Raw genomic sequence first — 72,089 nt, 5'->3', positions numbered from 1 at the left:
GGGAATCTATAATTAACCTCCATTCCCCTCATGTTTGAGCCACCAGACAGCACCTACTCAGGGGTATACTACCACATAGTTAGGCTGGGGCTGGACAATGACCAAGAAGATAGTTATGTCAAGGGAAGAGGCTGGAGAGTGAGGAAGGTAAGAGAGAAGCAGTGACCTAAAGGATAACCCCATTGTTATCGTTTCCTCAAATGCCAACAACTTCCTCTAACTTTTGCTATTAAATGATGAGGAATTCAAGATCAAGAATCAAGGCTTGGGATTTCCCTGGTGGCCCAGCGGTAAAGAAGCCACCTTCCAATGCAGGAGATGCGGGTTTGATCCCTGGTCGGGAAACTAAGATCCCACATGCCACAGGGCAACTAAGCACCAGCACTACAACTACTGAGCTCGTGTGCCTCAACGAGAGAGCCCATGTGCCACAAACTACAGAGCCCACGCGCCCCGGAGCCCGTACGCCATAACTAGAGAGAGAAAACCCACGTGCCACAACTAGAGAGACGCCCGTGAGCCTCAACGAAAGATCCCACATGCCTCAATGACCCAACGCAGCCAAAAAAAAAAAAAAAAAAGAATCAAGCCTTATTTACTTTTTTCTTACTTTCCTTCTTCACATTCTACATGTTAAACTTGTAGTAAATTTTATTTGTTAAATGAATGAATGATTACAGCTCCCCTCTACAAAGTGCAACAGATCATCCATGTCTAAATCTGAGCTCTGAAAGATAACTCATTATTCATAATAGCCAAGGTGTGGAAACAACCTTAGTGTTCATTGACAGGTGAATGGATAAAGAGAATGTGGTATATTTGTACAATGGAATATTATTCAGCCTTAAAAAAAGAAGAAAATCCTGTCCTTTGGGACAACATGGATGAACTTGGAGGGCATTATGCTAAGTGAAATAAGCCAAACAGAGAAAGATAAATACTGTATGGTATCAATTATAATGCTTGGGGGTGAGGGAAATAGAGAGAGGTTGGTAAAAATGCACAAAATTTCAGTTATAAGATGAATGAGGTCTGAGGATCTAATTACAACATGCTGACTAAAGTTGATAACACTGTACTGTATAATTGAAATTTTCTAAGAGAGTAGAAATAAAATGTTCTCACTAAAAAAAAAAAAGATAAATATATGAGATGATGAGTGTGTTAATTGACTTGATGGGGAGAATTCTTTCACAATATTATATTAAATCATCATGTTGCACACTTTAAAAAAAGAATCCAATTATATATTAAACAGAAAGTCTCAGAGATTTAAGAATATTTATTTTAAAATATTTCCATCATGCTTCCTGCCAAAAATAAAATGTGATTCAAAAGCCAAAATAAATAAATAAAAATTAAAATTAAAAATTAAAAAAAGATGCTTACTAGTTGTGCAACTTATTATTAACCCCTGTGCCATGATTTCCACATTTGTAACAAAGGGTTAATAACAATATTTACATTTAAGGTTGTTTTGAGGATTAAATAAATTGATACTTGTAAAATGCCTAAGCATTGCTTAGCATATAGGAAGTGCTCAACAAAGATCACTATTATTGATGGTTCTCCAATGGGGAAGGGGGTTGATTTTGTCCCTCAGAGGACATTGGTCATTGTCTGGAGGTGGTTTTGGTTGTCACAACTGGGGGAATGCTACTGGAATCTAGTGAGTAGAGGCCAGACACACTGCTAAACACCCTTTAATGCACAGGGAAGCCCCATAACAAAGAAGTAGACCGGAATGTCAATAATGCTAAAGCAAAAAAACTAAACTCTTACTACTACTGCTACTGCTACTACCATTGCTACTAGTACTCTTCCTCCTCCTCCTGAGTAGTGTAATGTAGGTATAGTCTTTCCTTTTTCATTATTATTGTTGTTGTTGTTTATTTTTAAATTTGTCTATTTGTCTATTTTTATTTATTTGTAATTCCTTCTCAGATAATTATCAAAGCAACTCTCTGGAGTAAGGGGAATTTAATCAATGTCTACTACTTTAATATAAAAATCGCTTCCTATGGAGAACATGTTTATTAAACTAATCTTCAATTCAGAACAAGGCAAAGTCAATTTTGTTAAGAATACCACCAAAGCTGGTCAGAATCTTAGGTAATAAAAACAAAAGTGCTATTCAATGGCCAATTCAGCATTAACATTCCCAAGGGTCAGGGACCCCATGTTTCTAAACAGAAGCAAACATGTTCACTAGCTGGTGGATTAAAGATGATTTATTTGTGTAAAATTCAACTTCTTTGAAGTTATCGATACAACTCATGTTCTAAATATGAGGTTATATGTTTTTTTTCTAATTTTTGCGTTCAGCTTGTGTATCTGTCTGATCTGGCTGCCATAACAAAATTCGACAGACTGAGGGGCTTAAACAACAGAAATTAATTTTGTCACAGTCCTGGAGGCTAGAAGTCCAAGATCAAAGTGTTGTTAGGGTTGGTTTCTGTTGAGAACTCTCTTCCTGACTTCTTAATATGTCTTCACATGGCCTTTCTTCTTAGAAGGACACAAGTCCTATTGGATTAGGGCCCCACCCTTATGATCTCATTTAACCTTAATTACCTCCTTAGAGGCCCTATCTCCAAATACAGTCACACTGAGAGTTAGGGCTTCTGCATGAATTTTGGAGGGTCACAATTCAGTCTATAACAAGCGTGCTCAAGGGATGAAAACAGAAAGATAGATGAAAGCAAGGAGTGAGAGAAGAAAATTGTATTCTACTCCATTGTAATCGCTTTCTCTCTTTGGGACTAATTAGAGCTGGGAATTTTATTGGAAAGCTGTTTTAAATTTTGTATGTTGTAGCTCATTAACTCTGGAGAAAATTCTTTAGGTTTACTTTTTTGTGCATAGTGTTATTCTTTTCTATTAGTCTGAGAGTTAGACATGCAGAGAAAAATGCTCGCATTTAAAAATATGTGCAAATATATACCATACCTACATTTTTTCATCGCAGAACACTGTTCATGTTATTAAGAAGAATGCATGTGAAGAAGTTTCTAGTATTTTGAAAGTCTAACACTTATTCTGATTTTAAGTATATTTTGAAAAAAGCAGCATTCACTACATAGTTTTGACATTTATGTCCTTAGCAAAACAAAGAATCTTAACTGAATTCCTATGATCTGTTACTAGGAAAAAAATATTGTTAGGCTTTGAATGTGACTTTGGATAATCTTAAGAAATATTTTAAGTACGTAAAAGTTTAAAGTCCAGTTTCCTCTGATGTACTAATTTGTTGAAAAATATCAGGTCATTTGTTTGCTTTCTAACTAGGTTACCAAAATTTCTGCCTTCATCTTTTCTTCTCCCATCTTGCCTTCCTCCCATTCTTATTGGGATAAAGGTCTGCATTATCTGGATTTGGAAATACCCCAGAGAAAAAATTCTTTACTATAAATTATGGAAGAAAAGCTCTATACTATGTGATTCATGACAACATTATGGGAAGTCCCTCTTTCAAGCCTGAGGATTATCTCTTCAGTCTGATCCTTCATGATCTTTCATGGGTGATGGCAAAATTTTTGTAATGAACAAGATTCTCTTGGATACAATTCCACTGTTGCCTCCCTAACCCGACCTCCCTCAGTTAATTCTCCACTGAGATGTTTTCTCAAAGAGTAATTCAGATAAACACCTCCCCATGCCTACAACTCTTCAAAAGGTTTAGAACAAGATCCAAACTCTCATCGTTATATGGTGCTTCCTTTCTGTCATGTTGGCCTTGACACAACTCTCATCTTTCCTGACAGTTGTTCCCTGACCACCTTGGTTAAAGTAGCACCCCAATCCCCATCAAGCCAATCTCTAACTCTTGCCCTATTTTATTTTTCTTTGTAGAACATGCCTCTCTTGAAAATCTATATATACATTTATTCTATTTTCTGTGTGTATTATCATATTGTCATTTTTACCCCATTATAATCTTAGGTCCATTAGGGTAGAGCTTTTCATCTGTCACGTACATCGTTTTACCTGTAGGCATGTTTCAGCACTGGCATATAGGCAGTGCTTGCATTAGTTTTTTTTTATCCCTATGCAACAAAGAGCCACAGACAAATTGCAATAGAAATTAAAACAACTCAAATTTATTACCTCAGGGTTTTGAAGGTCAGAAGTCCAGGCCTGGCTAAGATAGATTCTCTCCTTAGGCCTTCATCAGGCTGGAATCAAGCTATCACCTGGACTGTGTTGTTTTCTGAAGCTGGGGATCTTTTTACAAATTTACTTGGCTATTGGCAGAATTAAGTTTGATGTTGTTCTAGCACTGAGGTCCCTGGTTTTTAGGCTGGCTGTTGAACAGGGGCTGCTCTCAGCTCCTAGAGGCCCTACACAGTTCCTTGCCCCATGATCCTCTCTATTGGACCTGTCATACTTTGAACTTCTCTGACTTCTTCTGTTGCTGACCACCATCCCGATTAGGTCAGGCCCACACACATACAATGGGAGAGTATCATGCAGGTTGTGCACCCCAGGAGGCGGGTATCTTGGGGGTTATATACTCAATAAATTCTGAACTTATAAAGTGGTGCCACTCCACATTTGCAACAAATTTCTGAAATCGCAAAAGTGAAAACATTAAAGAAGTATTTAATTAGTTTGTACTAAGAAGCATTGTTTGTTGCGGTTCCTTTGTTTTAATCTAAAGCCATATATATCTTCCCATAACTAAATTTTGAGTAGCCATCTTTGTTAGACTCATGAATGACTAACCAGAATTTGGTCACCAGTGTATAGACATGCTTGTTCATACCTAACTAGCCTTCAATTAGAAAATTGAAAATGTTTCTCCTCTTAAACTACTTTCTTAATCCAATGCTTATCTTACTTATCTTTTCCTTCCAATGGTTTGTGGTTTTCTGATGAGAATTTAGAAGATATTAAATAGGTTGTCATCTTCTTGACATTTTGTTTTATCCTTTATCTAATGTTTTTTCTCCAAAATATATTTTAAAAAACCCTTTATTCCTAGTATTGATTATGAACGTGTCTTTATCATGATAGATAGTAAATAGGAAAGAGCAGGGTCTTTGGTCTTATCAGTCTCTGAATTTTGACTTCATTCTTTATATGTTGTACCATCATGAGGAATGTATCTTTCTTCCACCTCAGTTAGCCTGTCAATAAAATGTGGATAATAATATTTAACTCAAAAGACTGGTGTAAAGAGTAAAGAAATAAATTGTCTATAAAAGCAGCACACAGTAGGCATTCAGTGAAAGTGAGATTGTTTTTCACAGGTAGAAAATATAGATATGGGTAATATTTCCCTAAATATTTGTTTAAAAAGCAGATTCCTATGCTTTTCGCCAGACCTATTAGGTTAGATACTCTAGAACAAGGATCCAGGAATTTACATTTTAAACAAATACCTCAAGTCATCAGTAGTACACTAATGTCTGAAAACCGAAGACAGGGAATTACATAAAGAATTCATTAGAGAGAAATTTAATACATTTAAATTATTGAAAAATAATTTTCTGCTTTTAAAGATATAATAATTACATAAAAGGTCAAGCATACTTCCTGTTTTGTTAAATTCTGTGTATTCTATGTCAGCTCATATTGCATTGAAATATGTATTGCATAGTTTAAGAATCTTACTTTTGCTTTTTCTCCTGGTATGTTGCAAACTGAAATTACTTTATCCCTCCCACCCTCCAATGTCTTAGAGTCCTGTCTTTGTTTTCAAAGAACAATATTCAAGAAGGCAAATAATATTCACATTTTGATTCTTCATTTTTACATTATAAATATAGGCTTATTGCTATATATGTTTGGTCTTTCAATTAGAAGCAAAACGGCGTTGTTCACAAACCAGTATGTCTTACAGAAATATTTTTGGAACAAAAAATCAAGATGTGGTTAAAAATAGATGGAGACACTTGGAGAGAATATTTGACTATTTAAAACCAGTGTATCCTGGAAAATCAGCCACAATCCTGAGGTTCACTAAGTGTCCACATGCCTAATTACACTCTTGGATAAAGGTAAAGCTTTTAGTTTTCTCTTTTAGGGTTTCACATTTCAACTGTTATCAGTTAAATTCAGAAAATTGCCTCTCTTCTCTTCAGGAACCCCACCCCCACCCGACCTTGAACTATCTCTAGCTCTTATTTTTGATTAGAACCATATGCAGTGATAGTCTTTACTGGGATGGGAGCAGATCATTGCAGTGCAGCATAACTGAAGCTCATAAAGAGCTTTATTGCCATCGTCCTTTGAAACTGGAAGAGAATGTGTCCTGTCTTCCCACTGTGTCTCATCAGCCCAGCAAATTATATCTTTTCCCCTTATGAGGAGCTGCATCACCCCCAGATGTGTTTCTAAAGCACAATTTGAAGATAATGAGACAAGTACTGGACACAACATGCTTCTGACAGAGGCCACTGAGTATAAGCTTGTTGAAGAGAATTAATTTGGCCAGAGGCTGCAGCCTTGGTTTAGCTTCCCTCACTTCGTGACCTGGATCATCGGGCCTCTCAGATTTAGGAAATGCCAATACACAGATCAAAAATTATATTCCAAAATGAAAACAGCCATTTTAGAGCTTTGAGTGGCATGTGGCTTTGCTCATGAATGGCAGAACTGAGGGAGGCTAGTTATCAATACTTATGCCGGTTAAAGTGTTCACACGCTTGCTGAAGGTTCAGATTTAAACTCTCTCACTCTTCATTGTCCCCCACACAAAGGATTGCTTCTTTGTAGTTTTAAATAACTAAAGGACTTCATACATTTCTTTAGATGCTGCGATTTTACATTTAACATTTTGTTGTGATATTAAAAAAAAAATCTTGCGTGGTAACAAATATGACAAAAGGTATGTAAAAAGCTCATACAAATAATAAAAATAAGCTAAATTCATCACAAAAGGATAGAAAGTATGTAAAACTGCCTTAATGGTTATTATATGCCAGGCTCTCTACCGAGAGTACAGACTTTGGAGAAAGAATTTCTGGGTTCAAATTCTAGCTCTGGCAAGTTACTAGTTGCAGAACTTTACAGAAGTTACTTCAAGTCTCTGGGCCTTAGTTTCTTAAAATGAGTATAAAACCAATTACTTAGAGCTGCTGTTAAGAGCTAGTACATGTACAGTGCTTAGAATATTGTCTACATATCCTAAGTACTTAAAAAATAACTATTATCATCATTGATAACTATGCTACTAATAGCTATTATTTCTAATAACTCTTAGCATTAATAACTATTTTAATTATTATTAGTGATAACTTATAGTTACTGATAATTATGACTAATGATAATACATCATTTTTATTACTTTAAGCATTATCTTTTCTAATTTCACAAAAATCTTAACTTGATTCGTTTCCCTTTATACAGATGCTTTGTCATACAAAGCCCAAAAAGAAAAAAAAGAAAGCCTGATATTATATGATCAATAATTGGCAGTACTGGACAGAAGTTGTCTAACTCTAAAGTGTGAGGCATTATGTGTTTCTACCTCTGAAGGTAGGAACATAATTCAAAAACAAATTTAAAAAGGCAACCAGCATTTATTGAGTTTCTCCCCTGTTTTATTAGAGTCTCTGTCCTGTGTTGGGACGGTGCTTCCCCACTGAGCCATCTTGGAGCAGATTTTCACCTGGTTTCTTTTAGCATCACTTAATACATGCATATGTGTGGGCGGCAGGGGGGTGGGGTGGGGCTGGGGGGAGGGCGAGACTTTTCCTTTCAAACCTTCACTACCCCTCCAGCATCATTTTTTGCAATGCAAGTACTTGTGAGCAACCCAGGACACTGAAAATGGTAAGCCAGATAGGATCCAAATAATGTTCAAAGACAAAGATCCATTCATTACCAAACTGAGTGCCTATTATGTACCAGACAGTGCTCCAGACAAGAGGAACAGCACTGAAAAAGACAAAAAAAGGTTTTCCGCTCTCATGGAGCTTACTACTGAATGGAGAAGACAGACAACAATCAAGCAGATGAATATATTATAAATATTTATTAGTGTAAGAGCTAGATTGTGTGTGATGAAGAATAACTGGGTGGTTACTTTAAATCTAGTACTAGGAAAGACCCCTTTGAACATTTAAGTTGAGATCTGAATGACAGAAAAAAAGTAGCTATGGAAAGATGAGAGAAAAGTACATTCTGGGAAGAGAGAAGAGTTAGAGAAAATACTCTAACATGGGATGGACTTGGAATTTTCAAGAAACTGAAAAAAAGAAAAACCAGTATGGCGGGGGCTAGTAGACAAGGAGGACAGAGGTAGGAAATAAGTTCAGAGAAGTAGGTGGGGGCCAGAGTAAAGAGAGCTTGATAAGCCAGGATAAGATAGTTAGATATTACTGAAGGAATGAAATGATCTGATTTACTTTTTGATTTTTTTTTTTTTAAATTATCCTGGCTGCTATGTGAAATATGGATGGTAGAAGTATAAGAGGAAAAACAGGTCCCTGGGAAACTAATTAGGAAGTTTTATAGGATTCCAGGTGAGATATGAGGGTGGATTGGGCAGAAGTAATTGTACTATAAGATGGAGAAAGGGGACATAAGTGGGGATGAGCTTGGGAGTTGGAGCTGATATTTTTACTGAATGCTTGTGTGTCGACATTCAGGGAAAGAGCAGAGTCAGGGGTGGCCATAACTCCCAATGATGAATATTCAAAGTCCACAGTTGAATCTAGATACCAATGGGAAGGCAGTCAAGGTGGGTCCTGAGCCCAAACACTTTTGGTGCCCGTTGGAAGTTTGCAGCATTTCCTCCACAGGGCTGCTGGGATATGAGGGTGGGCGAGGTAGTGCTCTCTCCACCTCTGGATGCTGATTTTGGTCCTGTTCATGTGGTCCCAGCAGTTCCTGTTGCCACATCCTGGGCACCACTGACCTCTCCATCCTCAGGCAGATTCTCTTCTGTCTCTCAACCTTCCTGTGAAACCAGAGATGTCTCTCTAGTTTTAGGAGAGGTGACTGTTCTCTTACACACTGCACATTCTCCCAGGTCTCTTGCCTAACCACCCACCCATGTCTCCCATTTCCTAGGCCTAAACTTTAGGCTTCTAAAACACAAGAGCTATAAATCTGTTCCCTTTTTGTTTTCTGCTATGTAATTTCCTCCCTTATTGAACACGTTGCTGACCAAATAGAGGGAAGAATCAGAGGGTAGAAGAAAACTCCAATAAAGTACACACACTCACACTACACATACACACACACACATATACACACATACTCACATCGATATTTCAAAATCTCTATCCCTCTACACTTACCTTATTTAGTCTCAAATGTCACACTACTCCCACTACTCACTAACTGACTTTAAGCTTGTCCCTTGGCTTTTGTTTCAGTTTTATCACATATTAACTGAGAATAAATAATTTTCAAATCCTCTTTAGATCCAAGATAACTATACTTCCATTCTAGATTCTGGGCAGAAACTAACATTCATTCGCTGCCTACAATCTCCCAGGAGTTTCAGGAAAATGGAGTGGGGGATGGTCACCCTAAATTGTATCTCTCACTTAGTTTCAAGGATTTTTGATAAGAAGATGGATCAAAGTTGCTAGGATTGTGTTTGAACTTGTTCACTAGATGACCTCTAGAAGAGAAGTCATCCTAAGAGTCCAGACACAAAACCTTAGTTGCACGTTGGGAACTGGGGGCTATTCTCAGAATAGCAGGGGCCGGCCTGGTGGCAGATAGAAACCTACTGGGAGCAGGTCATCTGCCAGTACTAAAGGCAACAACTGAGATTAGAGAGACAGAGGGACAGAAAGGAAGGCAAGGAAAGGCAAAGGAAGGCAAGTGAAGGGAAAGAACATAGAAGATACATGCAGTAGACTTATACATATTAAACATGTATCATGAAAAAACCATAAGTAGGACTAGATATCATGCAACAGAAGCTGGGGAACACAGTTTGCACTTCTAATCTGTTATTCCAGAAACTGAAGTTTTAAAAGTTTAAGTAACGTCACAAGGTTTTATATATGTAACTAGGAAAAGTAGAAAGGTATTAATTCATCATTCAAATATATTTGTTGATCACTATTTTAGACATGTGTTAGGTACCTTTTTAGACATTGAGAATATAGTAATATCAGATAATAACTGCTGCACTAGATGTCTTCTAGAAGAGAAGTTATCCTAAGAGCTGACCTCAGATAATATTGCTGACGTCACAGAACATACATAAGGAGTTAACAAATAAACAAGTAAATACATGGTATATGAGATGATGACAGATGGCGCAAAGAAAAAAATAGAACAGGGTTAGCAGGGTGGGACAAGCCATGCTATTTTCTATCAAGGAGGTTCTCAGTGTGAAAGGGACTGATAGATTTATCGAACCAAAGTCTGAAAAAATGTGGCTGGTGGATACTTGATCCTCCAGTGCCTGAGCATAGCATGTGATTTTTACATATTTATGATTCCATAGACAACGTAACCTTTTGATTACAACATTGCCTTATTCATGGTATATTCAACACAACATGTAAAATAATTTAAGTTGTGTATAAGATCAGGAAGAAAATTCTCTTCTAAATATTAAACTTCCAAATTGTACAATTCTTCCTCCTACTTGAATTGAATTATACTACCAAACATAATATTATAAATAGGGACCAGACAATGAGAGAAAAATTTAAGAACACAATATCAGAGGTAATCTAGAAATCTGGGGTAGGTGATTGAAAGTCAGATAAGAAAGCTTCTATTTGCTCTTTAATCAGAGACATTCTGGTGCCAAAACACTGGTACTGACATTTCATTTTCCCAAACACTAAAGGAGTCTTTTCAAATGTTTTCTTTAAAATAGTTAATTCTGGTTCTAGTTCTTCTTGAACTGATTAAAGAAAATCTTGTTTGAATTTGCTTTAACCTTGCAAGTCAAAATATCAACTGTGTTTTCATCCCAAAAAAGGAAAAGAGAGAAAGTGTATTGCTAGGTTTAGGGAACTGCTCATATCGTTGTCTCCTTGAAAATTCTTTAAGTTAGAAACCCAAGGAATCTGAGATTTCCTTAGATAAACAATGACTTGATGCTGGAATATTAGCAGGGAAATTGGTAATTGCCAGCCTCAAAAGTTTTGATGGAGTATTTTCTGTATCACTGCCACCCTCACCTGTAATTCAACCCTCTATCACCTTCCGTCCTGGTTACACAAAAGCTGAGACCCAAAGTACACCGTATATAGGAATCATATTTAATCATGTTAGACTTGAGAATCTAATTTTCTATAATGAACCTTCTAGTTCCTGCTGTGCCACTCCCTAGCTATAAAATCTTGAATTTATCTTCTCTAGATTATTGTTTCTTCATCTTTAAAAATGTTGTTAGTTACATATTTTAAAAATCTCTTTAAGCTCCAGTAGTCTTAGGTATTTACAAAAACTGTAAGACGTTTTGCAGGTTGCAAAATATTTAAACATTTTCTGAGTCAGACAAATATGCATTTGGATCCCAATTCATCAACTTACTGGTTGGGTTATCTTAGGCTAGTAACTTAGACTGTGTGTGTCTCATTTTTTTTTCTTTAAAGTGGAGATTAAAAATAAGACATTCTTTGAATGGTAAATGAGGTAATGCATGGGAGGTACTCAGCTCAATGACCAGCACTTAAAAATTCAATCAATGTTCCCTTGTGTTCCCATGTGTCATGCTTCATATTTTCCCAAAGATTCCTGGTAGAATTTGCCCATAACCGCGCTCATCACATTGCCAAATAGGGTATGGTTTCTGCAGTTTTATTAGAAAAAAACAGCAATTAGAGGTAGTAGTGGAAGAACAAGCTGTGCCTATATGTCAGTATTTTTAAGTTTAAAACAAACTTCCTCCTTGAATGGAATTGTTAGCTCTACCAGTATTGGCTAGGCATTTGGAAATTTCCTAAAAATATTGTATTTGTTAGCTTTTACTGTGTAACAAACTACTTCTATACTTAGTGGCACAAAACAACAATCACGTTATGTAGCTCACAGTTCCCTGGGTGAGCTGGACAGTTTTTCTGGTCTAAGCAGGCTGCGCTGAGCTCTGTTAGCCTGCAACTACTGTTGAATTTATATATATATATGTATATGTGTGTGTGTGTGTGTGTATAGTACAATTACAAACATATATTCTTCAAATTAGAACATTTCTATTACTTATCCTTTAACTGACATTCTAATCTATGTGGAATTTAATTTGGGAAACTCCACTCATTTGAATCTCTAAGCTTTGTGATACTATATATTCCTTCATTTAAACTATTGTTTCTAAATAAAGACAGCACACTGTAAAAATGAAGAAACAGAACTTGAGTTAGCACAGATTAAAATCTTCTTTTCCTATATGGCCACTTTTTATTTGTTCTTAAAATTTACATCAGTGAAATAGAGGGCAAATTGCCAGGTGTAATATTTTTTGTTGGTAAGTGGAAAATTTAGTTTACAGAAAAAATATATATTTGTTGCATTTTGTGAATGTTACTGAAAATAATTTTGTCAAATGCGGGGGAAGGTGTTAAACAATTATTGCTCCAGGTGTCAAATATGCTAGGTATACCACTGATTAAAAGCACAATCAAAATGTATTTCTGGGCTTAAGGGCTATAAAATATAGTAAGTCAAATGGACATCAGAATAAGTAATAACAATACTGTACCAGATCTTAGCGATATGTATGCAACACTCTGTTGAAACAGAGAAAAGACAAAAACATAAATGTTGTTTCTTTAAAATTGTTCCAGACCCATGAATTGAGAGCTTAAAATTCTCAACAAATTTCTTGGAAGGAGGTTGTGAAATAATAGAAAATATATATTTTGGTCTCTGTCCCTAGTTCCCCATGCAGAGCTCCTAAAACAGTTATAATTTCCCCAGCGATAAGAATACTAGGAGCATCTTTTATTCTAAATTTGGTCTTTTACCCTGGTTCCTGACACAGAGTTCCAAAATCCTTGGAATTTCCTGGGTGATGATAGGAGAATCTTTTGTTCTAATGAGATGACTCTTGGTGGGCTCCTGGATGGGGTTGGTCACCAGAAAAGACCAAGCTATGATTAGAAGCTTGGAAAGTTTATCTCTGCTCTCCAGAGAGGGTTGAGGGGCTGGAAATGGAGTTTATAATTGATCATGGCTACATGATGAAACTGCCATAAAATTCCCAGTAGTATGGGCTTTGTGTTGCAGAACATGTGGAGGTGCTGGGAGGGTGGCACGCCTGGCAAGGGCATGGAACTCCAAGCCCTGTCACTATACCTTGCCCAATGCATCTTTTCCATTTGGATGTTCATCTGTATCCTTTATCATATTCTTTATTATATAATAAACCAGTAAGTGTTTTCCTGAGTTCTGTGAGTCATTCTAGCACTCAAGAAGGGGATTGTGGGAACTCTGACTTACAGCTGTTTGGTCAGAAATACAGGAGACAATCTAGGGCTTGCGTTTGGCCTCTGAAGTATTTGTGGGGTGGCACGAAGTCTTGTGGGACTGAGTACTTTTAACCTGTGGGATCTGATGCCATCTCCAAGTTGACAGTGTCCAAATTGAATTATATTGTAGGACACCCAGTTGGTATCACAGAGAATTGCTTGGTGTGGTCTGGTTTTAGAAGTGTTGTGAGCGTGGTAGCAGTGTGAGAATAAAGGAGAAACACAGAGGAAGTGGGTTTTTTTTCCCATACAGAAGCCATCCTGGAAATAGCCTTACTCTTGCTGCTATTATTTTCCAAAATACTGTGACCAAGAGGCAAGTTTTTCAAACTAGAATTATATATCTTAACTGTGTGATTGAATTTCCATTTCTGTGTTATCTTTACTACTCTCCCTTTTTCTATGTAATGAAATATATGGCTGCAGATAAAAAGAACACTGGTAATAATTGTTGATTTGGAAATATCTACTTCATAGGAATCTTGTTTCTGCCTGTGTTATGCACACATGTGCACTTATTTTCTGTTTCGAATAAACGTTTAAGGCTGCATACCAATCATTAACATGTCCACAATGCCAGAAAAGATACTCTGTTAGGAAAAATATAAATGCTTTTATTTAAATAAATGATTTATAATATAATCAATGAACTCTAAATTGCATTTGCAAGTTCTCTTAAGTAATTACATTACTAACCTTTTTGAAATATGAGTAAAACAAATGTTAGACTTTTATTGCTTCATTCTAAATGATGTTTTAAACCAAAATAATGGATTTAAAAAAATACTCTACATTACATCATACATATTAAGTAGAAAGAGGAAAAAGTCTTATGATATTACAAAAATTTATAAACATAACAGAATTAGATCTTTAATTATGAGGCATTCTCAAAAATTAGAACATAATGGGATACAAAAATAAGCAATATCTGGGATTGATTTCTTGTTTATTTTCTACTTCCTAAAAATATTATTTCAATAGAATAATCAGAGACAAGTGAAATATATAAAATCAGAGCCAAGTGACCTATCTATCTATCTATCTATCTATCTATCTATCTATCTATCTATCATCTACTATCTACTAGGGTGATCAATTTGAGGAACAAACCCCATAGGATAGAATCTACCCCCATAACCTATAGTATAAAGGAGATAAAAGTGATGATAATTAGGCAATATCACAATATTTTAATAATCCCTCTTCAGGAAATTTGTATTTCTTTGAAACTCAAGGATTTCAAAAAGCAAAGCTTAGAACTCACAGGACATAGAAAAATATTGGATTATTCAAAATTGTAGATAGTAGGGAAGAATCTGTGCTTTTTAATATGCTAATAAAAATCTAAATAATGCTGCTCATGAGATGTGTTTTCTGTAATAAACAAGAACTAGACTTATAATAACATCAGAATTATATACATAAATTGAATTTGACTTCAGTGTAAAAATACAGAGAAAGCAACTAACTTGTGTTACCTTGCACAATAATTTTAATATCTAAGTTTTAAATTTATTTTGCCAACAATCTTTTTTTGTGTGTATAAACTCAAAAGAAATAAAAAAGACACTAGGAATACGTGGGTGTGCTTTATAAATAAGCAAAGTAAGGACATGATCTCTTTAAATTTCCAGTGGCAGAGTTAATTTTGTTTTATAGGAGTTCTAGCTACTAAGCTTAAAATAGCAGTTGTAAAGGACCCCTTGAGAAGTAAGAAGGCATTTTCTTTTTCAGTAGATGGGAATGTGTATAGATATTGATCTCATTTCTTCTCTTAAATATGTATAGGATCTACCTAAACACTCTAAGCAAATTTATCTCAAAATTATAAGATATAAATGTTTTCCTCACTAATATTTAATGAAAAATAAACTCTCGAGATAAAACATTTCATTAGGAAGGATGGTAGTATAAACCTTGGGAAAAGCAGAATTTGCCAATTTTGTTCCTTGCCATATAGCCTTTAAAGACATCTCTATCAGATTGTTCAGAGTTCATGTTAAGACTTGATAATTCTGTAGAAGGATTAATTCTAATATTATGGCATTCATTTTACCTTATTAACATAGGTTCTCATATCTTTGCCACTGCTTTGTGTTTTGTTATACACAACATATAGCCCTCCTCAGACTTCCCGATCTTGTTAGTTAGCGTAAGTTATTCTGTTTGCTTGTTTGTTTTTAGTTATAAGGTAAAATGAAGCAAACAAGGATTCAAGAATTTAGTATTGTTCAGACTAAGCTTAATCTCATCTATTACACACACAATATGGGAGAGCTCAATCAAAGAAGGTAGGTTATTCTTCAACACCAGTTCTTTTCTGATGGTCAGAACCATCTGTGGCCACCTGGTGAAGCTCCATGGATTGCAGATACTTTTCATGATTTTTTCTGTGACATCTTAGGGATGCTATCCTCTCAGGCAAGTTGTTGTAACTCTCTGGAACTGATGAAATTAGGTATTAAATTAAAATGTCTCATAATGTAAATATTTAACAAAAAGAAATTAGGAGTTCTGGCTTACTGGCATTTGACTTTGTCTAAAGAACTTTGGTGTCTTTATTTGTGAAATATGGATTATGTGAAAGGCTGCAGTCGTTTTACCTTAAACAATGAGAGCAAGCCTCTCCGTCTCTCACCTTTTTTGCCCAGAATCTAAAAGTAACTAAAAGAAGTGAAAACAAGTGAGTCCTTGTCTGGCAATAGAAATTTGATCTCTCAGGACAACTTTAGGTCTAACCTGTTGCTCTATCATGTTGCTAGGATGGTACCCCATGAATGAAAAAAGCTACTATGGTTTGAGTTATTATTGTGTGCTAGACTTTGTGCTAAGAGCCTTACATATTTTGTTTCATTGTATTCTCACAGTAAATTATTCACTTTTTCAGACAAGAAGACTGAAGCTTAAGTATCAGTAACAGTTAAAAGGTGGTGTTTAAAAATGGAGGTGTGTAATTCCAAAGGTAGACAACTGAATTAAAGTGCATTTGTGTCCTTTTCTGTTCCAGTATAATACATTTGGGTGGTTAGGATACATCTTCACCACTACACTTAGGTTGTTTCCTCAGATTCTGTTTTGTATTTAGAGCATTGCTGTTTTTCATTCTATTAGTTAGGATGGGCTATATTATGCTGCAGTAACAAGCAATCCACAATCTCAATGGCTTAAAGCAATACAGCATTATTTCTTGTTCATGCTACATGTTCTTTGCTGGTTAGCTAGGGATTCTACTCCACAGTATCTGTACTCCATGACGAAAGTCACTTTTCTGGTTAATCAATATAACGTGAGCATGTTCCATAGTATAAAATAATGTTATTTCATCTATTATGTAGATATGCCATAACTTTCTTAACAAAGCCCCAGCTGTTGCATCTAAGATGGTTTCATCATTTTAGTTAGCTGGTATTCCCATCCTCATAAGAAGCAATATTCTCTAGTGCATAAGAGCACAGTTCTGAGGAACCAGAACCTCTGGGTTCACAGCCTCGTATGCCAGTAGCTATGTGACCTTAGGTAAGCTACCTGAATTTTCCATGTCTCAGTTTCTTTACCTGAAAGAAATGTAATTGTGACCATTTCATAGGGTTGCTATGAGAATTAATTGAGGTTTTATTCCAAAGAGGAAATGCAGATGGCCAACAGGCACATGAAAGATGCTCAACATTGCTAATCATCAGGGAAATGCAAGTCAAAATCACGATGTCACCTCACACTTGTCAGAATGGTTATCAGCAAAAACAACACAAATAACAAATGTTGGTGAGGGCATGGAGAAAAGGGAACACTTGTATACTGCTGGTGGGAATATAAATTGGTGTAGCCACTGTAGAAAACAGTATGGAGGTTTCTCAAAAAGCTAAAAATAGAACTACCATATGACCCAGCAATTTCACTTCTGGGTATATATCTGAAAAAAACGAAAGCACTAATTCAAAAAGATACATGCACCCCAATGTTCATAGCAGCATTATTTACAATTGCCAAGGTATGGAAGCAACCTAAGTGTCCATCAACAGATGAATGGGTAAAGAAGATGTGGTATATATATGCAATGGAATACTACTCAGCCATTAAAAAAGAACAAAAGTTCGCCAATTGCAGCAACATGGATAGACTTGAAGGGCAATATGCTAAGTGAAAGAAGTCAGACAAAGAAAGACAAATACTGTATGATATCACTTTTATGTGGAATCTAAAAAACACAACAAACTAGTGAATATAACAAAAAAGAAGCAGACTCACAGATATAGAGAGCCAACTAATGGTTACCAGTGGGGAGAGAGAAGGAGGGAGGGGCAATATAGAGGTAGGGGAGTAAGAGGTATAAACTATTAGATATAAAATAAGCTACAAGGATATATTATATAACATGGGGAATATAGCCAATATTTTATAATAACTATAAATGGAGTATGACCTTTAAAAATTGTGAACCACTATATTGTATACCTGTAACATATAATATTGTACAGCAACTATACTTCGATAAAAATTTTTTAAAAGAGAATTCATTGAGGTTTTAGATGTACATAAAGTGTGTAGACTTTGACTGACTCATGGTAAATACCATATATGTGTTAGCTAATAATTTATGAATAAAAATAATAATTACTAGGAGTAGAAATTTTGAGAAAAAGGTTATCTAAATATTAAGGCTTTAAATACACAAAGCAAAGATGGAATGTATTTTTAAAATTTAGGACCCTACAAATGTAATAAAGGGTTCCCTGAGAAGAACTAAAGTTACTCTATGGATAGGCTCTGCACAGTTTACTAATGAAGTATAGGGAACTGATGAAGCTCTAAGCTACATGTAGATAGGTTAGAATCTTTTGAGTAACATGTTCTTTGTAAATAGTCCCAAATCTACAATCTCCATAAATCAACTTCCCCTCTACACTCTGGCCTATGTCTGACACTGCACCATAGGAACATTTATTCTTTGTTACAAAGCTCACTTCTGAACCTCGGGCTAGCCTCAATATAAGGCAGACTTGCCCATCAGCCCCACTCTTCAGACCTTTCAGCATTTTACTGTATAAAGCTAAGCAAGAATGATTCAACTTAACAATCATCCATGACACAGGCATGTCTCAGTTCCCCGGTTCTTATACAGTAACTTTGTCTCCTCTCTTTTCTGTTTCTGGGCTCTGAGAAACATGATCTTCCCAGACATTTGATTATCTCCCATTAACATTTACATTTTTCATACATAAGGCTATACCATCCATCTAATTTTTACAGGAGGCAATGGAGTTTCCAAAAATGAAAAGTATTATTACAGTGTATTCTATATGTTGCTAAGATTATCATTGTACTTACTATTTGACTTATTTTTTTCCTGAAGAATTTTAAAGCCTTGTTTTATTACTTGCAACTCCATGTACGTACTGCATATTGCTTTTTATTGAAAGGATATGTACATTACAGAGAAATAAACAGAAAAATTTACATTGAAATTTCCTAAGCAGGTCGATGAGTTGACTACTATAGTTTTACTAACAAAACATGAGGCTACATACATATCACTGTAATTTGAGGGTCTGGCAATCCCCATATTGATGGATGGAAAGACTCATATACCATTGACTTAAAAACTCAAAGTCCATTCAAAATACAGAGTCTAGACGTAGCTCTTTGTTCCTTGACGCATGTGACTAGCATTTAGTTAATGTCAGTGTCTTGCTAATACTTTTGATGTAATCTCTTCCCCAGCATGATTAACTGTAATAGGGCTGCTGCTGAAAAGGTGTGCTTAATGTATTGTAAAGGGTCACAGATGGGGAGTATTAAGTCCAAGATGCCCAGCTAGCTAGACTATGAAAGATATAATCCGTATTTAATATCCTTTCCCATTAACGGTAACAATCACATGTAAGCGATTTCAGTTAAGAACTAATCTAAGGCAGTAACAAAGTTAGATGGCATCTCTAATTACAGAAGGTAGGGCCCCATTAGTTCCACCCACTACTGGCTGTTCACCAATGTTAGCAGAAATCAATGTGGGCTTTATGACAACAGGTAACTAAAGCAGATATTTGGTATATGGTTATTCAAGAAAAAAATTAAGAGGATCAAGTTTATTCCACACCTTCAGCCTATTTCTTTTGAAAAACATGACTTAAAAAATCATCTAACTTAATATGCACTCATGGGGTCTTTTATTTTTCTTCTTTTCTAAAATTAATGGACACTGACAGGGCAATTTACTTATTCAGCATAAGTGAAACCTCTTTCAAAATATGCCTTTTTCTGGATCATCTGATTTTGTTTAGTGGGGTTAATTAAATTTACTCTATTTCCATCTGACAGACTCTCTTCTTTGGATAGTACACTATAAAAATAACATAATGCACTTACTAATTTGCAACCAGACCAATTAACATGAACTCACAGTCTAAAAAATATGATTATACTTAAAGAAAACATAGCATAGTTAAGCTATATTGAAACTGTCAAGGTGCCCACAGCAGAAAAGTAGCCATGCTTGACTGTCTATCTTATCACTTCAGATTTAGTAGGAGTTTTCCATATGCGTTTGAGACTTTGTACCCACAGCCTCTGACAATTTTCCATTCCTTCTCCATATGGGATTATTAGCCCAGTACACGTTCATGACGGATTCATTCATTCAATCAGTTATTTATTACTCACTGTATCAGTCAATGTGCTAAGTGCTAGAGATACAGTTGTAAACAGAATAAACATAAACTCTAACCTTGTAATGCTAACCTTAATAATCTAGTATGGAGACAAGTTGTTCAACAAACACAAACACAAAAATGTATATAAATTGTCATGAATTTATATAAGAATAGTGCATATAAATGCCTAATCAGGACTTTCTGTTATAAAGTCAGCAGTGCACTGGTTTAAATTGGGTGAAATGGAGAAAGTCTTTTAAAAGGAGTGTACTGAATGTGGGGCATAAAGGATGAATAAGAGTTAAGCAGACAGGTAGGGGAATGTTCCAGACAGGAAAGAGCACGTGCAAGTTCCTGGGTGGTTATGAGCTTGGTGCTATAAGGAAACTGAAAAACGGTCTGAGTGAGTTAAAAAATTGCCTTTTGCATGATTAATCTTGGGGCACAAATTATAAACAGGTGGTAAAGGATAAGTGCACACATCTTGTCACAGAATTTAGCTTGCTCTGGCTTAACACTGAAGTCTTATTTCATAGTTTTAGCTGGATTTGTGCCCAAGACAGGCTCTTTTTCTCAGCCCCAGGCCTTGGGAAAGAACAATGCCCAATCTACCCACTACAGTCTGGATCCAAATGGATTGATTCCAACAGCAATTGCCTCACATTGAGCTTTTTGCTGTTTTATTATGAATCTCTTGCCCAGAAGCTCTTTAAGCACCCTCTCTCTGTCTCAGTCAAATTGGACCTACTGCTGGATTTCTAGTCGTTTTACCTCAAAAGAATGTCAAGACTCCCAAACCCTTTCTTCATTATCTTCTGCAGGCACTTTCTGCTTGCTGTTTCACCCATCTCTTCAACTCTGGAGACAAACAACTGCTAAGCTTTCCAACTCATTATTCCTTATGTCCTGTCAACCAAATATCTTACATCCCTAAAACCAGTTTGCAAAGATCACAGTTAAGACAGGTAAGTTTTTTTTAATAGCATCTCTTATGGTTCATGTATTATATAAAACACATTAAGATATAATGGAGAATAAAACAGACAAAGGTTTATAGTTAAGTAGTCAAATATATACATATATACAGATATAAATCATATATATACAGAAACATAATTACAAATTATAATAAATAAATATATAAAAACCTAAATTAAATTTAAACCTGAGAGATGGGTATCTGTCAATCTGACAAAGAATGGGAAAGGCAATCTTTTCAGAAAGAAATGAAAATGTATGTCAAGCCCTGGAATGAGGAAACACTATATAGTCAGTTAGGGCCAGAATATGTGTTGAGAAATAGACAATGGTGATGAATATAACCAAGGTATTGGGGTAAAGATGTTAATAGATAACGGATTTTTTTCAAACTTTTAGGCAATAAATCTTTGCTTCACAGACTCCTGTAAATGTTTATGAAATTTTGTTTAAAAAATACTGTGAGACAAATAGAAGCAAATTAACAGATGGCAATTAAAAGTATACATCAGCAAAGGCTGCATGGCATGGATTTCTTTGTGGGGCACCCTGTGGCTATAACACTTACTAATTTGTGATATTAAGGAATTTTTTTTCATTCCTTGATGTGTGACTCCTAATACATGCTTCCCCATATTTGTACTATTTATACAGGATGATGTTTTTCTGTTTTGTTTTGTTTTTAGGTATTACCTGGCATCAGGCAAACTGCAAATTCTTTTTTTAAAAAATTTTTATAGGGGTATAATTGATTTACAATGTTGTGTTAGTGTCAGGTGTGCAGGAAAGTGAATAAGTTACACATACACATATATCCACTCTTTTTTAGATTCTTTTCCCATATAGGCCATTACAGAGTATTGGGTAGAGTTCCCTGTGCTATACAGTAGGTCCTTATTCGTTCTCTATCTTATACATAGTAGTGTGTATGTGTCAATCCCAATCTTCTAATTTATCCCTCCCCCTCTCTTACCCCTCAGTAACCATAAGTTTATTTTCTACATCTGTACCTCTATTTCAGTTTTGTAGGTAAGTTTACTTGTTGCCTTCTTTTTAGATTACACATATAAGTGATATTGTATGATATTTGTCTTTCTCTGTCATGACTTAGTATGAGAATCTCTTGAGAACTGTGCATTCAGAATTTGCAGTTTAATGCCATTTGTAGCAAACTGCAAATTCTGAGTGCACAGTTCTCAAGACTCACTTCTGACAGCAACTACAAGTTTGGTGGGATTCCCAAAACTCACCTTCAAGTTGGACAATTCATTAGAAGGACTCACAGAACTCACTGAAAACTATTATACTCATGGTTATGGTTCATTACAGGGAAAGGATACAAACTAGAACCAGCCAAAGGAAGACATGCATAAGGCAGAGTCTAGGAATGCTCCCCACATGAAGCTTCTATTGTTCTCAGGACACTTTACTCTCCTAGCTTCAACATTTGACAACATGCAAAGAGTATTGTTAATCTGGGAAGCTCATTCAAGCTTTGGTGTCCAGAGTTTTTATTGAAGCTTCCTTACATAGGCATAATTGACTGATTGATTGCCCATGTGATTGGGCTCAGTCTTCAGCCATCCCTTTCCTCAGAGGTCAGGCCGATATCAGCTGGCCAGCGTGCTTCACCATGAGTCACCTCCTTAGCACAAACTATCACATGTGGGTAGAGGGGCAAATCATGAATAACAAAGACACTCCAATCACACAGGAAATTTCAAGGGTTTACAGACTGCCTCCCAAGAGCTAAGGACAAATGCTGGACCTCTTTGGGTGAGGCCAAGTTCTTTACTATACAAATATTTAGAGGTATTTCCAATACAACTGTACTGCTCCAGTAATGACCAGAAAATGATGCAATTTATGCTCTGAGTAATTTGTCAGGTTCAAGCATAGCAAAAAAGTACAAAATAATTGAGAGAGGAGAATAAGTATAGGTGTTTATATCCATCTATTGTTATGCTGTGATCAGTGAATAATTCCTACCCATCACCTTGTAATAACCAGCATTATTACAGTTGGGAAATAGGTCAGTCATATCATTTAACATATCAAAAGGTTTCCAATCATGAAAAACAAGTGGCCATGGTATTGAGTTGATTGTCATATACATGAAATGAAAACTAAAGCCCCAAGAGAAACCTTTGAAAATGCTGTGTAAGCATAACATTGTGGTTGGATTTTATATAAGTCAGGTAAGAAAAGTCCTGGGAAGTGTGGTTTCGGTAATAGGTATGGTAGATTTTCAGGGTTATAACCAACGCTGTATTACATAATTGAACAAACTAATTATGTGCTTCTTATCTGGCAGAAAGGAAGGGCAAGACTTTATATTTCTGTAACTAGAACATCTAGGAAGATGCTATTTGTGATGGTTAATTTTATGTTTTGACTTGACTTGCTCAGGTAGTTGGTTAAACATTATTTCTGGGTGTGTCTGTGAGGATGTCTCCGGATGCAATTAGCATTTTAATCGGTAGACTGAATAAAGCAGATTGCCCTCCCCTATGTAGGCTGACACCATTGAGGGCCTGAATAGAACAAAAAGGCAGAGTAAGGAAGAATTTGCTCTCTCTCAGCACTACTCTCTTTGAGCTGGGACTTTGGTCCTCTCCTGCCCTCAGACTGGAAGCACACCCCCAGCTCTCCTGGGTTTTCAGCTTGCCTACTGCAGATTGTGGGGACTTCTCAGCCTCCATAATTGTGTGTGCCAATTTCTTATAACAAATCTCTTTAAATCCCTCTATCTATCTATCTATCTACCTATCTATCTATCTCTATATAGATATATATCCTACTGGTTATGTTTCTCTGGAGAATACTAGCTAATACACTGCTCTAATTTCAACATATATGAAAACTCATCCTTTACAGTTAGCAATATTTTGATTTATGAATTACACTTGTATAAAGACTAAACTCAAAAATTTCTAATTCAGCTCTATCCAAGACAATAGGAAGAGAATTTCTAAACACCTTGGTCTTCAAAATGAATAAGCAGGAAGATGATACAGACAGAGAAATAAAGGCAACATTCACAGTTCAACATCTATGAGTAAGTCTTAAGTGAAATGAGATTGCAATTGATAATCAAAGGAAATAATTATGTCTTTTATGTCCTTTTAGATGGGAACTAAGAAGGACCCACAGGTGCATACTATATATCTGGCTCAGGTAGTAGAAGTGGCTCATTGAGGAAGAGAGATAAAACTTATCTAAACATTTGGTAGAAAATGTGGAAAAACACATACTTTAGGCTTTGCACACAGCAGGACGTAGGTGATAAAAAAGGTACTTCCTCCCTTTTTTTCTAATCATTATATTCTATCATCTCTTTTAGGTGTCTCTGAGAAGTCTTTCTTTATAAACACTAAAACACAAAACTGACACAAAAACAACAACAAATAGAAAATACTGTATTCTGAGTAGAAACTTGAAATCCCAGGAGATTGCACCCATGTACATAGCAAGTAATCTGCCTGTATTTGTTAGGTCTGTTTTGATTATGCTTAGTGGCATGTTAAGGACTGTGAAGCATAGGGAATAAAGAGATATTGATGGAGTCATTCGTTCAATCTATATTTATTCAGCATTTAGTAAGTGTAAGGCACTGTGATAGATACTGGGGATACAGCAATAAACAAGATGAAAGGAATCCCTGCCTTTGTCGGGTAGCTTATATTTTAGAAATAGAGATACGCAACATACACATCATTATGCAGATAATCAATTATAATTCTGATGTATCTGTGAAGGAGAATTGCAAGATGCTAAAGAATACTCCAGCAGAGGAATACAACTAAGAATGTGTGTGTGTGTGTGTGTGTCTGTGTGTGTGTGTGTGTGCGCTTCTGAATGTGCTTTGGGGGAAAGGAACAGTTAGGAAAGAATCCCCCAAGGAGGTAATACTGTGAGTCAAGACTAGGAAAATGAGTAGAAATCAACTAATAAAGAAGGAAGAGGTGGCAAGAGTAGCTGGTGGGCAGACCCTTGGTTGTACAGGGCCTCTATAGCTGTAACTCAGAAAGCAAGAGACATCAAGGCATGAAGTCAGGCTGCTAAGGTTGGTCTGGGCCAGATAATGCAGAACCTGATAATAATCTGGGTGTTTTGTGTTATCAATATATGGAAAGATGTTGAAGGGAAACCTGAGATGATCATGTTCTTAAAAGATCAATCTGCCTATAAGATAGAAAATGGCTAGGGCAGGATCAAAATGGGATACACGTAGGTCAGTTAGGAGTCTATATCACTATTGCATCATGCAATAAAGGTAGCTTGGACAGGAGTTGCAGAGTGGATGGGGAGAGCAGTAGACAATTTGGGAAATGTTTTAGGAACTGACATTGACAAACTTTAATAATTTACAATATAAATGTGAGAAGGGGGAGTGTCAAAAATGATCTCTACATTTCTTGTCTCCTGTTTTGGAACTTAACATTTTGAAGAAAAACAAGAATTGACTGTAATTTCTTTAAGATTCGCAAATCTCTGACATAGAAATTCGCCGCTTTATTTTGATATTTGTGAAGATGCCCTTTAGTAGAATTAGATAGACATACTTTTGGTAGATAGTATTCTGATCTTTCTAAGTGCTCCATCAGATTCTTTTCTTTAAAATGGGTCATGGGGAGTAATGGTTCCTTAGAGGAAAAAAAAAACATTAGAAAAGCAATGGTTAGGTGGCAGTGATAAAATGCGTTAGCGGAGCCTATACACTTGTCAGTTGTCAGTGACCTATATCATGGAGCCGTGCTACCATTTGTGACAGTTTCATTAGGCAAGTGAAGTTCAGAGTCGTCAGGAAGGCTAAACTCCCTTATCAGTCTTAAAAACTGGTCCAAAAATTTATCTTGGTGCATGTGCAGAAGAGAGCCTGAGACTGCTATCCTTAGAAAGTTCTGGTTGCAAAGTTGTTCCTGGGCTGGTGTCTAGCAACTTGACTGGCAAATAGCTCCCTACACTGACATAAAAATTTCCCTAAATGATAAGAGAGGCTCACTGTGCCTAAACTGTTCATATAAACAATATGGTTTACACTGAACACCTGCTTTCCTTTTGGGAGTCTGAAATTTTGGTACATGCTATGCAGAGGGTACACATGTGACCAGTCCCCAGTAAAATCCCGGGCACTGAGTGTCTAACAAGCTTCCCTAGTAGACAAAATTTCACACAGGTTGTTGGAAATTAAGGATGAGGAAAATTAAGCGCTTTGGATGAGGAAGTTAAGCGCTTGCATTCTTTGCGACTCCACTGGCAGACGGCTCTTGGTAGTTTGTGTCTGGTTTCCACTGAATTTCACCCCATGTGCCTTTTCCTTTTGCTGAATTTTGCTTTCTATCCTTTTACTGTAATAAATCTTGACTGTAATAAATCTTCATGAGTGTGACTATAGGTTGAGTCTTACAAGTCCTCATAGGGAAACATCAAACCTGGGGTGGTCTTGGGGACCCTTGACACAGTAAATTATTGGGGAAAATTATCTTGTTATTACCTAAGTTATTTCTATGAAGAGACATTGGGCATGAATTATCGATATATTAACTCATGAGAGTAATGATTTTGTCATGTAATTTTGGCAGAGATTATTTAGAAAAATTTCAAGTATAAAGGAGTATTTTAGTGTTAGTATATCTTAGTATACTTAGCATAAATTTGCCAGATTCACCTGAAGATGACAATACAAGACATCATAATTTTGCATGCGAACATCTTCAGTAGTATGAAAATAAAAAATCACTATCTTAAGTCCTACCTTGTTTTTATTAAAATTTCTTTGTTACTAGCATTTGTATTTTTGATGTTATATTTAGACCACAAAAGCTTTTCCATGAGAAGGCTCTAGTATTTAAAATGTTTTAAACACAAGGTTAAAACATCTCATGGAAATGATGGTGAAATGAACAAGATACAGGAAACTGCTGTAAGCATCTTCATTTTAAAAGCTAAGACGCTTTTAACATGCTACAGAAGATGGAATGGCATCAATAACATTATCGACCATAAGTGACCCCCCCAGATGTGAATTGTGATTGTGGAAATAGCAGTGTCCTTTCATTTAAGTAATTACTAAGCCTCTTAGAGCACCTGTGTGTGCAGGGTCCAAGATTCTTATTACCTTCTGAAGTCTTTATTAACCTGCACACATTTAGCATTCACTCTCTAATGCTCTGCCTTATCAAATTCTCATAAAATATCAATAACATGTCCTGAAGAAAGTTCTACTTTTTCTTTTTCCTCTGGAGTCATAACTGAGTTCTTTAATCTCTGGTTATTATACTTAGGTTGAAACACACCAGGCTGCTCCTTAAGTGTATTCCTCACCCCACCTCACCCATGCCCCATGATTGGATTGACTCTATGTGTGTGTGTATTTTCCTACTAAGAGTGACCTTGGGTAAGGATAAAGACTAACTGTGAATATCACTTTAAATTTCACCTCACATAAATTTTTAACTCATTCTTAAGCTTTCCTAAGTTTTGAAAATGAAAGCTAAATATTTATTAAGGGCGTATTACTTGCCTGGTACTATTTTAAATCTATTTAACGTACTAACTCCTTTAAATCTCACAGTAGCTTATGAGGTAGGTGCTACTATTATCTTCATTATATTGTTGGGGAATCAAGACACAGAGGTGTTAAGCCACTTGTCCAAGGTCACACAGCTACTCAGGGACAGAGCCAGGGGAGAGGGAGGCAATCTGGTCCCAAAGCCTGAGCTCTTAATTTTTGCCATTTACTGCCCCTGAGCATGCCTTTGTTTTTCATATTCACTGCCTCAGTCATGACTGACTCCTTCTAACCATGCTTTGTCCCTTTCTTCAGCTGTATGTTGGTCTACATTTTTGCCCTGATGTGACTTGTCCTATGCATACTTCATCCTATGATGCTCTTCTCTTATGCTCCCTCTTCTGGAAAAGCTTTCACAGTCTGATAGGCAGCCTGGGAAATGCTGTGCAGGCAGCACGGGGAAAAGTTTTGCCCATAGGGCTCAGGCTGGGAACAAAGTGTCAAAGATTCTTTCTGATTCCATTACTTACAACGATTTAGACTCTCTTTCCCTAGCGTGAAGAAGGGGAACTACCACAAAAATCTAGATTTCTAACATCAAACAATGTGGTTCTAGAAGAATTCTGACAGAACCGGACCCAGCTTTGCTTGCCTAGTGTTAAATCTATATTCAGACTTTAGAATGTGTCAGACAGTTTTAAATACAAGCCGTCAATTTTGAGTGGAAGGATTTAGAACATTTGCCCTTCCAGTGAAATCATGTAATCCTCATTAAAATGTTATCTTATGGTTCAAATGATTAGCAAGCATTATATTCTCTGAATCCAAGAAGCCTGAAATTTTGTAGATGAATAAAATTCCACCAACGACTACATGTTTTCTTAACAAAAATCTCCCCAGCTTATCAGTATGGTATTATTCTTTTTGTAGTTGTAGCCTTCTGGTTACTTCTCAGTCATTTCACACTTGCTCATTCCCAGCCTCCAGTTCTCAGTCTCAGAAATAAAATGTATTTCAAACCAAAGCACCAAGTGTTTATTGTACAGTGCCATCAACGTTCTCATTCTCTCTCTTTCTGTCTCTCTATATGTACATCTATAATGTGAACCTTATGGCAAATCGTCTTTAGGTTTTCAAGCAGAGTCTTTTCTTCTTGTAAATGGCAATTATTAAAAAAAAAACGACAATTATTTTTGAATTTTTTCTCTCCTTTTTCCCCAGCAGGTCTCAAAGTTTATTTTCTAAAATGTTAATCCTAAAGATAAATTAAAGAAAGCCTGACAGAAAGAAACAAATTTAAGCTAATAGTAAGACCACTAACCCTACACATTCTTCAGATAAATTAGTTTTTTAAAATGAAGTCCAGATTATGGCTATTTCTCAGTTGTTGTTCAAATATGGATTCTCTTGGAAATATTAAGAAAGATTTATACCTTACATTGTTGGCTTCAGATGTCATAAGGTTGAAGGATTACATGTAAAAACAAAATGGTGGAATCTGTATTTCATACAATTTTGTGATTCAGATTCCACTCACATTTACTGAATATCTATAATAACAAATAATTATATAGATAGGTGGTAAGAAGGTAAAATACTTAGAAAATATTACAGACAGATAGCTGGCTGGCTGGCTGGCTGGATTTAGTACTTGTTATATGTATATCAATGACTGTTGATTGTATTTCCAACTCTCATTTCTTACCCTGAGCCCTAGATTCATACAGGTATTTCCATTTGGATGGTTAAAAGGTGTCTCAAGCTTAACATGTCCAAAAAATTCTTTTTTTTTTAATTCTACTTGTTTATTTTCCTCCAGTCCCACCACCCTCCCAATTTACTTCTTCCCTAATAGTCCAGGTAACAGTTAGCAACACTATTCAACCCATTAGTTTCCCAGTTCAACACAATTTCTCAGTATCCAATTAATCAGAAAATCCTGTCAACTCTACCTCCAAAATGTATACCAAATCACACCATTTCTCACTATTTACATGGCCATACATTTAAATCCCTGGGCAATCTATAGTGGGACAAGATCATCCTAATTTGTTTCCCAGTTTCCACTCTCTCGCCTCCTACACCCAGTTCTAAAACAGCAGAAAATAGGATCTTAATACTTCAATCTTATTATGCCCCTGACTGAAATCCTTCAATGGTTTTCTACTGCAATCAGAATAAAATCCAAATTTCTTATTATCCTTCAATGTCTGGTCTCTGCTTACCTCTCCCATGTTATCTCTTACTTCTCATTGTCTTGCCCATCCTGCTCCAGGCAGACAATCTTGCAACACGCCAAGCTCTTTCTCCTAAGCCTTTCACTAGCTCTTCTTTACGCCAGAAAGCAGTTTCCCCAGACCTTTACCTGGCCAGCTTCTTTCCATCATCCACATCCCTATCTGAATGTTATCTACTCAGAGATGTCTTCTTTAACCATCCTAATTAAATTAGCTATCATCACCCCCTTTCCTTTACCCTGTTTTATTTTCATCAAATAACCTATTATCTGAAATTATCCTATTTATATATGTATTTATGTGTTTAATGTTTCTTCTGTCAATAAAATATAAGCTTCCTGAGGCAAGATCTGTCTGTTTGGGCTTCCCTGGTGGCTCAGTGGTTGAGAGTCTGCCTGCCAATGCAGGGGACACGGGTTCGAGCCCTGGTCTGGGAAGATCCCACATGTCGCGGAGCGACTAGGCCCGTGAGCCACAACTACTGAGCCTGCGCGTCTGGAGCCTGTGCTCCGCAACAAGAGAGGCCGCGATAGTGAGAGGCCCGCGCACCGCGATGAAGAGTGGCCCCCGCTTGCCGCAGCTGGAGAGAGCCCTCGCACAGAAACGAAGACCCAACACAGCCAAAAATAAATAAATAAATAAATAAATAAATAAATAAATAAATAAATAAATAAATAAATAAATAAATAAAGGAGTTCCTTTAAAAAAAAAAAACCTTTAAAAGATCTGTCTGTTTTATTTACTTCTGTGTTCCCAGTGCCTAGCATGGGGATTACTGCTTAGTAGGAGCTTGAATAATAATTGTTGAATGAATGAATGAATGAATGAATGAGTGAATAGATCATATCATATAATTTGCACAACCACCTTGTAAGATGAGTGGCACAGTCACTGAAATTTCAGGGCTGTAAAATTATCTCTCTAAAATCATATCTGGTTAAACCCAGGACTCTTGAGAATTTCTAGGTTCATACCTCTCAAAAGTTTCTCCACAGTGAGTAGACAGTTGGATTGATGTTCAAATTAAACTGTATCAATTGATACAGTCCTAACCTACCTTAAAAAGAGGTCAACTTTCCACATGCCTCAGAGATCAAACTACATGAGGACAAAGACTTGAAGATTTATTACTGCCAATGCAGAATAAGAACAACATGAGAACTGTAAGTTAACTGGACGTAATTTCAGTTGTGCTGTTCTCCAGAGCCCTTTCCTAAATGAGAAAATAAATGAGAAGAAAATGTAAGTGAAAAGGAGAAGACTTCATCTGGGACACACAGCAAGTGTAATCGAAAATGTAGGCAGATGCCAATCACTTCTGGAGAATTTCAGAGTCTGGAGACTATGGGCATTCAGGAAAGAAGTCATTAGTTGTTACTGCAAGAATAGAGAACTATGTTACGTAAGGGAAGGATGCTGTTACAGCTTTTGGATTCATACATGTTGCAGGTTATTCACTTCAGAAATTTTGATGAAACTTTATATCAATCTCTGAGTTAAAATCACAAAGAGGCATTCATTTAATTCACTATTTTAATGAATATCTGTGATCAAAATCTTGGCTTTAATTGATTTATTCCTATGGTTGTGAGAAAGCAAGGTTCTTGGTTCTCCTCATAATAATTGTTACTTGGTAGTATTACTCTGGTAAAGAAAGTAGGGACTTCATAAAGGAGAGGGTGATATGGCATGCCATAGACATCCAAAATCCCAATTCTGGTGAAAAACTGCATTTAAAGGTTAATGCTTAAGAAATCTTGATCACTATTAATAACTATTTACTCAGCACAAAATTTTGTGGAATGATTGAGGGTGCAAATAAATCTACAACACAATCTGTCAGGAATATTGTATTCTCTAACAAAAAAGCACACTATGTATGACTAACCTATTATTCATTCTTGCTTCCTGGTTTCTATCAGGAAATTCCTTTGGTGTGATGACATATCCAGGTACTTTATATCTCAATGAGCTGCCTGTCTGTTGTTATTTCTAAAGGTTTGTTGTTCAGTTTTTGTTAGGTCCCTGATGTTTTTAGCTTGTTACCTAGAGTCAGTTTCTGTTGTTTACAACTAAAGAACCCTAACTGATTTTTATACTAAGTCTTCCAGAGAGGTGTGGATTTAGTATTGAGGCTTCAGAATTAGAGCACACTTATTTTTTATCCATGGAGACCAATTTCACTTTAAAAAGTACTCAAAGATACAGAATAATGGAAAGATCTCTTCTGTATTTTTGTGCAGAAAATAAAGGCACATTAACCAAGAATCTTAGTATTATTAAAGATATAAATTAAGCACCTACAGTGAAACTTCCAGTATTCATTTTAAACTCCTGAAGTTGCCAAATGAATTCAAGAGCTTCCAGAAACCCCAAAAGTCCTGTAGAAGAACTTGGTTCTTTACATATCCATGAAAAAGAATGGGTAGAGAAAACAGCTATGGAAGCTTGAGGTGTAGCATTTCTTTCTCCTCACTTTCAACTAAAGAAGTTCCGCCTTTCTCCATGGGTCTGAGGACTCAGTGGGAAGCTTTCCAGTTGGGGGAGCAGCCAGATATTTGCTGCAAGAATGCATGATCCACTGCAAATACTGAAATTGGTGGGGCGTGTGGTGAGATGACATCTTCCCATGAGGCTGACATAAAAGAAAAACCTCAGCAGAGAAGGCTGGCCAGACGACATTGTAATGAGGGAAATACAGGCATTAGTTTCTGTTTACATTGGCTAAGTCAGGGTCAGAAGTTAATGTATTTGTTATGATTGCCCTTGTGGTAAGTGGGCAATAACTTCTGTCCCACATCTAGCTATTAGAGTAATTCAGTCCTTCGAGTAAGCTATAATGTAGAATAACCACTATCAGAGACCTTAAGTAAACATCAGGCATCTATCCATTTATAATCATTCAAAGACAGTTACTTACTATCTTGCCTTTGGGCACTTAGAATTCTTGATTCTTTTGACAATGGAAAGACCATAATTCTATGATTCCAATCTTGAGGACTGTAAGGAACTGAAGCCTCCCTTTGTATCATTTAGAACTTGGCAGGCAGCTGTGTTCATCTACACTGGGAATCACTTCCCTGGACCTTCTCTGATGCAGGTAATGGGCCTGTGTAATTAACATCTGGTGAACCAACCTTGATCCTCACTGTTGACAATGGCTTAGACCCACCATGCTCCTAATGAACCTTCTCCTATTTGCTTCATTACAGATACTGATAAGCAGTCTTTTACTCAACAACTCAAGTTCATGTCATAGCATTTTAATTATAAAATAATATATGTTAAGTAACAAATAGAGATTTGAGAACAAACACAACCCTAATATATTTTCTTTTTCCTTTGTCCCATTAGGTGCAACAAGTGCAAACGAATTATTCTGCTGCAATATTAAGACATTCAATTCTACTTTAGATATGAAATATTTGGGAAAAAATTCAATGAATCTTATATGTATCTTCTTATTTGAAAAATAGCAAGATATAATAAGATTTTCCTCTCTTATCCATAGCTAATTTCTTAAACTTTTCAGTTTGCCTCATTTTTTGGACTTAGGGTACTGAAGGAGAGAGCAAAATTCAGTCAAAACTCAGTTTAAGAAAACATGAATATGCCAACTGCTTGATACGGGAGTACCTAGTTTTAAGAACCACAGAACCGTTTACTAGCATATCCTTATAATAATAAAATAATTACTTTACAACTGTATACTGATTTAGAGTTTACCAAGAGCTCTTATACTATTTAATCCTATACTCCATTTGGAAGGGAAGTGAATGCAGTCCTGTTTTTTGTTTTTTGGCATTTTTTTTTCTGTCATAATCAATACAAAATGGTTAAATATAGCAACAGAGTAAAAATATACCAACATATGGAAAATGGGTAGGTTTGTTTGTTTTGTTTCCTTAAATTACAGTTTACAAGCATTTCAGATTCACCACACATACACTCACATTTGTTAGTTGTTATTACAGTAGCTATTATGCTAATGGATAAACAGATGGGAACATAACATGGGGCTTTCTAAAACCTGCTTCTTTTGGTTGTTCCTTCTGTGATTCTAGCTGTGCTGAGTTTAAGCAATGAGAATGTTAGGAAACTATTTATTTCACTGATACTGGGAAAAGGTAACTAATATTTATTGAGTGTCTATTTTGTAGCCAACAGTGCCCTGAAAATTTTCCATTTGCTATCTGATTAAATCTTCACAGCAATGTTGAGGTAGACATTATCTCTATGTTATCCCCAAGGAAACTGAGTCACAGAGGTCACCTAGCTTAGTGAAGGCTACTCAGCTATTCTCAATGGCACCAGGCCCCAAATCCAAGTTTGACTCCATGCTCTTTCTACTGCTTGCTAAACATTTTTTTTTTAAATAAAGTATCCCTAAAGGCAGAGGAGAATGAATATATACCCCTAGGGAGTCTGGGGGTGTAGTTCAAAGGGAATCACAGCAAGTGTGAAATTTCTTTGAAGTTTCATCTTTTATCTTTAACATGCATATAGTCCACTCCTTAATATATATATATTTGTTTTAATATAAAATATGTTTGTTTTCCCAAATCTTTAAGTGAAACTCAAGCCCCAGAAATATGCATTGTGTTTATCCTGTGGCTTTCTAGATCCCTCCTGGGTATCCTGGTGTAAGAAGCACAGCCGTTCACAATATGACCTCTAAAAAATGAAGCGTACAATTCTAGCCCTATTCATTTTAATGTGAAATCTCACTTTCCCACATTGGTTTTTCAGAGGAAGCCACCTTTTCAAATGCCCTTTCGACACTTCCACAGTACTCTGTACTTCCCTTTCATAGCATTCATCGTATTTATAAATACTTGTTCAAAGTCTGTCTGCCCCATATAACTGTAAATTCCACAAAGTAGGGAATCTTTGTGTTGGTTACTTCTATATCCCTAGCATCTACCCCAGTACTTAGGAAACAGTGACACCAAATACACTTCTGTTAAATAAATAATCGGTACATTTTATTTGCAAAATCTTTTCATATAGAGTCAGAGTAAGGGATGGGGGAGGTGAGATAACTTTGATACATTGTTGTAGAACTCATACAGATTTGATATTAAGGTACATGCTGGAGGTTCAAGAGCTGTGACTTCTAACTCTGCTCACAGACTGATTTATTCAGTGGTTCTAGATAAAGGATATAATAAAAATTAAGTAGTAACGAAAAGGTGATAAACTTCTCACGGTTTTCACATCCTCATCTGGACTATATATATGACCAGATGTTAGCGTTTCAAAGCACAGGTGCTCACCCCTTGGTATACGTGCAAGTTCGCCCACCTCTGGACAGGTAGCTGCTGGCTTACCACACAACCACACTTTCAAGAATCTAGAACCAGTATATGCCAAACTGGTTTAGCAGATGTCTAACTAGACTCAGGCAGTAACAGATCAGATTCTTTTGATTTTGTTTTTCTGCAAAGGTAGGAAGAGTCTCGTGTAGAGATTTTGGAGTAGTTGAGGGCAGATCTGGTTAGTAAGAGGTTTGCTGAGAGTCCAGAACACCGTGATCTTGATTTTGTGCCACAGTATTAGGTAACGTGTCTCTGGAAATTCTTTGTACCTTTCCCTGGTAAGTTAGGAGCTCCCTTCTCTACGTTCTATTAGGACTTTGTACAAACCCTATGAATGCATTTAATTATTTAAGACTCTGTTTATCCCACTGATAATTCTTTTAGTGAAGATCCCCTTGAAGACAAGTACTTAATTACTTTTGTTTCCATAGCCTAGAGACTGACACATGGAAACTGTTCAATGAATGTTTTTTGACTAACTGAATACGTGAGTAATGTCACCATTTTCTAGGACTTTTTAGTTCTCATATAGGTTATTGGGAGTGGGTAGAAATGCTCAGTTGTATTAAATCATTGCACAAATGCATTAACTAATTAAACAATGGCATCCCACGTGGCTACAGCTACCAAAAGGCGTTTGATGTTTGATACACCAAATATTCGAGTTTATGAGCTTCACGGGATTGGTAGTACTTTTCAGTTATATTGAACCTAGACGATTTTCTCTTTTTGATAAAAATGTCATCTCTCTGCTAAAGCTCATAGATGATGTAAGGACAGACCTGAGACTGCATAGAGAAAAAAGAATGCAATGAAATGGTGAGCTAGCATGAGCTTCTGTCTATCCCTAAAAGCCAGCTCTGAAAGCTATTTGAAGGTATAGGGGGAGGATGAGAGACAATGGTAAAAGTGGAGGAGGAAAAGGAAGTTTCAGGCCACAGACAAAACTTTGGTTGGAGGATCTGCTTTTGCTTCTTGGTGTCTGACACAGGTGCCTGTCATGGATATTGACTACATCATAATCTTAGACTCCCGTGGACCACTCTGCTGCTGCTGGTGTCCACAGGGTATATGGGCACCGCAAAGCCTTTCCAGGGCAAGGAGTTGATAAAAAAATTGCAAAATTAAAAACTGACCTGAGCATTTCCTTTTATACTCCCTGTCTTCCAAACCTCCTAGGCTGATGGGGTATAACCTAGGCAGGTTTCATCTCTCCATACTACTTCTTCTAAAGTCTTTAAAGGTGAAGCTGAGGCTAGAGGATTTCCCTGGGAGAGTGGGTCTGTGGTGTTAGGAGCTCTCTGCATTAAGCTTCATCTTCCCTCATCTTTCTAAACTTACCACCGTCATTATAGACTAAAGTCTGCTGAGTATTAGGCTTAGGTCCCTCCCCAACATTCAGGACCCCAAAAGAAAAGCTAAACGTGAAGTCATAGAACAAAATAAATGGAGTCTTGAGGAATAATATTATTATAAAAGAAAGGCAAAAACTGAACAACATATATTTCTAAACTATCTAAAATAGAATTAGCATACTTCCTGAAGCAGAGCTATTGAAATAGATGGACCAAAAATTTAAAATCGTTATGACAAATATATTGAAGAATATAAAGGATGATATTAGCAATATCAAGCAAGTAAAAAAATTATAAAAAAGTAAGTGCAAATATTATGTTTGAACACTGTAATAGTTGAAATAGAGAAACCAGTAGACGAGACTTTAAGAAGAAGGTGAATCTAACCAGAGAAGGAAGTGGTGAGTTGGAATATTGAAGCACAGCAGGAAAGGATCAATGAAAACTAAAAAATATGGCTAGAAGGAATAGCAGTACCAACATTTTAAATAACAAGAATTGAAGGAGAGAAAAATAAAAATGAAGAGAAGGAAATATTTGGAAATACTGGAGATAAATTCAGAATTAATGAGATAAAAGATGTTAATTGAGAGAGTTCCTGGAGTGCTTAAGTAGAAAGGACAAATGACAAAACCTAAATCTAGATACATGAGAGTGACATTAGAGAATATCAAAGTCCAAAGAAAATCTATTAGCTTTCAGAGAGGAAAAGCAGACTGCCTGTGAAAGAATAAGAATTAGAGTTGATCAGATCTCTCCACAGAAACAATGAAACCTAGACAATAACGGAACAAGTTTAAGTTTTAAGGGAAAAGAAGCCAGGAACCAAATTTGTTACCACCAAAATTTTCCTTTCATTCCAAAGTGAAGGCACAACAAAAATATTCTTAGGTATATAAGACCTCATAGGCTTTGCCAAAGACCCAAATCAAAACACTTTCTAGGGAAATTCTCATTAAGAAACCAGTCCAGGAGATGGTTTAGAGGCGTGTAAACTTGTAGTGGTACAGTTATTGCTAATTAAAATTCTAGGTAATATCGATATAATAGAAGAGGGGAAACCAAATTTATACTGCAGTATTCTAAAATACTTGTCTTGTTAGGAGCACACATAGATATTAGCAGGTTTAAGAAATAAATAGCGTTAAATAATTTTAAGTATAGATAGTAAGAGCAACCATTAAAAGGACAAAAATAGAATATGTCATTTTTAAGCAAACAAAAGTGTGCTCAATCTGTTTAATAAAAAATAAGAAGTGAGAAAAAAAGAGACAAAAACAAAGTACCATAAATGAATAATTTAAAATATGATAATAGAAATAATTTGATGTAACTCTAGATACAATACATTTAAATTTTTGTAACTACCCCTTAATGACAGACACTATCAGATTGCATCTAAAAAACAGCCAGTGATGTGTATATAAAAAGAGACACACTCTTAATGAAAAAAAAAAAACAACACAGAAAGCTTTGTGTATTTGTTTTCTATTGCTTCATAACAAATTACCTCAAACTTAGTGGCTTAAAATATCACACATCTTTTATCTCACAGTTTATGTGGGTCAGGAGTCTGGGCATGTTTTAACTGGTTCCTCATATCAGGGTCTCACAAGCCTGCCTGGATGTTTGATCAAGGAAGATCCACTTCCAAGCTCAATCTGGCTGTTGAAAGAATTCATTTCCCTGTGACAGCATGACTGAGGGTTCTGGCTTCTTCCTGGCTGTGGCTGGAGCCACTCTCAGGTGCTAGGAGCCACCCACAGTTCCTTGCTGTGTGGACTTCTCCACAGGCAGTTCCCACCATGGCTGCTGCCTTATTCAAGGGCATCAGGAGAATCTCTCTCCAGTCGGACAATAACAATCATAGGGGTGACATCCTATCACCTTTGCCATATTCTATTGAATAGAAGCAAGTCACAGGTTGCTTCTGCATCCGAGGGGAAAGAATCACACAAGACTGTGGATCATTGAGGGTCACCTTAGGATGTCTCTGCTACACTTGGAAATAAAAAATCACAAAGTCACAAGAACTACATGCAGATCAAAGGAAGCCATACTGAGGGAAACTTATGATTTATGAGAGAGCATACGAATGGAAAACAAAAATCATAGGCTATACACTTGATGAAGATGTAGTATTTAGTTAAACCTTTGCACAATACTCAAAGTGATAAGAATTATCCAGTCAATTAAAAAAAAAACAGAAAAAAGTGGCAATTTCTAAAAAAAAATGACCATTTTAATTCATAAAGGGGGAAAATAATAAAAATAAAGAGTAGACTGGAGCCTCCAAATATTAAAAAAAAAAGTAGACTTTAGTAGAGCCAGAGATACAGCTAAGGGGTTTACTGATTTGTATCTAGAAGAGGAATTGAAAATCAAAACCAAAACCAAAAATATGTAATTTTCTATCAGCCAAATATATATATTTAGAAAGCTGTTTAGTAAACTATATATAGTTCATATTTCAAAGTGTGGGCTTGTTCAGTTGTTTTCAGTTAACCTTTTTGCTTTTTTTAAATAGCCAAACACATTCCAGGTGGTGTTAGACATAAACATAAACTTTTACCGGCAGAACAGAGTGTGGATTTTAGAGAAGGGAGATGCTTTGCGGAGTCCCGAGGGGCTCTATTTTTATCTGGAGCTGCCCACATACAATACATCCTTCCTCATTTTCCCTTCATAGCAAAATTCCCTGAAGGCTTATCTATACCTGCTATCTCCAAGGCTTATCCCCTTTTTTCTTGAACCCACTTCACCCAGGCCTTTATTCCACGAATGCAAGCAAACTGTTCTGGTCCAAAATACTAATAACAACCTCTATTTTGCTAATCTAATGTCAGTCTTCAACTCATCTTACTAGACCTATCATCAGTATTCAACACCCTTGCTCACTCCCTCCTTCTCGAAACATGGGTGTCACTTGGTATCTAGGACACACATGATGGTTTCCTTCCCCCTACCGTACTGGTCACTCCTTCTCAGTCTCCTCTGCTGGATCCTCCCCCTTTAAGCAAATCTGCCCTGTTGGTGTGCCACGCAGGGCTTAATCCCTTGACCTTCCCTATATCTATACTCACTACTTTGATGAGCTCATTTATTCGGACATGCTGGTGACTCTTGAATTGAGACTTCCAGGCCCCAACAGTGGCCCCACTCCCTGATTCACATTTTAAATGACACTGATCCTCATCATTTAATTTCTTTTTTTTTTTTAACATCTTTATTGGAGTATAATTGCTTTACAATGTTGTGTTAGTTTCTGCTGTATAAGAAAGTGAATCAGCTATACGTATACATATATCCCCATATTCCCTCCCTCTTGCGTATCCCTCCCACCCTCCCTATCCCACCCCTCTAGGTGGTCACAAAGCACTGAGCTGATCTCCCTGTGTTATGCGGCTGCTTCTCACTAGCTATCTATTTTACATTTGGTAGTGTATATATGTCCATGCCACTCTCTCACTGGGTAAGCTGGGTAAGGGTCCTGTGTCTTCAAGTCCATTCTCTATGTCTGTGTCTTTATTCCTGTCCTACCCCTAGGTTCTTCAGAAGCATTTTTTTTTTTTTAAGGTCTGTGTCTTTATTCCTGTCTTACCCCTAGGTTCTTCAGAAGCATTTTTTTTTTTTAAGATTGCATATATATGTGTTAGCATACGGTATTTGTTTTTCTCTTCCTGACTTACTTCACTCTGTATGATAGACTCTAGGTCCATCCACCTCACTACAAATAACTCAGTTTCATTTCTTTTTATGGCTGAATAATATTCCATTGTATATACATGCCACATCTTCTTTATCCACTCATCTGTCGATGGACACTTAGGCTGCTTCCACGTCCTGGCTATTGTAAATAGTGCTGCAATGAACACTGTGGTACATGACTCCTTTTGAATTATGGTTTTCTCAGGGTATATGCCCAGTAGTGGGATTGCTGGGTCATATGGTAGTTCTATTTTTAGTTTTTTAAGGAACCTCCATACTGTTCTGCATAGTGGCTGTATCAATTTACATTCCCACCAACAGTGCAAGAGGGTTCCCTTTTCTCCACTCCCTCTCCAGCATTTATTGTTTGTAGATTTTTTGATGATTGCCATTCTTACTGGTGTGAGGTGATACCTCATTGTAGTTTTGATTTGCATTTCTCTAATGATTAGTGACGTTGAGCATCCTTTCATGTGTTTGTTGGCGATCTGTATATTTTCTTTGGAGAAATGTCTATTTAGATTTTCCGCCCATTTTTGGATTGGGTTGTTTGTTTTTCTGATATTTAGCTGCATGAGCTGCTTGTCCATTTTGGAGATTATTCCTTTGTCAGTTGCTTCATTTGCAAATATTTTCTCCCATTCTGAGGGTTGTCTTTTTATCTTGTTTATGTTTACCTTTTCTGTGCAAAAGCTTTTAAGTTTCATTAGGTCCCCTTTGTTTATTTTTGTTTTTATTTCCATTTCTCTAGGAGGTAGGTCAAAAAGGATCTTGCTGTGATTTATGTCAAAGAGTGTTCTTCCTATGTTTCCCTCTAAGAGTTTTATAGTGTCTGGCCTTACATTTAGGTCTTTAATCCATTTTGAGTTTATTTTTGCGTGTGGTGTTAGGGAGTGTTCTAATTTCATTCTTTTACATGTAGCTGTCCAGTTTTCCCAGCACCACTTATTGAAGAGGCTGTCTTTTCTCCACTGTATATTCTTGCCTCCTTTATCAAAGATAAGGTGACCATATGTGTGTGGGTTTATCTCTGAGCTTTCTATCCTGTTCCATTGATCTATATTTCTATTTTTGTGCCAGTACCATACTGTCTTGATTACTGTAGCTTTGTAGTATAGTCTGAAGTCAGGGAGCCTCATTCCTCCAGCTCTATTCTTCTTTCTCAAGATTTGGCTATTCGGGGTCTTTTGTGTTTCCATACAAATTGTGAAATTTTTTTGTTCTAGTTTTGTGAAAAATGCCATTGGTAATTTGATAGAGATTGCACTGAATCTTTAGATTGCTTTGGGTGGTATAGTCATTTCACAATGTTGATTCTTCCAATCCAAGAACATGGTATATCTCTCCATCTGTTTGTATCATCTTTAATTTCTTTCATCAGTGTCTTATAATTTTCTGCATACAGGTCTTTTGTCTCCTTAGGCAGGTTTATTCCTAGGTATTTATTCTTTTTGTTGCAATGGTAAGTGGGAGTGTTTCCTTAATTTCTCTTTCAGATTTTTCATCATTAGTGTATAGGAATACAAGAGAGTTCTGTGCATTAATTTTGTGTCCTGCTACTTTACCAAATTCATTGATTAGCTCTAGTAGTTTTCTGGTAGCATCTTTTATGTATAGTACCATGTCATCTGCAAATACTGACAGTTTTACTTCTTCTTTTCTGTTTTGGATTCAGTTTATTTCTTTTTCGTCTCTGATTGCTGTGGCTAAAACTTCCAAAACTATGTTGAATGATAGTGGTGAGAGTAGACATCCTTGCCTTGTTCCTGATTTTAGAGGAAATGGTTTCAGTTTTTCACCATTGAGAACGACGCTGGCTGTGGGTTTGTCATATATGGCCTTTATAATGTTGAGGCAGGCTCCCTCTATGCCTACTTTCTGGAGAGCTTTTATCATAAATGGGTGTTGAATTTTGTCGAAAGCTTTTTCTGCATCTATTGAGATGATCATATGGTTTTTATCCTTCAGTTTGTTAATATGGTGCATCACATTGATTGATTTGCATATATTGAAGAATCCTTGCATTCCTGAATAAACCACACTTGATCATGGTGTATGATCCTTTTAATGTGCTGTTGGATTCTGTTTGCTAGGATTTTGCTGAGGATTTCTGCATCTATGTTCATCAGTGATATTGGTCTGTAGTTTTCTTTTTTTGTGACATCTATGGTTTGGTATCAGGGTGATGGTGGCCTCATAGAATGAGTTTGGGAGTGTTCCTCCCTCTGCTATATTTTGGAAGAGTTTGAAAGGACAGTTGTTATCTCTTCTCTAAATGTTTGATAGAATTCACCTGTGAAGCCATCTGGTCCTGGGCTTTTGTTTGTTGGAAGATTTTTAATCACAGTTTCAATTTCAGTGCTTGTGATTGGTCTGTTTATATTTTCTATTTCTTCCTGCTTCAGTCTCAGAAGGTAGTGCTTTTCTAAGAATTTGTCCATTATATCCAAATTGTCTATTTTATTGGCATATAGTTGCTTGTAGTAATCCCTCATGATTCTTTGTATTTCTGCAGGATCAGCTGTTACTTCTCCTTTTTCGTTTCTAATTCTGTTGATTTAAGTCTTCTCCCTTTTTTTTGGATGAGTCTGGCTAGTGGTTTATCAATTTTGTTTATCTTCTCAAAGAACCAGCTTTTACTTTTATTGATCTTTGCTATTGTTTCCTTCATTTCTTTTTCATTTATTTCTGATCTGATCTTTATGATTTCTTTCCTTCTGCTAACTTTGGGGTTTTTTGGTTGTTCTTTCTTTAATTGCTTTAGATGTAAGGTTAGGTTGTTTGAGATGTTTCTTGTTTCTTGAGGTAGGATTGTATTGCTATATACTTTCCCCTTAGAACTGCTTTTGATTCATCCCATAGATTTTGGGTGGTCGTGTTTTCACTGTCATTTGTTTCTAGGTATTTTTTGATTTCCTGTTTGATTTCTTCAGTGATCTCTTGGTTATTTAGTGGTGTATTGTTTAGCCTCCATGTGTTTGTATGTTTTACAGATTTTTTCCTGTAATTGGTATCTAGTCTCATAGCAGGGTGGTCAGAAAAGATACTTGGTACAGTTTCAATTTTCTTTAATTTACCAAGGCTTGATTTATTACTCAAGATATGATCTATCCTGGAGAATGTTCCATGAGCACTTGAGAAGAAAGTGTATTCTGTTGTTTTTGGATGGAATGTCCTGTAAATATCAATTAAGTCCATCTTGTTTACATGTGCCATTTAGAGCTTGTGTTTCCTTATTTATTTTCATTTTGGATGATCTGTCCATTGGTGAAAGTGGGGTGTTAAAGTCCCCTACTATGATTGTGTTACTGTCGATTTCCCCTTTTATGGCTGTTAGCATTTGCCTTATGTATTGAGGTGCTCCTATGTCGGGTGCATAAATATTTACAAGTGTTATATCTTCTTCTTGGATTGATCCCTTGATCGTTATGTAGTGTCCTTCTTTCTCTCTTGTAATAGTCTTTATTTTAAAGTCCATTTTGTCTGATACGAGAATTGCTACTCCAGCTTTCTTTTGATTTCCATTTGCAAGGAATATCTTTTTCCATCCCCTCACTTTCAGTCTGTATGTGTCCCTAGGTCTGAAGTGGGTCTTTTGTAGACAGCATATATATTGGGGTCTTGTTTTTGCATCCATTCAGCCAGTCTATGTCTTTTGGTTGGAGCATTTAATCCATTCACTTTTAAGGTAATTATCAATATGTATGTTCCTATTACCATTTTCTTAATTGTTTTGGGTTTGTTTTTGTAGGTCTTTTCCTTCTCTTGTGTTTCCTGCCTAGAGAAGTTCCTTTAGCATTTGCTGTAAAGCTGGTTTGGTGGTGCTGAATTCTTTTAACTTTTTCTTGTCTGTAAAGGTTTTAATTTCTATGCCGAATCTGAATCAGATCCTTGTTGAGTAGAGTAGTCTTGATTGTAGTTCTCTCCCTTTCATCACTTTAAATATGTCCTGCCACTCCCTTATGGTTTGCAGAGCTTCTGCTGAAAGATCAGCTGTTAACCATTTGGGGATTCCCTTGTGTGTTATTTGTTGCTTTTCCCTTGCTGGTTTTAATATTTTTTCTTTGTATTTAATTTTTGATAGTTTGATTAATATGTGTCTTGGTGTGTTTCTCCTTGGATTTATCCTGTATGGGACTCTCTGTGCTTCCTGGACTTGATTAACTATTTCCTTTCCCATATTAGGGAAGTTTTCAACTATAATCTCGTCAAATATTTTCTCAGACCCTTTCTTTTTCTCTTCTTCTTCTGGGACCCCTGTAATTCAAATGTTGGTGCATTTAATGTTGTCCAGAGGTCTCTGAGAGTGTCTTCAATTCTTTTCATTCTTTTTTCTTTATTCTGCTCTGCAGTAGTTATTTCCACTATTTTATCTTCCAGGTCACTTATCCATTCTTCTGTCTCCATTATTCTGCTATTGATTCCTTCTAGAAAAATTTTAATTTCATTTATTGTGTGTTCATCATTGTTTGTTTGCTCTTTAGTTCTTCTAGATCCTTATTAAATGTTTCTTGTATTTTCTCCATTCTATTTCCAAGATTTTAGAACATCTTTACCATCATTACTCTGAATTCTTTTTCAGGTAGACTGCCTGTTTCCTCTTCATTTCTTTGTTTCAGTGGGTTTTTACCTTGCTTCTTCATCTGTTGCATATTTCTGTCTTCCCATTTTGCTTACCTTAGTGTGTTTGGGGTCTCCTTTTCGCAGGCTGCAGGTTTGTAGTTCCCATAGTTTTTGGTGTCTACCCCCAGTGGGTAAGGTTGTTTCAGTGGCTTGTGTAGGCTTCCTGGTGGAGGGGACTGGTGCCTGTGTTCTGGTGGGTGGGGTTGGATCTTGTCCTTCTTTTGGGCAGGGCCGGGTCCAGTGGTGTGTTTTGGGGTGTCTGTGAACTTAGTATGACTTTAGGCAGCCTTTCTGCTAATCAGTGGGGTTGTGTTCCTGTCTTCCTAGTTTTTTGGCATGGGGCGTCCAGCACTGGAGCTTGCTGGCCGTTGGGTGGACCTGGGTCTTAGCATTGAGGTGGAGATCTCTGGGAGATCTCTCACTGATTGATATTACGTGGGGCCGGGAGGTCTCTGGTGGTCCAATGTCCTGAACTCAGCTCTCCCACCTCAGAGGCTCAGGCCTGACACCAGGTTGGAGCACCAAGACCTTGTCAGCCACACGGCTCAGAAGAAAAGGGAGAAAAAAAGAAAGAAAAAAAAATTTTTAAATAAAATAATAAAATAATTAAAATAAAAAAAAGAATTATTAAAATAAAAAAATTAAAAAGTAATAGAAAAAAAAGAACAAAAAAAAGAGCAACTAAACCAATAAAGAAATCCACCAATTATAACAAGCACTAAAACTATACTAAGATAAACATAAAAATCAGAAACAAGTCAGTCGCAGACAGCAAACCCCAAGTCTACAGTTGCTCCCAAAGTCCACTGCCTCAATTTTGGGTTGATTCGTTGACTATTCAGGTATTCCACAGATTCAGGGTACCTCAAGTTGATTGTGGGGATTTAATCTGCGGCTCCCGAGGCTGCACAGAGAAATTTCCCTTTCTCTTCTTTGTTCACGCATCACCTGAGGTTTTGGCCCCACCTCTGCATGTAGGTTGCCCTCAGGCTTCTGTTCCTGCCCAGACAGGACGGGGTTAAAGCAGCAGTTGATTAGGGGTCTCTGGCTCACTCAGGCCAGGGGGTGGGAGGGGTACAGAATGCAGGGCGAGCCTGTGGCGGTGGAGGCCAGCATGACATTGCAACAGCCTGAGGTGCACTGTGTGTTCTCCCAGGGAAGTTGTCCCTGGATCACGGGACCCTGGCAGTGGCGGGCTGCACAGGCTCCTGGTGGGAGGGAAGGGGGGCCATGTGGATAATGACCTGTGCTTGCATACAGGATTCTTGGGGGCTGCAGCAGCAGTGTTAGCGTTTCATGCCTGTCTCTGGGGTCCGAGCCGATAGCCGTGGCTCGCACCCATCTCTGGAGCTCATTTAGGCGGTGCTCTGCCTTCTGTGGGAAGACAAGGAAGGAATCCTCTGTCTTCATGCACCCTGAAACAATGGTCTCTTGCCTCTTAGACAGTTCCAGGCTTTTTCCCAGACTCCCTCCTGGCTAGCTGTGGCGCACTAGCCCCCTTCAGGCTGTGTTCACACAGCCAACCCCAGTCCTATCCCTGGGATCTGACCTCGAAAGCCTGAGCCTCAGCTCCGAGCCCCCACCTGCCCCGGCAGGTGAGCAGACAGGCCTCTCAGGCTGGTGAGTGCTGTTCAGCACCGATCCTCTGTGAGGGAATCTCTCCACTTTGCCCTCTGCACCCCTGTTGCTGCGCTCTCCTCCACGGCTCTGAAGCTTCCCCCCTGGCCACCCCCCGTCGTCTCCTCCAGTGAAGGGGCTTCCTAGTGTTTGGAAACTTTTCCTCCTTCACAGCTCCCTCCCAGAGGTGCAGGTCCCATCCCTATTCTTTTGTCTCTGTTTTTCCTTTTTTTCTTTTGCCCTACACCCAGGTACGTGGGGATTTTCTTGCCTTTTGGGAAGTCTGAGGTCTTCTGCCAGCATTCAGTAGGTGTTCTGTAGGAGCTGTTCCACATGTAGACATATTTTTGATGTATTTGTGGGGAGAAAGGTGATCTCCATGTCTTACTCCTCTGCCATCTTGAAGTTCCCCACTCTCATCATTTAATTTCTTGCTCCCATATGTGCTTGCACTGTCCCCTCTACCTGAAAGGTCCTAACAATTTCCCTGACTAATGTATAGGACTGTTCCCTGGCTGTTTTCTCCACAGTGCCTTTCAGCCTCCTTTTGCCTTAGATGTCTTGCTATGGTCTGAATTCTGTCCCCTTAAAATTCTTTTGTTGAAACCCTATCTTGCAATAGGACTATATTTGGAGATAGGGTTTAAAGGAGGTAACAAAGTCATAGGGGTGAGGCCCTAATCCAATAGAATTGTAGTGCTTATAAGAAGAGGAAGAAAGACCAGAGGTCTCTCTCTCTCTCTCTCTACCATGTGAGGACATGGCGAGAAGGCAGCTGTCTGCAAGTCAGGAAGAGAATCTGAACCCTGCCAAAAACTTGATCTTGGATTTTCTAGCCTCTAGAGCTGTGAGAAACTTAATTTCTGTTGTTTAATCCATCCAGTCTATACTATTTTGTTCACAGCAGTTTGAGTTGACTAACATATGCCTTTCCAGGGCTCTGATGGCATCCTTTCTTCTACTGTATCATAACCTTTAGCCGACTGCATTATAATTGTTTGTTTACTTCTCATTCTCCCCCAAATAAATTGTGACATATTTGAGTTCAGTCTACATTTTATTCATTTTTGTTTTCCAGCAATCAGAGTAGCTAATATACTTTTGCCACTGAGTTGACTTAACCTGGGAGAGGGGCAGTTTTGTTAAAGCTCAGGTCTGACTTAAGCCTTTCCCAGATAGGAGGTTAATTCCTAGATAGAAGTGGGCCTTTGCAGAACCAATGAGCAGGACAATTGACTCTTTTTTTTTTTTTTTTTTTGTATTTGCTGATAATTTCAATGAACTCCCAGTTAAGAACCTAGAAGTTTGGCCTGAAAAGAATAGAAAGGGAATTTTCTCTGGAAAAAAGGAAAGGGAAACTCTTACCAATTAATTAATTCCTGTGAAAGATATGATTTCAAATACGTAGGTATCCTAATGGCCCCTTTCAGAAGTAGGGGTTTCAAATTCTACTCACAGAGAAGAATTCAGGTATTCATTTATTCTGCCATTCATTAATTTACCAGATAAGTACTATGTCCTAGACATGAGCTAAATTTTGAGAATGCAGTATTGAATAAAATGGACACAGCACCTACTCTCAAAGAACTCACAGTATTTGATCTGAATACATATTTATCTTTTATTTTGTTCACATGAGTTTTGGAGAATATTCAACAAATATGAGTTTTATTGTTAGCACAGTTGCTATCAAAATGTCATTCTGGCAATAGCCAGCAGAGTTAATTAGTCCTTAAAATGAGTTTAAGATAATAAATTACAAGTACCAGGATGAAGGCACATCTGCTGCATTCCTTAGTAGAGATCTGTCTTTTGATCCTTGTATTGCTACTACATATCACAGTGGCTGGCATATAGGCCACTGCTGATGCAGTCTTTGTTGAAATGAACTGTCATCCTATTTCTTATAGCTAGAGAATACACATTCAATTTATGTAACAGTGATGGCAATTTATATATAAATTGGAAAGAAATAGTTTTCAAACATAATAAGCGTATTTCCTATCTAGGAAAAAGTACCAATCAGAACACATATTTTAAATTTAAGTTAAAACACTTTCAAAGAGGTCAGCTACTTAATGTGACTTTCCCACACTTGTTTTAACTGGCGTTAATGAGGGTTGCCATTGTCTAGTTCACACCTAACAGTCAATTACTATAATAACTATTTGTGGATTGACTAGTTAGTGATTTTAGCTTGGTGATTTTTCAGTATTATAGTTATTCAATTAAAGGCCGTTGACACTCAACAGGCTTCATGCTGACTTCTGATATGTCAAGACTGAAAGTGTCTTGAATATTTCTTGAATCCATTCACTTCTTTCTTACATCACCTCTTCCCTGCCCTAAGCCACTCTCTTTCTCCCAGAGACTAATGAGCTAACCTCCTCTGCCTTCCTTCCTATTCACCTTCAACAATACAGCCAAAGTGACCTTCCAAATAAGCACATATGATCTGGATACTCATCTCTATAAAATCTTCCCGGATTTCCATTGCTTAAAAGACAAATTCCCAATGCCTAACATTGTCCACAAAATACTCAGAATTTGCCCTCAATCTTCTCTACGATCTCATCTCTAACCCTCTGCTCCCCACTCATTACACTACATCAAATATTTTTCTTTTCCTTTAAATTTTCAACTGCTTTACTTCTTAGGAACTATGCAAATTTCATTTCCTTCTGCAGAACACAGTCCCGTCCAGTTTCTGTTCAGCTAACATGTACTTTGCCTTTAACTTTGGTTCAAATATCATTTCTTTCAGAATGCCTTCCCTCACAGTTCCCCACCTCCCAAACTAAATTGGGTCTTGTTATGATATACTTTCATAGCCCCTTTATATTTCCTTCATAGAACTTAACCTTAGATTGTAATTATATAATTTCTTAATGTGTTTAATATTTATCTACTCTTCTAAATAGCTTGGGATCATATCTCTAGTTTCTAGCACAATACTATTCCATAGAAATTTACATATTTGGTATATGAATGGGGCAGCAAGAATCACTGGCAAAAAAATGTAAGTTACATCCAGGGAGTGGATGAGCCCCTCTAGAATATGACTACTGCAAAGAGAAAAGAGGTTGCTAAACCTAGAATATGCAATATTCAATATTCAATAAGCAAATATGAATTGATAATAGTAGGAAACATGTTCATTAGCCAGGAGAATCTTAACAATTCTATTTAAGATTTGTTTGTGATAAAATCTTTAAAACAACTAGACTTTGTGATACAAGAGAAATACATAATCATAGATGATATTTATTGAGAACTTACTGTACTGAGTACTTAACATTCATAATTGCAGGAAATCCTTTCAATGACCCCGTGAGATAGGTACTGTTTGGCAGATGAACATAATAAAGAGCAGTTTAAGTGGCAGAGCTAGAGTTTCAAAACCTACCTAGACAGCCTAATTCCAGAGTAGGTGGAGCCACCATGATGTTGTGCTAATTTGAACACATAGAAAATCACAACTTAAATCCTCCATAATTTATCAATTGCACAAATATATTTTGAGTATATACTATGAACCAGGTAGTCCTACAGGCCCTGAGGATTCAGCAGTGATCAAAAGAGACACCTTTACTGCCCTCATGTTGTTTATATTCTAGCAGGGAAAGCAGACGATAAACTCATAAACAAGTAAATATAATTTCGGATATTAATCTTTATAAATAAAATAGAGTTTTTCCAGTGCGTGATTGGAGCAGGGTATTGAGTTTTTTAGATTGGATGATCAAGGTAGGGATCTCTGAGATGAAGGCCTTTGAGCTGAGACTGGAATGACAAGAAGGGTCTACAAGTAAAGGTATGGGGAGAGGAGGGGTTTCCAGAAGTTCTGGCAAACACAGAAAGTCAGGGACGTTCAGAGCCATGAAGAATGCTAGTGTGGCCAGAGGAGAGTATGCAAGGGGAGGGTGCATAAGACAGCTGGTCTTAGAGCTAGGCAAGGACAAGCCTACAGAGGGACTTAAAGATTTTGGTAAGAAGTGTGGATCATATTCTAAATTTGATGGAAGATAATCCAGTTTAATGTAGAAAAGTCACAGGATCTGGTTTTTAATTTTGACTTCACTATCCAGTGATATAGTTTCCACTGGTAAAATTGTGTTGTGTTATAACTTTAAAAATATTAACTATAATTGTATCCATCTTCTACTTGAAGAGAAGTGAAACTGGCTATGAATTGATCGTTTCTAGGGTCCTTGGTCATTTGTGCCTGGAAGGACTTTTCCTGGGAGAAGATAAGTCCTTGGAAACCTGAAAAGATTCTGAGGACTGTGCCTAAAAATGTTAACAATTAACAATGCTGCAAATAGTGTGAAAAAAAAAGTGAGCACTAAAATCTAAGTAAATAACTCTATTTTGAACAAAATTATTTCCCTTCCACGTATAATGATTCTGCATTGATAAAAGTCCTGTGACTGTCCCAGGCTCTCAGCTACATACTCTGTTAAATTTTTATCCTAAACTATATCTGCTCTCCAGTCACAGAAGCTACCATTGTTAGAGACATTTTGATGGACTTTATAATAAAAGATAAATGTTCTACCATGGAAGGAAAAGTACCCTTTAATTTAGAAATAGTAGAAAAAAAGTATTCTCTAGATTTCTTATTTTACAGTTTCTTTCAGTTAATGAAAAAAAATGACAAATTCCCCATGAAGTTTTGAAACAGCTAAAAGTGGAAAGCAACATTAGCTAATGCAATAAAATATAATATATGATTAATTATTGAGCACACATTCCTGAATTAGACACTACTGGAGGTTAGAGACACGAGCAACTTCACTGAGAGAGAAAATTGAATTTACCAGGCATAATCTCCCTCCGGTGTCATGACTCAAACTTGACTATAATAATAATATAATAGCCATCATTTATTAAGTGCATACTATGTGTCCAGCACTGGGAAGTGATTTGCATATATTATCGCATTTGTTCTTGGTAAGAGCCCTTTGAAGGAGATATTATTACCTTCATTTCGTAGATGAGGACACTGGGGTTCACCCAGGTTAGGTCGTTTGCTCACATTCTCACACCTGGTGAGTAGCAGAGTTGAATTTAAACCTAGTCTGTGGGATTTGAAAGCATATACACGCAACCACTGCACCTATTGCTTCCTTTCTATGATTGAATTTCTGTCTATTTCTTTTTTCTTTTTCTTCTTCTTCTTTTTTTTTTTTTTTTTTGAAGCAGAAAAGGATAGCTTTATTACTTTGCCAGGCAAAGCGGGACACAGTGGGCTCCTGCCTCAAAAAACTATGTGTCCCCCCCTTGGAGAGGACAGTGAGAAGTTTTATAGCAATGGTTCAAAGGGGGCATGATCAGCTCCTGGACATTCTTCTGATATGTTGATGGTGAGGTGAGTAGGAGACAGCATCATCAACCTTCAGGTTCCAACTGGTCTGGGGTCTACTGTGCTTGTGGCAACATACCCTCGTTAATCATTAACTTCTCCCACCTGGAAGGAGTTTCAGTATCTGCAAAACAGCTCAAAGATACTGTTGTGTGTAACAGTTGATGGGGAACCAGGATCTTGCCCCAAGGCCACACTATTGTTTCTCTTGACTGTTTCTCCCTGGTCTCGCATCTCCTCCCTTCCCTAATTAACAACTGCTTGAATCTGCCCGTTGGAACTCAGGGAAGGTCATGGCAGCTGAATGAAGGCTATTTCCTGTAATCAAAGAAATGGGGGACACAGAAAGGCTTTGTTCCCCAGAGCCCCACAGGGTCCTGCTTGGTATCTATTTCTATTTCTAATGTAACTTTTCCCTGGTCATTAGCTATTATTGAATTAGTCTACATATTTCTGAAATTCAATATTTTTACCTATTTTGAGAAGAAACTCAAGCAAGCTTGGCCCTGTAAAGAATGACTATATAATTATCCATATGTCATTTATTTCAGAACTGAACTTCTTGATTTTGAATACCAGCTTCATTGATCATTTGTTCTGTGATCTTGGGCAAATTAGTTAACTCCTCCAGGCCTCAGTTTCCTCACCTTCAAAAATGGAGATAATATAGTATCTATATTACAAGGTTTTTATGAAACAAAAGAATGTATTTCACTAAAAGCCCTATTAATAGTTACTGGTATACCATAAGCTTCTATAAATGTTAGCTATTTATATAATTTACTGATGTAATTTTATTAATGGTCTGAAATCTAGGCACTAATAAAGTACTTCAGATATTTAGTATGAAAATCCTGAAGCTTCACTGGATATTTCATTAATGAAAACAAATACCTTAATTCATACTGGTGTATATTTTTAGCTTTTTCTAACGTTTCTTTTTTCATTTTTAACTTCTCCCTACTTTCTCCACTATATCTTTCTGAATTTAGACTCTGTTTTTTTTTTTTTTTTTTAACAAGGTGACTCTAAAAGAAATTAAATGGAATAGGTATAATATTAAAGTCTTGTCCATAAGGCAAGGAATCTTCATTCTCTTCTCTGTTTCTCTCTGTGTCTCTATCACTCTCTGTCTCTGTCTCTCTCTCAGTCTTTCAACTCATGGGAAACCTATGAGTTGCAAATGTGAAAAATAATTAAAGGTTTTATATGCTTGTCTGCTCAATACAAGTTAGCAGGCCGATCCTCTTGTCATAAAGATAATCTATTTTCTTCTGTGTTATTAGGATGATATTCAGCAATGGGAGGTGATAATCCCTGTATACTTTCTGCTAGTCAATCTTCCCTGGTAAAATATTCTTCCAAAAACATGGACAAACTGGGGCAACCTGAGGAGAATTATCTGTCATGCAGATGAAAAAAATGAAATCTTGTATGAGAAAGAGAATCTTGGAGAGTTTGACATTGAAAGGGAAATACTTTGAATGTTTGAAGAGCTGTCATAAGCAAGAGGGATCAATTAGAACTTTCATGGTGGTTCCACAGGGCAAACTCAGGACAAAGGCACGGAGGGTCTAAGGAGAGCATATTTCAGACCAACTTTCTAGCACTGTAACTTGCCTTAATACGTGAGTGGACTGCTTTGTGAGAAAGTCACTTCATGGAAATGTTCATTGTCAGTAAAGTTTTTCAAGGAGTCTCTCTGTGGGAGGTGTAATATAGGAGACTTCAGCATCTGACTGAAGACTGGGCTCTGTCAGTATTTTTTAACCTCTAATTTAGGATTCATGCCATTGGGTATCCAAAATGGAAACTAGAAAGACAATGCATTTAATTTTATGTAAAAATAAATATTTTCTTTAAAAGGATATTCTTTATTTTAAGATTATATTTTTCTTTCTTTTTTAGTTGTATAGCATTATTATTATTTGGTGGTTAAAATTGTGATATAAAATTTCCCTGGGTTAAACCCTGGCCAGATGTCCTAGGATCTGTGCAGTCTTGGACAACTATACATTTTGAGCCTCAGTATTCTCAACTGTAAAATGAGGAGAATAATACTAACCATATAGGCTGTTCTAAGGATGGAAAGAGATGATGCCCGAAAAGTGCTCTGCAGACTGTTTGGTACATAGTAAGTGCTCATTAAATGCCTGCTTCTCCAGTAAAAATATTTCCTTTTAAGAAATGATAGTGTTAGTAGAAAGAACTTTACACAGTTTATTCATTTACCTATTGAAGAGACCATACACTCATATGATCCAAGATTCAAACAGTTCCAAAAGGTCCCATCCTTGACACCAGTTGCCACCAAACTCTCTTTCCTGAAGGCATCCATATAGGTATGTATAATTCTGCTTCTCCTCTTTTTGCACAGCTGGTTGCAAACAATATCCACTGTTCTAGAACTTCTCTTTAAAATAATATATCCTGCTTGTCATTTCATAACAGTATATGAAGAGGTTCATCATTGTTTGTATGTATTCTATTGTATTCTATGTATTGCATTCTATTGATATCAAGTTACAGTAACTTATTAAGTCCTCTGGGTCTTTAGGTGTCTTTCAATATTTTGCTACAAAAATCAATGTGCAGTAACCAACCTTGTACATAGGTCATTTTATACATATGTGATATTTATAGAAACATTTTCTAGAAGTAGAATTTCTGAATAAATAGACACCAATTCATGTAACTTTGATAGATTTTGCCATGTTACCTCTGCGGGTGTCATATCAATTATAACTCCTTCTAGCAATATATCCAAGTTCCTGTTACCCCTCTTCTTCATTAGTATGTTATACTATTTGACCTTTGCCTATGTAGTAGTGAAAAATTGTCTCAGTATATGCTTAATTTATATTTCCCTTATGAGTGAAATTGAGTGATTTTTTTTTCATGTATGTATATGTTAGGTAGAATTCTAAAGACGTCTCCCTAAAATTCTCATTCCTGTCATAAAGATAACCTTACTTTTGTGGATAGACTTTGCAGATATAATTAAAGTTACTAATCAATGGACTTTAAAAAAGGGAGATTGTCCTGGATTATCTGGGTGGGCCCAATTTAGTCACACAAGTCCTTGAAAAAAGAAGAGGAAGACAGAAGAATTCTCCAGAGAAATGCAGCCAAAGAGGCAGGATAAATGAAGCAGAAGAGGAGGTCAGAGAGAATCAAAGCACAAGAAGGACTCAACCCACCATTACTGGCCTTGGAGATGGAGAAAGAGGGCATGAGTCAAGTAATATAGATGGAATTTAGAAGCTGAGAAAAACCCTTAGCTCACAGCCAGCAAGGAAATGAGGACCTTGGTCCTACATCCACAAGGAGCTAAACTCTGACAACTACCTGAATGCATTTGGAAGCTTCAGAACCATACACTAAAAAGAGTGAAATTTAATTTAAGTAAATTTTACCTCAGTAAAAACAAAACAGGGAAAAATATATGTTTAGGTTTAGAAAGTGATAGAATATTTTTTATGACACTCAAGGAAAGAAATATGAGACAGATTTTTATATCCTTCAAAGGTAAGGCCATTGACAACCAATCAAATGAAGTTATGAACAAGCTAGACATCTGGGAATATCATTCCCATGAGCCCTTCCTCAGGAATCTACTAGAGAATGATTTTCTTCCACTATAAAATGACTAGGACTAGAGATATTCCATCATAAAGTTCATGGGGGTGCAAACTGAATATACTTAACTGTAGAACCAAGACAAAAAGAAAAAAAAAATCTTGACAGAATAGTATGTAAATGTAACACACTCTAAGAAAAGAGATATTCCACAACTAACAAAAATATGAGAAGGGAGGGAATTAATAGAAAGTAGAAGTAGGTCCCTGATATTTTCATAACTATTAATAGGGAGTATAATAGTGTAACTTGAAAATCACAAATCAAGTAGAAGTTAAGCACACTTAGAGATAAAAACATCAAAACTAAAATTATACCAGTGATTAAAATTGAAGAATGAGAAAGAGGAAAGAAGAAAGAGAAATGGGGAAAGAAGCAGGTATTGTCTAATTTCAATATTACTCATAGTAAAAACTAAGTTTCCAAAGAAATAGGTGACTAAAGGTATTATATAAATTATTAGTATAAAGGTAACTACTGGAGCAAAAATATATACCTTCTAAATATCAACAGAAATGAAAAAAACATAGAGAATGAAATGGCAAAGTAAAAGACATTAAAAAAATAACAATTATACTCCAATATAAAATAAAAATTAAATTTAAAAAACATGAAACAATATTGCAGAACTAAGACTAAATCCATCAGTCGCATCAGTAATGTGAGCGTATTACACATATTACAAGAAAAATTTTTTTTAGTTTGGCTAACAAAGCAAAATCCAACTCAAGACTATGTAAAGAAATACACTTAAAGAAATTTAGATGGTTAAAGTGAAAAGAACTGGCAAAGAAATAACAGGCAAATATAAGTACAAAGAAAACATGAGTCATGATGTTAATAACAGATAAAATAGAATTCAGGCCATAAAAAGCAGCTTTCTTTGGAGCATTATGCCAATTTTATATGTAGAATAAAGTCGACTCATTTCAGAATTTCAACTATTTGGGAAGAATTAAAATCTTTATGAAGAAAGCAGAATGACTAAATGAATTTCCTTGCAGCCATCTCTCAGCTTCAACAATTATCAACATCTGTCATTTTTATTTTATTTGTCCTTATATCCACTCCCCAAATCCCATTTCATTATTATTTATTGTATTTTTTTAGTTAATACATGTATTACATTTAAATTCACAAATCTTGACTATATAATTTTGACAAATGGATGCACTTTTTTAACTCACATCACATCAAGATATAAAATATTTCTATCATTCCAGAAAGTTCTATGCCTTTTTAAATCCATATCCCCCCACCCCCCATAGACAACCACTATTTCAATTTTAAAAAACATATAGTTAGGTTTGCCTGTTCTAGAACTTCACATACATCAAATCATACAGTATATGTTACCTTATATCAAGCTTCTTTCACTCAGCGTGTTATCTGGATATCTCATCTACAATAATGGACATGCTAGTAATGTGTTCCTTTTGATGGCTTAGTATCATTTCACAGAATAAATATTCTTTGTATATCCTTTTTTTCTGTGAATGTATATTTGAATTGTTTCCAGCTTCTGGTTATCATGAATAAAGCTGGTATAAATATTCTTCTACAAATACCATTTTAATGGACATTTGTTTTAATTTCTATTGGATAAGTATCCAGAAGTAGAATTTCTGTGTCTAAGGAACATGTATGTTTATCTTTATAGGAAACTACCAAACTTTTTTCCAAAGTGGTTGGATCATTTACAGTCACACCAGCAATGTATGAGAGTCAGGATGCTCCATCCTCCCAGTACTTGGAGTTCTCCGTCTTCAAATTTTAGCCATCCTAATGTGTGTGTAGTGGTATCTGGTTGAGATTTGAACTTTTATTCTCCTGCTAACTAATGATTCTGGGTACGTTTTCATGTGCCAGATTAAAAATTATTTTTCATACTTGTTCTGTCTACAACTATATTTTCTTCACTGCTTCAACCATGTATGTATCCCATCTTCCAAATGCATCTTTATTTTTGTTTCTATCTTTTTTTATTTCACTTCTTTCTGAAGTTCTACTAACTCATATTTTACATCCTCTTCTTTTATTGGCATATTCTCCTTAAGCTATTACATCTCTTCTTTGTATTCTTATTTTGCAAAAAAAAAAAAAAAAATACTTCAGTGTCTTTTTTAACGATGGGAAAATACCTAGTCTCAATTAAAAAAATTTTTTTTATTGAAGTACAGTTGATTTACAATATCATGTAAGTTTCAGGTGTACAGCACTGCGATTCAGTTATATATATACATACACACGTACACACATATAAAATCTTTTTCAGAATCTTTTTCAGATTCTTTTCCCATGCAGCTTATTACATAATATTGAGTATAGTTCCCTGTGCTATACAGTAGGTCCTTGTTGATTTTTTTTTTTAACATCTTTATTGGAGTATAATTGCTTTACAATGGTGTGTTAGGTTCTGCTTTATAACAAAGTGAATCAGCTTTACATATACATATATCCTAACTCTTCCCTCTTGCGTCTCCCTCCCATCCTCCCTATCCCACCCCTCTAGGTGGTCACAAAGCACCGACCTGATCTCCCTGTGCTATGCAGCTGCTTCCCACTAGTTATCTATTTTACATTTGGTAGTGTATATATGTCCACGCCACTCTCTCACTCTGTCCCAGCTTACCCTTTCCCTTCCCTGTGTCCTCAAGTCCATTCTCTACATCTGCATCTTTATTCCTGTCCTGCCCCTAGGTTCTTCAGGAGCTTTTTTTTTTTTTTTTAAGATTCCATATATATGTGTTAGCATACGGTATTTTTTTTTCTCTTTCTGACTTACTTCACTCTGTATGACAGTCTCTAGGTCCTTCCACCTCACTACAAATAACTCAATTTTGTTTCTTTTTATGGCTGAGTAATATTCCATTGTATATATGTGCCACGTCTTCTTTATCCATTCATCTGTCGATGGCTTTCATGTCCCGGCTATTGTAAACAGAGCTGCAATGAACATTGTGGTACATGACTCCTTTTGAATTATGGTTTTCTCAGGGTATATGCCCAGTAATGGGATTGCTGGGTCGTATGGTAGTTCTACTTCTAGTTTTTTAAGGAACCTCCATACTCTTCTCCACAGTGGCTGTATCAATTTACATTCCCACCAACAGTGCAAGAGGGTTCCCTTTTCTCCACACCCTCTCCAGCATTTATTGTTTCTAGATTTTTTGATGATGGCCATTCTGACTGGTGTGAGATGATACCTCACTGTAGTATTGATTTTCATTTCTCTAATGATCAGTGATGTTGAGCATTGTTTCACGTGTTTGTTGGCAATCTGTATAATCTTCTTTGGAGAAATGGCTATTTAGGTCTTCTGCCCATTTTTGGATTGGGTTGTTTGATATTGAGCTGCATGAGCTCCTTGTAAATTTTGGAGATTAATCCTTTGTCAGTTGCTTCATTTGCAAATATTTTTTCCCATTCTGAGGGTTGTCTTTTTTTGTCTTGTTTATGTTTTCCTTTGCTGTGCTGGTTATCTATTTTATATATAGTAGTGTGTATATGTTAATCCCAGCCTCCTAATTTATCCTTCCTAGTCTCAATTTTAATATATTCCATGAAAACAATTTTCTTGTGAGAGTTTAACCTGTTTTTCTGTTACTTTTTTTGATTTTTGTAGCATATTTTTATCAATCATTTCTGGGTTATATTTTGAGTACTTAACTTTGAAGTTATTGTGTATTTTCTGTACCATTTATTTTTAGGGGTTCACGATGAGAAACTGGAATTTGCCTAAATTTTTCTAAGACTCAGGATTTTGGGTGAAAGTTTGTTTACTCTATACTTGACCCAATGGGGATGATAACTGTGGTACTTCTCTCTCTCTCTATATATATATATACATACATATTTTTTTCTCTTTTGTTTCCAGGATACAGACTATTTCTTTCAACTATAGCATTATCATTTAGCCTCCCTCTACTTCTTAAAACAAAACTTAGATCATGTGAGCTAGTACTGTTGTTATGTATACCCACTTCTGATGCTGCAAACAGAAGTTTACTTCAGAAAGTGGTTCCATAAAAGTACTCTGATATTCCGAGAGGTGTAGCTTCTGTGTTCTCTGTCACACCCCTGTTCCATTGCCACTGTTCTTGGAAACTCCTCATCTACTCCAAAATTTGGGGTTCCAGCTGTCTCCTGGTTTCACTGAAAGCATATTTTGTGCTGTCGTTTCCTGGTCTCCTTTCTGCTTTCAATGAGTTTTAACAAAAAAGAGGGAGATGCTAATTTAAGCTGTCATTTTCAAACTGGCAGTGGTATTTTTTAAAATGTTTTTTCACTATATAAAAATCCTATGTCAGTATCCGCCCTCTTTCTCCCTAGTTATTTTGTTTTCTAAAAAATTTATTTATATTTTTAAATGTTGCTGGTTCATGAAATTCAAAGGTCTGAAAAGCACTGGGTGGACAATCTATAGAATTCTTTCCAGTTTTAATTTTTAATTTTTCCAGTGGTGAGGACGATCTGTTTCCCTTCCCACCAGTAGTGGGGATAAATGAATACAAGCTGCCATTTGTCATAACAAAGATGCTTTCTGGGGGCTGAGCCATGGCTTGGTGAAGAATTCCTTCTGCTTGGCTCTTAAAGTCTCAAGGCCTGGCAGTGTCTATAGTCAAGAGACAGTGTTGCTATTGTTTGTCTGTTACAGTCCCTGGCAGGCATTTAGTTGTGTTTATTTGAAGTAGCAGAATGAGCTTCTTCACCAGTGGCCACACAAACTGCCTGAGCTTTAAATTCATTCATTAGGCTAATTATATATGGGTATTTTGGGAGAGCGAATGAGTGTGTGTGTGTGTGTATGTGTGCGTGTGCACACATACTGATGGTCACTAGAGAGCCCCTCTCCCTCTAATATTAGGTTTTATAGATTCACATACAGCATGAATTATGTATTTTAGCAAACCCAATATTTAAAGAAATCAATATTTACAAGCATCATTTGACAAAGGGATATTTTTCTGGGTGGCTTCAAATGACAAACTTCCCCAGTGCATTTTAAAAGTTGATTTATCGCCTGCACCTCCCCAACACAATTTTACTAACAAAAATTTAAGTACACATCAGCTGTGTACTGTGTGTACACACATATGCATATTTGGGTACCTCTAGTACTTAGGAATCCCTGCAATATTGCTTACAGCTAACTATTTGATTCAAGTCAAGTTACTTTGACTTGAGCTAAGAACAATCAGAATACATAGTAAAGAGCTACCTTCCTTAACTTTCAAGTGATCTCATCAATGGTTGAAATGAACAAATGATCCAGGAGTGGGAATGCCTCTTGATACATGGACAGTGTCATATTAAAAGGTGTTTAAAGAAGGGTAGTACCTTGCTGCTTGTTTTATCAGCAATACCTTTCTGCAACCATGAAAGATGAGGGATGATCTTAGTTGTGCTAAGCATCCAGAAATTAATTGCTCAGACTATACTGCAAAGCTACAGTAATCAAAACAGTTTGGTATTGGCACAAAAACAGAAATATAGATCGATGGAACAGGATAGAAACTCCAGAGATAAACCCACACACTTATGGTCAACTAATCTATGACAAAGGAGGCAAGAATATAAAATGGAGAAAAGACAGTCTCTTCAATAAGTGATGCTAGGAAAACTGGACAGCTACCTGTAAATGAATGAAATTAGAACACTGTCTAACACCATACACAAAAATAAACTCAAAACGGATTAAAGACCTAAATGTAAGTCTGGACACTATAAAACTCTTAGAGGAAAACATAGGCAGAACACTCTCTGACATAAATCGCAGCAATATCTTTTTTGATCCACCACTTAGAGTAATGACAATAAAAACAAAAATAAACAAATGGGACCTAATTAAACGTAAAAGCTTCTGCACAGCAGAGGAAACTATAAACAAAATGAAAAGACAACCCACAGAATGGGAGAAAATATTTGCAAATGAAGCAACCAACAAGGGATTAATCTCCAAAATATACAAACAGCTCACACAGATCAATATAAAAAAAAAAAACACCAAAAACCAAACAACCCAATCAAAAAATGGGTGGAAGATCTAAATAGACATTTCTCCAAAGAAGACACACAGATGGCCAACAAAAATATGAAAAAAATGCTCAACATCATTAATTATTAGAGAAATGCAAATCAAAACTACAGTGAGGTATCACCACACACCAGTCAGAATCACCATTATCAAAAAATCTACAAACAATAAATGCTGGAGAGGGTGTGGAGAAAAGGGAACCCTCTTACACTGCTGGTGGGAATGTAAATTGGTACAACCATTATGGAGAACAGTATGGAGGTATATATATATATATATATGTATATACAATGCAATATTATTTAGCCATAAAAAGGAATAAAATAATGCCATTTGCAGCAACATGGATGGACCTAGACATTGTCATACTGAGTGAAGTAAGTCAGACAAAGACAAATACCATATGATATGGCTTATATGTGGAATCTAAAAAAAAATGATACAAATGAACTTATTTACAAAACAGAAATAGAGTCACAAATGTAGAAAACAAACTTATGGTTACCAGGGGGAAAGCATGGGGGAGGGATAAATTGGGAGATTGGGATTGACATATACACACTACTATATATAAAATAGATAACTAATAAGGACCTACTGTATAGCACAGGGAACGCTACTCAATACTCTGTAATGACCTATATGGGAAAAGAATCTAAAAAAGAGTGTATATATGTATATGTATAACTGATTCACTTTACTGTACACCTGAAACTAACACAACACTGTAAATCAACTGTACTCCAATTAAAATTTTAAAAAAAGAAATTAATTGCTCAGATATTCTGCAAGACTGACCCACAGTAAGCAAATTCTGGAAAGATTTCCCTATAAACTTACCTCCAAATTTGCTAGTATACAATAGACATGTACCTTTCCAGATACAGAATATCTGTTCTCCTGGCATCTCTTTCACAGTACCAGGGGAGAGTCAAGGAAAAGAAAATTTTACATGCTGAGAACCTGCTCTGTTTCCAGAATTTCTGCATTTGTTATCTCATTGAATCCTCAAGCAATTAATACAATGCAGAGCAGAATTCAGCTGGTTTGTGTTAAAAGGCCCTTGTCTCTATTCTGCAAGAGAGAGAAAACTAGCCATTTGATGTTTTGAGGTCTACACAGGAATACAACAAAGAGATCCAGATGATCATGAGGGATGATGCAACCAAGATGTCTGTAAAATCCCTGTGGCTTGCTCTATGTCTTAAGCTGTTGTCCACATAAGCATAATTAAATCAGAAACTTTCAATTTATTAAATCCTAGATTGATTCAAAGCCTCTGATACATCCTGTGCCTTTCTTTTACCTCTGCCTACACTCAAAGACTAAGGTTGTTTTCTTTTCCTCATTAAACACTTTTCTATCGTCTGTATACTTTCTCCACTCAAGAATGCCTATGGAGTAAGTTATGATCAACCCAGGATGTCTCTATTCATTTGTGACATGAAGACCAGCACATGAGCATTTTAATTTTCCCTTTCAGTGGGAAAGCAGAGGGTGGCAGGGTGCTGTTCCTTTCTAACTGGTTTTGCAACCCATCCTGCTATCTACCACTTTGCTCAGGCTTCCCAGATATAACATAGGATTGTTCTGGCCAACTGTACGTTCTTTATTTTTTTTTTAAATCAAATCTTGTCCCTTGGAATCTAAGCCATTTTGGCCCTGTTTACAATTTCTCACCTATGCAAACATCCCTGATGCCCAAAGGTAGGTCCAAAGTGACTGTGACTTCCATCTACAGCTGTAAGGCGAAGGAAGTTCTTTCTCCCAAGAATTTAGAATCTTGAATGGAAAAGCAACAACTAATCTGTCTTAATGCCAGCTCCCTAGAGGGAAGTTTCACAACCTTCCATTACTGAGACCTCTTCAACTATATTAGTTTATACTCTCCCAGTGATTTAGTTCAGTATTTGTTTAAATTCCATGGGCTATCTAAAATTGCTTCCAATATATTCCTTTTCATGGTTTAAGTTAGTCATCATCTTTTAATTACTTGCAAACAAATACATCTAAAATAATGCATCAACTGATTCTTGATATAGTTTCCTATCCTGCTGTGTGGAACCAAACAACAGAAAGGCAACCACCTTTCCTTTTTACTGTCTCCCTTTAAAGCCCCAGGTCTACAGTAAATCCTAAACCCCAGTTCCATGATACCCTGGCCCCTATTGTGTCTCAAAGACCATGTCCCTCCCAAGGAGAAGGTTCCATACCCCAAATGGCAGATTTGATAATGCTGCCTCTTTAATATTGCCCACAATTGCAGAGGTCCTAGGGCAAGAAGGGCTTTTATAACCACTCCCTACCTCCTTCCTCCTGGGAGGTTCAGCTCCTTCAGGCTCTGCTACAGCTTAGACAGGAAGAAAGATGGTGAAACTGTATTATCCCTTCCGAGCTTTTTTATTTCTTTGACAGCTTCATTATGTGGCATTAAAGGGGGTCCTGCCTGTGGAGGAAGGTTTAGGTATAAAAGGATAGAGACAATACTATTCAATTATTTCCCAGTCCCTTAAAAAAATCAGTCACCTCATCATTATGTTACACCCGATATGCACTGAGGCATTAAGATATATATTGACTCCAACCCAGTCAATGATACAGTTCTAAACCACCTCTCACCAACGGCATGTAAATGGTCCATATTATTTGCATTGTATTGGTTTGATAACCTTCCATTCCAGATTGTGACTTCTCCTCTCACTTATCTGTGGGTACCCACTCTAAAGTCTATGCACTGGCACCTTGGATCTCTCCAGCCCTTGGCTCGGCTTTCCTCTACACTGATGCCATTTCCAGTTTCTTTCTTTGTGGAGGCAAAATGGCTTCAGGAAGATCCAGGTTTGTATTTTCATAGTTAAAGACAAGCACAAAGAGGCATTCTCTGATATCAATACTTTGACCTAAATCTTGGGCTTGAAATTCTTTGTCCAACCAAGTGGGATTCTAGGCCCATCTTTGAGCCAATCACGTTGCTAATGACACAGACTATGCCTTATGTCGTATTATCTTCCCAGAAGTTAGGATTAGGGTCGGCTCAGTCCAAATCACATGTGCTGAATGGGGGATATTTCCATCAGAAGAGGGGAAATAGATGCCAAACAGGACAAAAAAAAAAAAAAAAAAAAAAATCAAGCAAGTGGTGATGGGGGGTTGGTAAGTAGAGCAAATTCTTTGGGGAAAAAAATGTTCTTGATGCACTAAATTGAAATTCCAAGGATAGAAGTTTTGTTTGCCATGGTTGTTAAAATTGCTTTTACTAATAATATGCCTCTGTGTGTGTATAAACACATAGACACACACATATATCCAGTTTTATATATGTGTTATACGTATACATGCATACATTATATGTACACATGTACATTATATGTAAACATAGAAACATGAATAATATCTATGGCTTATTTAAGTGATTAATTCATCTTCTACCTGTTTCTCCAGTGTAAGACGTGTACATTTCTCAGGCAAGAGACTAAATTTTAGTTTGTTGTTATAACTCAGATACATCACATGTTAAATTCTTTTTTTTACCCACTCTAAGAAATCATCACCAGATATAGCAGCATTGTATTGTTTACATGATCTGTGTTTAAAATATCTACAAAAAGGTATACACTCAAGTACGTAACAAATACAAACACAAATGTACATATATACATACATACTACGTGTATATACATGTGTATAGATGCACAAACATATATAAGTGTATATATGTCCTTTATGTATGTGTCTATGTAGCCAAAGAAATCAAATTATGCGACAATTACCGGAGGAAAATGTTTGGTGTTTCCTTTCCATATAGGGAGCATTTGCAAACCATTGCTTGGCTAGATCACTCTCTTAACTTCATCTCAGAACATTTTGTTTACCTGGAGCTAACCACATTGTTAAGAATCTACCAGACATATCTACAAGCTCTAGATAATTTGCTTCTCAATCATTCATTTACCAACATGTCAAGCAATTTTGAGATATTTTTGGGATCACCACTTAGGACAAACCAAACTCTATTTCAGCTTTTGTGTCACTTACTCCCAGGAATTAAAAAGAACATTGTCCCCAGAGACAAGGAAAGATAGTTTCATTTCTTCCCTCCACTTCTGGGAAGAATTATACTTACTTATCTCTTTTCATAAATCTATAGAGCTATTGAACTGCACTTCCCTCACCTTCAAAACTGATTCCCAGACCTCCATTTTTACAGGAAGCTTCCTTTGAGGAGGAGCTGTAATACCAGACACAACCAGACTTCACTCACTTCACAAAGGCAGCAATTTATAGCTCTCTGTGAGCTCAGTTGGCTGCCTTGGAGCCAACAGATTAGGGATTTCTTGAGGGCCTCTTTTCCTTTTTCTGGTCATTACTTACCCCTCAATCATGAAATCATGTTGCCAAATAAATATTCATCAAAAAGGAGTTTATGTCAAAAGACAAAAAGATGAGGTTTTGTAATTTTACTGCCCTAGGAGTCTTTTTTAGCCTACTCAGTTACCTTTAGAATCTTCACCCCCTCTGGTTCTCAAAATTTTGTTTTCTGCTAAGGAAAAGGATAGGGGCCTGATGCTTGATGCTGAGCCAATGTACAGTACTTTGAAGTAAAAGGCACCAACCAGGTCATTCTCCCCCTTCTGGAGCATGGAGATACATCTTTTTCCTTTTGTTTTCCCCAGCTCTGTGAGTCAAAGAGGAAGTATAAGGCAAACTTTTGCCAAGTCCCATGAGGGCTCTCTCAGAGTTGATTTCAATCCTCATCTTTCACAGGAGATGATTTTTACTTAATCTGAAAATTACTCTCAACTCTCAAATTCCTCCCTGGCTTGTTGTGTGTGCGTGGGCTCTCCTGCTTGCCAGAAGAATCCCATAAAGTCGAGTCAGGTTGCTGAAGCAGACCACATGTTTCCTTGAGCACCTGCACAACACAATATGCCCTTTGGCTCTGACCCTACGGGAGGTGGTTTTAACACTTTCCTAAGTCCCTGCAACCAAAAAAGAACAGCTGGTAAGGACGCTGTAGTGTTTTTAACCATCAGCTTTAAGTCTAACCTTTCAAAATTCAGAAAAGGAAGGAAAAATTGCAATAATCATGACCATTTCAGATTAACGAATAGAATGCATCTAAATGAACAGAAAGATACCTGGTATTGAATATTTGGCTAACTCCTCCCCAAACTATTTTGGGTTCAGTTTTTCCTCACATCTGGTTAGTTTAGAAATTTTGCAATAAGGACAGAGTGGGGGAGAACTGATAGAATTATCTAGATAAGTTATTTTTACATTTTTTTATCATCACAGAGATAAAAAACTCATAGTTCACTAATCATTTACTCTAAATTACAATTTGCTTCTCAATAGTTTACACTTAAAATATTTACATTCTTTATTTTAGCTGAAGAAAAAAGGGTAAATATACATGTAGTATGTACTAATATGTTTGCACACATAGATATACATATTTAATATACTCTGCATAGAAACACTGTAATATTCAAATTCGACAAATATTCATGGTATTAAAAGATTGCTTTCTGCATGGTGCTGCTGGAGGTAGAATGCACAATTCGACATGGTCTTACTGAAAATGATAAGAAGCGAATGATACCATACTGGGAACAATAGCGACATTTATGATTTCTATTACCACCACTATTTGTACTCGGTGTTACAACATTCACAGACATATGCATTTAAACCTTAGAAAAACTCATTGAAATGAATAGTTCTGGTGCTTCTTTTAATTCCCTCTTACAGATGTGGAAACCAGAGTGATTTTCCCAAGGCCATGTGGTTAGGAAGTGGTAGAGCCAAGATGCAAAAGCATATTTTCTGAATGAAGACTGTATGTTTTTCTCCATGACATCACACAACTGATCAAATAACAGTACAAGGTCAAGGTTATCAAGTGCCTGAAAAGACAATCATACATTCTAAAGCTGTTCAGAGATGAGAAAATAATCACTGTCCAATAGAATTTTCTACCATGACAGAAATATTCTATATCGCACTGTGTAATATGGTAGCCATTAGTCACATGTGACTATGGTGCACTTGAAATGTGGTTACTAGTGCAACTGAGGAACTGAATTAATTGTACTTAATTTTAATTAATTTAAATTTAAATAATCACCTGTGACCAATGGCTTCCATATTAGATAGCACAGGTTGTAGATTATTCTCAGAGGACAGTCACTAAATACTTTTCCATTTGTAGTGGTCAAATGAAGATTGTGTTTTAGGATATTAAAGTGACTGCACTAGAATTTTCTCCCAGGAGACATAGAGAACAGTTTGGTTGAGATTGTTCATATCAATTCAGATTTGAATGCACAAAGACCTCAAACAGGAGGGGTGGCAGTAAAAGTGGAAATAAGAGAAATTATGAAGAAGCAGTTTCTAGGATTTGAGTACTCATTAGCTGTGAGACACCAGTTTTTCTTCTTTAGTGCCTGAGAGACAATGAAATAATTGAAAAAGAAAATAGGTTAATAAGTACAGGCAGCTGGTTTTGAGGTAAAGACAATTTGATCTTTTTAAAGCATCCTCATAGGATGTAGGGAAGAATTCATTAAATGTCAATGAGAAGAGTGTATCACCTCTAGAGTGCTTTAGAAATGCAAGATATTGAATTTAAAGTATCTAGCTGGAACTGTCAGCTACTGGTCAGGAACAAAGTTAACATCCAATACAGACTTTCCTTACTTCAAGTAAAGTGCTTGTTTAATTGCACCATCATTGTCTATATTCTAAAGAATATGAGGAGAAAAAATAAGGAAGAAGAAAGGAAAGAAGAGACTTTACAAAAGAATTGGGGCAGGGGGCTCAGCTCGCAGTCAATGGAATGATATAAATCCCATCTTGAGGCTAATGGCTTTCTATCTTGGTCTCATTAATTAGTTTTGAAGTCTTGACTGAGTGGTATTTATCTTTATTTCCTGCGGTGTTAAATTCAGGTAGCATTGGTTGAACAATAGCTTTGTCCTAGGTACTGTGGCAGCTTCCTCTGCCCTAAGGAAATCTAGTCTTACTGAGGATCAAGGCAGGAACACAAATCACTGCGCTACAATAAAGAATGTATTGAACTACGTTGTCCTGTTTGAGTTTAAAGGAAGAAGGGAGACATGACCATTCATGAAGGACATCAGAAATGGATTTTTGGATAAAATGATAATTTCATAAGTTGACATACAAGGATAGTTAGAGCACTTTCAGACCTAGACAAAATGTCAAGGATATTCCAAGGACTAGATTAATTATGAGTCACATTATTATAGTAGAACTGTGAAGTGGGTTCGAGAAAACTTAACTAGTCTTTTGAAATACTAAGCTGGTAATGTAGGTTGGGGGTCATACTGTGGGGAATCTTGAAGGTTAGGTACATTCATTCAACAAGTATTTGGCGAACATCTACTAAATACTGGGTATTCTCTTGAGTTGTGAGGGAAACAGTGAATGAATAAAACAGATCAATTCTCTACCATCATGAAGCTTATATTTTAGTGGAAAAGAAACAGTAAACAAATAAATCATACAAGTGGTTAGTTTTAGTTGTGATATGTTCCTTTAGGAAGATAAAAGTGATGTTTAAGTGTATAACAGAGAAGCCTGGCGTCTTTTAAGGAGTCAAAGAAGGTGTTTCTGAGAAAGTTAACATTTAAGCTGAGGCCTGAAAGATATGCAGACATTAACTGAGTAAAGAGAATTTGGAAAGTTGGACAGAGGAGAATGGGGGACACAGTGGTTGTGCCAGACAGGAATTAGCATGTTCAAAGGTCCCGGGGCAGGTATAGTTTAAATAGAAAAATTTCTATAAAGATAAGACTAAATTTTAACAGAAAAATTGAATAAAAGGTATGAAGTAGTTTAAAGAGAAAGTGAAATTATTGAAAAAGATTAGGATAAGGGAATTAGGATACACAGCCAGGGGCTACAGGGTCGCTCCATTACAGAACCTACTGCCACCCTTGCTGCTAGGAAAAGGGGCCTCAGACTTCATCACTTATGCTGGCTACAGGATACTGTTAGTAAGACTTCAACAGGAGCTGCCTCTGAAATGAGGGTGCCTGCCTCCCTTGTTCTTCTTTCTCTTCAGAATGAATCTTCCTTCCTTATGTCACTGCTTTCTAAATTAAAATCTCCAGGGGTGTGTCTGATTGGTCACATATCTTAGGGAAACATGAATTTTTAAGATGGTAAATTCCTCAGATACAAAGAAAGCATCTGAAGTTCTTGGATAACCAAAAGGATGTAAATGTCCATTAAAAGGGCTATATTCAATTCTGTAGAAGTCAATAAAATTTGTGAGCAAAAGAGACCCACGATTAAGAGCTATATTTTAGGAAAATAAATTTTGGCAATCATATGTAGGTTAATGGGCGTGCAGGAGAAACCTGATAGGAGGCTTTTGCAAAGTTTTAATGAGGCAGTAGTGTCAGGACTAGAGAACTGGAAGTAGAAAAAACATGACATACATGAGAAACAATTTGGGCTACAGTATCTACATCAAACTTTTAAAATGGGAAAGATCATAGTTGGCTCTAAGTTTCCAAGCTTGGGTGACTATGAGAATGGGGGAACCAGGAACAGAAATTTTGAACATTTCTGAGATGCTCTTGGGATGTTCAAATGAAGATATCCACCAAGTGGTTGGAAATTAGTTTCTTGAGGTTAGGAGAAGGGGTAAGGACTAGGGAAATAGACACTGCTATTGTTTTAAAGGGCGGGGAACCACTTCTTATTCTTAAATGTTGTTTCCTTCCATATGATGGGAGCTGAAATACTATAACTCTTAGGCTCTGCCACCCTTTCACTCACTCAGTACCAAGGGATGTGAGTAGTTTATCTGATTGTTAAATGTGAAAGGAAGAAACATGGCTGTGTTTTGCCCTTTTTCATCCTTGGAAGTCAGTATATGCTTTCCATTATTTTCCCATATACTGGTACTTGTGCTGGGGTAGCCTCTGTTGCTACAGGGCAGGGATTGGGAACTATAGCTTTTGAAGGAACATCATCAAGATCCTGCATTTTTTTTCATGTTGTCTGGGAACACTAGAAAATAAAACAAGAGAAATTCAGGGGAGCAAAATACACATGTGAAGTGATGGAGTGTCTGATGTTGCCAGGGCATATGGTTCTAGGCTTTGAATTTTATGTGTGAGTTAAATGTTTTAACCTCGGTCACTTTTGGAAGCTTATATTGAGCCAGATTTGAACAAAAGCTTAAAACTTTAGGTCAAAGGTATTTTGACATTGGTGTGTGACCTCAGACTATGTTGGCTTTGTCCACAGGCATATTTCTATAGAGTGCTTCCATAGAGGCAGGGATCTAAGAAAGCATGGGCTTTAAAAAAAAAAAAAAGGCATTCACACCACAGCAAAGGCACTTGGGACCTGGCAGAAGTGCTTTGGTACTGAAGGTGTACACAGGAGGCTCAGTAAAGGTCAGAGGACGTTTTAGACAGTGTCAGAGGACTCCAGCCAAGCAGACTCTGGCAAACTGCTGGCTGTTTTCAGAGTCACAAGCAGTTTCAGTGTGTGAGCCACTGCAGATTGCTACCCAGCACCGGATAACCTGGCATTGCAGGCTACACTTAGGGGTGCAGAGATGCTACTGAGTCTCAACCCATTTTCTCTTCTTCCAGAGAACAACTAGATCTCATTTTCCAGTCTTCCTTGTAGTTCATTATGCCTGTGTGATTGAGTTTTAGCCAACAGAATATGAGTGGAAATGATGGTGTACCATTTTTAGGCTTGCCTCTTGTAAACCTTCCTCATATCATCCTCTCTGCTTTATTTACCTTCCTGAGCTTGGCCAGATGAACAAGAAACCTTGGAAACCACCTGGTGAAGATGACGGGACTAAAGAGTAAAATTAAAATTAAGATGTAACGTATGTGTAGATCTTGCATCTCCAGAAACAATAAATGCTCAGGATTTAATTTAACTTCTTGCTGATAGATTTCTTCCAGTTGAGATTAAATCGATAGTTTATGGGTTATGGGTAGATTAGACTGGCATCCTAATGAGGTTAAAAACAAGCAGAATTTCTGCATCTACCTTTTCCTCCACTCAAATACCAAAAAGTTTATGCTATTTTTTTTTAAATATTGCTGAACACTGGGTTTATAATTTTGCCTAGGAAAAAAACTGGAGCTGTGGACTGAATTATCTGAAGAAAAACATTGGTGTGAGGCCAGTTCTGTAATAATCTTGGATGTCTGGACTCCATTACTGTGAGGCAAAAAATTAAAACCACAATAAAACACCTAAAAATGGATAAAATGAAAAAAGACTGTCTAATGTTGGCAGGGATGTGGAGCAACCAGAACTCTCAAATTTTGCCATGGAATTATAAAATGATGTATCTACTTTGGAAAAAAACTGGTAGTTTCTTATAAAATTAAATATTCTTCTAACCTACAGCCTAGGAATTCTCCTAGGTAGTTATCCAAGAAAAATGAAGATATATCCACAAAACTCTTTGTGTAATAATGTCCATGGGGGCTTCATTCATAACATCGCAAAAGCTGGAAATAGCTCATGTATCCATCAATAGGAAAACAGACTTAAAAAAAAAACCGTGGCATATTCCTACATTTAACACACCCTCTCCCACGGTAATAAAAAGGAATGTACTATTGATACACAACACAGG

Source organism: Balaenoptera borealis (genome assembly GCF_965194805.1).
Source record: "Balaenoptera borealis genome assembly, chromosome: 13".
NCBI classification, from domain to species: domain Eukaryota; kingdom Metazoa; phylum Chordata; class Mammalia; order Artiodactyla; family Balaenopteridae; genus Balaenoptera; species Balaenoptera borealis.
Note: the sequence above shows the minus strand (reverse complement) of the source record.